General features: G+C 34.9%; 1 pseudogene; it reads left to right on the top strand.

Annotated features, from left to right (window-relative positions):
• Positions 1–11,768: 11,768 nt before the first annotated feature.
• LOC112307183 (keratin, type II cytoskeletal 8-like) lies at positions 11,769–46,752 on the top strand (annotated as a pseudogene).
• Positions 46,753–72,089: the final 25,337 nt, after the last annotated feature.

The following is a 72,089-nucleotide window of genomic DNA, read 5'->3' on the forward strand; positions in this document are numbered from 1 at the left end:
CATTTAATATTTTGAAATGTCATCTCATTATTTGTTACTCTTTTTCATTTCGTTCACATCATTTTGTATTCTGACTTTGTTTGTAGCTTTTTTGCCATCTATGCATTTAATGAAAAAAGCCTCAATGTCCTCTCTGAATATTTACTACGTATCCCTGCTCCTATGCCGCTTCACCACCTGCAGCCTTTCCCAGACATCAGGAATCCACGAACCAGCAACATTAGTAAGGGATTCTTCCATCAGCTACAAACCCATGGAACTTTACCATCATCTACTTTTTCTTTCTTATTCATAATGTCTTTTAGGAAACACTAACCACTGGCATTCAAATTTTATTTCATACTATTATACATAAAATCACATGCATAGTGTGATCTAAAATTCACCCTCTCATATTCAGAAGCATTGGTCTAATCATTCATGTAATAATCACATATATAATAAAATAACAACAATTATATAATGAATAGCTATATATTGGAGAGCCATATAATTATCTTCATCCATTGACCCAGAATTTTAACTATTGTTGGACTATCATGATTAATTTTATCTTATAATCCTCACCATTTCACCGTGTTTTCATGTGAGTCTCAAGTTCAGGGATGAAGGAAGGGTGAGAAAGAGACTGAAAGGTATTTACTACCCACCCCAGTTCTTTTGAGAGGTTATAGATGCTGTTTCCTTAGCATGAGACCCTCCTTCATGCATATGCATTACACTATCATGTTGACAAGTAGCAGCATATGTTCCTATAAAATTAACTGAAATATTGTATGATTTTCAGGGAACAAAAGCACCTCAGATGCTCACAAAGATCACCTGAATATTGCATAGCTTTTTCTACAATTCAACCAACTTTCATGTGAGCAATTGTACCTGGATAATCACAGCCGTGTTCAGATTACAGTTCATAATTCGTCTCCTTTAAAAATTGAGAACACCACCTGTTTCCATTCTGCTTTAAAAAAAAAAGATTTGATAGGATTAGGAAACACATCCAGTCTTTGTTTTTAGCTGGCCCATTTTGGAAATTGGGGTCATAGATGATGGCTTCCTGAGTGGGGTAGCAAAAGCAATGGTAATGGAGTAACATTAAAAAGATTCAGATGTGTGGTTCTAAGCAGCATTCACAAATGTGTGAGTGCATTGACATGCTTGATTATGCAAAAGCTGAGCTGTGCAAATCATAATAATAAGCTTTCTCATTAGATTTCCTGCATTTTCTGCTTCTTGATCAGCCAGAAATGCAGCCAAATGTTCCTGTTCTTTTTAAATTTCCCATTTACACTTGTTTCAACCACTCAGAGAAAAATAGGAAAAATAGGGCAATGAAATAATATTTTAATTAAGAGGGGAAATGGAAAGTGTTCAGATTTCATAAAACTCAAAAGTTGTGTGCACTTTGGTGGTAGTAAGCTTAAAAACAAAATTTTATTTGGCACTCACAGAAATTAGATCAGTTTATAAGTCAATAACTGAGTAAAGAAAGTAGTCCAACTATTTTAAACATAAACCTAAAAATGATAATATAAGAAGGCTAACAGAATCATTTATTTCAAAAAGAAAGTTTTTATTCAGGGAACAAGGGTCAACTAGAGTAACATATAATAATAATATTAATAGAGAATCATTTGAAAAGAATAAGACTATTCACTTTTATAAGATATGTCCAGATATTTAAAACCATTTTATTCAAAATGCTTTATTTCCATTTTAGTGGGAATAAGTATAGTAATTTATAGTGAAACTAAAAATAAAATTAAGAATTCATTAAACATGACTGATACAGTCTTTACATCCATGATACAATAATATGCACCTTATAGATCAATCATAAATTAAAATTATTTCATCTTAACAATCACGTTTGTGGTTTTTAGGTTGCCTGATTTAGTATCAACTGAGAGAGGCATCAAGAGAAACTGAAAAGATATCGGGACTAAGTTATATGTGTTGATATTATATATTCAACACATCAAAGCATTTTCACTTGCTACAGATAAAAGTAGAGCTATTTTTCCCATTATGTGTGTAGAGGTAAATGCTAATTTACTTGATTGTCCCATTATACTTGAAACTATGTTGCATATGTTATTTATGTCAGTATCATAGTGAGAGAATCAATAGGAGGTAGGGGTAGAAAGTAATTTAAAGATCAGTTTTGAATCCTCAAATTCCATAATGCTGTATAGTAACAACCTTTGGACTCCCCAGGATCAAGGAAACTGCAGCTCCCAAAGTCCTGTTTTTGCTGCTTCATGGAAGGTCAAGAATAAGTACATACCAATGGGAGATGGGGACTTTCAGTTTCCAAAATCTGACTGGCTCTAGGCTGCACATTCAATGATCTATTATAACCTACTTCTGTACCCAAAGTTCTTTCAGCCCAGCCACTCACAAGTTGCAAACACTAGTTGTGTTAATATTGAGAATATTAGATCATCCTGTTATTTTGTAAGTCTACATCCATGGTGTCATCTAGTTTGCATCTTCCATGCCCTAAATATATATTTTACATTTCTGTATCTTACGCCCTCCACCCACTGAAATTTATCACTCATTCCTCAAACTCCTACAATGAGCAGATATGGAACCACACCCAGGAGAAGATGATAACCACCCCTTCTTGGAGCTCAGTATCTCAGCCCTGCCATCCTCACACTGCCCACAAGTCTTTCACATGCTCTTGATATCACATGTATTTAGTTTTAAAGACTGATGCTTTCACTTTGTTATGCCAGGCACCTGATTTATAAAAAGACTCATTTCAAGCAACTTATATCTCAGTTGTCACAATGCTTTAAATTTCTCACACTCAGGTATAATGACTAATGGTCTCATTCCAGTATCAGTCAAGCACATGATTAAAAAAACTTATTTCGAGCACCTTACATAGCAACTTTATAGAAGGAGTTTGCATTCAATGAAAGTCTTTCTACTTCCTTCCCTCCAGGACCAGTTTCCACATTCTTCAGGGAGTAGAAAGTGTTCGAAGGGCCACACTGCACTCCCCCTACCTCATCACTTCAACTCTAGGAATTCTGCCATCTCCACCCCCACCCCACCCACAGACATGTGCACATTACTTTTCCTCCCTATGTGCTTCCGTTTGCTCTTTTTTTTATCTGCATGTGCTAAATATTCACTATGAGAATTGAACTAAAATCCCCATAAGGACCCAGTAACATTTAGCTTCAACTGAAATCAAATGATCAAAGTTATATGATTAAAAAATCTTGGGGCTCATCACTTTTTGGATATCTCACTAAATTAATAACCCTAATTACACATTTTTTTCAAAACTAGGAAGCAAGAGAAAATTAACCGGTTATTTCAATAGTTAATATGCAGTTCACATTTATCATTTTCTAGAGGAAAATGTTTAGATTTAAATATTTAGGTCATAGATATGCAGGGCAGTTCTAAGCAATACATATAATGAGAAACGATTGAATTATACTAGGAGTTAGCTACATTTTACCAATATTCACTTTGCAGCTCCATCCTCACCTTGATCATATTCCTTGTTCATCTATACAAACAGACACATTCAGCACCTAATTTCTTTAGCAATATTCTGAAAATTCCTTTGTCATGTTATAAGATTTGCTAAGATTACAATGACTAGCTATGGTGCTGTTTGTGAATATATTGTCATAGGACATTCAAGGTATACAATTATTTTCTTTTACATTTTATTTATTTAATTTCAGAGAAAGGGGAAGGGAGGGAGAAAGAGAGGGAGAGAAACATCAATGTGTGGTTGCCTCTCATGTGCCCCCTACTGGGGACCTGGCCTGTAAACCAAGCATATACCCTGACTGGGAATCAAACCAGCAGCTCTTTGGTTTGCAGGCCAGCACTCAGTCCACTGAGGCACACCAGCCAGGGCAAGATATACAATTCTTTAAGCCAAAATTGCAATTTAAGCATAAGCTACTTACCCAACAATGGACAAATATGTATTTTTTCTTTCTCATTAGACTCTTTCCACTCAAAAAACCATCAAGAACCATAAAAAGAACCATAAAAAAGATACTTAGTTAATAATACTCTTTTACATATTTAAAAGTAGCTAAGAGTATACATTTTAAAAATTCTTACCACACACAAAAAATTTAGCTATGTGAAGTGATTGATGTGTTAATTAACTTTATTGTGTTAAGCATTTTACAATATATACATGTATCAAATATTTATGACATATACCTTAAACTTACAAAATGTTGTATGTCAATTACGCCTCAAAAATTTGTAAAAGAAAAAAATTGTATTTTTTATTTTTCCACCATTATACACTCAAAGCTAACTACATAGCATGGCTAGAAGACAGACAGAAAAAGTTAGCAAATTAATGACTGAATACCAGTGTCTCTGACCTTAACATGGGAGTAATTGTTTACATAAGAAGCAAAATTTTCTTATGAATATATTTCATATAAATCTATGAATTGAAATTGCTAAACACTGTAATGTAGAAAATGGTTCATAGATCCATATTTCAAAATCAAACAAAGGAAACATTTTGTTTTTAGAGAAGGGTATGTATTTTATTGATTTAATAAAGTATCAATAAACTGTTGAAAATCTTTAAGAACTTTCCAAAGCATCTCCCTTAGCTCTATATTGTCTTCCCTTAGCACTTAGCATGTTCACTCTCGTCAGTCAATCCAGTAACACAATTTTTACTCAGTTCCACATAATTCTTTGGTGGAGAAAGACATTTTTTCTTCCTTGCTAAATTGTAGAAAATCGTTTCCATGTGATATCTCTTACCAGAGGCTCTGGTCAAAGAGGGTGTTATTTAATGACACTCTGACCTTTGACTTCTCTCAGAGTGTATCAAGAGTATTAATAAATTCTGGAAATAAATATTCACAGGTACTCTCCATTAAATCTTAAAAATGATTCTACTCACTCCCAATTGTGTCTTAGAGATCTCATGAATAAAAAATGTCAACTTCTTATTCTCATTTGTTTTTTATTTTTAAATATTTTTAACTTCTGATATTCTATTAAAAACAGAGGACTGTCCAGAAACAACATCTGGGACTGCTTAACTAATCTAATTTTCTTAGGTTATTTTACTAATACTCAGGCAATTAAAAAATAGTGGTACACTTTATACTGTAATTCAGGGTGATCACTTGTAAGTTGTTTTATTTCTTCTATTTAATTTTTTTTTTTAAAGTAGAGAGCAGTGAGTCCAATTAGTATTAGCTATACAAACAATTAATTTTACATTAAAATAAATGGCTCCAATTGATCACAATTCTAGTCAACTGCTGGAATTCAATGCTAGTTTGGAAATGACAGGGAGCACAGATTCATGAAGAAGATAAGGAATTAGATTTGAGTTGTACTTTAAAGAAAATTCTTTGGAATTGTGAAGAATGGTGATAAAGTTTCACAGCGAATAATAATAAAATGCCATCATAATATTTAGAGGCTAAGATTAACTTATGCAATCATGTATATTAAAGAACAAACCATCAATAATACCTTGAATTACATAAGACACATGAAGGAGAGGTAACTACTACTTATTGTTGGGAGAGAATGCTTAGAAATTGTAGAGTTGAGACATAATCCTGCAGGATATTTAAAAGCTCAAATATACAGTCAACTAGTTACAGTAGTTCCTAAATTCTATTTTAATAATAAAAAAATTGTATTTAGAAAAAGAGCAGTAATTCATTTAAAATAAATAACATGCAGATAATCTATAAGGCATTTCAAAAATAATGTTGGAACCACTAAAAAGAACAAGAAAAAATATATGACCTTGGATTCAATGATAAGTTTTTGACACAACACCAAAGACATAATACCAAAAGCAATATTTTTATGAAAAAATTAATAAGTTGGACTGTATTAAAAGAACTTCTGAACTACAAGAGACAGTACTAAAAGTATGAAAGATAAGCTACATACAAGAAGAAAAATATGGGCAAAATATATATATCTGATAAAGTTCTCTTACCTGATATGTACAAAATATATTAAAGCTTAACAATAAAAAATAACAAAATGTGAGCAAAAGATCTACACACATACCTCCCCAAAGAAGATAAACAGTTGGAAAATAAGCATATGAAAATATGGTTAATAGCATTTGTTATTGGGAAAATGACAAAACAATGAGTTAATACTACACACCAATTAGAATCACTAAAATCTAAAAAACTAGCAATACCAATATTTGGTGATAATTCAGAGAAAAAGGAACTTTAATTTATTGTTAAGGGGGATATAGATAAACAGCAAATTTAAAAGAACATTTGGTAGTTTCTTATAAAACTAAACATAGCCTTAACTATATCATTCATCAACCATATTCCTAGGTATTGACTTGAACATTTTTGTCCAAACATAAAACTGCACACAAATGTTTATAGTAGCTTTATTCATAATCATAATAAATTAGAATTACTCAAGATGAGAGGATCAAAAAACTGTGGTACATTTACATGCTGGAATACTATGCACCAGAAAGAAAGAAGGAGCCCCTACCCTTTGTGACAACTTGGATGGATCTAGAAAGCATTATGTTAAGTGAAATAGTCCAGGTGGTAAAAGACAGATACCATATGATCTCACCTATAAGTGGAATCTAATCAAGAAAACAAAGAAGCAAGCAAAATATAACCAGAGGTATTGAAATTAAGAACAAACGGACAGTAACCAGTGGGGAGGCGGGAGGGGATAATAAGGGGAAAAAGGGGAAGGATTGTCACAGAACATGTATAAAGGACACGTGGACAAAGCTAAAGGCGGGCAGGATGGAGGATGGGAGGTGAGGATGGCAAGGTTGGGGGGAATGGTGGGAGAAAAGAAAGATATACTTCAGTAGGTGAATGGATAAACAACTCTGTTATAACCATAACATAGAATAGTGTTCAACATTAACAAGAAATGAGCTATTAAGCCATGGTAAGACTTTGATGAGTCTTAATTATATATTGGTAAACTAAAACAAAAAAATCTATAAATTTAACATACTGTATGAGGTCATTTATATGCATTTCTTTAAAAAACAGAGCTACATAGATGATAAGTGGATCAGTGGTTGCCAGCAATTCAAGGTAGGGTATAGGGAACCGTTCCATGCGTGGGAAATGTGGCCCAGTCCCCACTCGGAAGAGCCAGTGGGGAGCAAGGTTTGGTGGGCAAGACCCACGCCTACAGATAGGTTCTCCTGTGGGGAATCAGGCCTGCCTTGTACCTAGACCTCTATGAGGCTTGCTCTTGCTAAAACTCCCTCACCCTGAATTGAGGCAGCAAATGTTTACTGAGTATCTTTAACTTCCTAAAATCTGAGCTAAACCTCCTAAGTATGGAGTGTAACCAGTTCGACCACTTTTCCCTTTACATTTGCAAATATCCTTCTTCTTTGATGTAATTAGCAACATCCTCTCCTTTGTTTTCTGTAAAAGGTAACCACCTAAAACAAACCTGTGCATAGTAAATAAGGACCATCCTATTTACTGTAAATAAGGCACAATGATGTAATGTGCCTAGAAAAACAATAAAAGCCCATCCAGGCAGGGGTTTCTGGCCTTCTCTCTGACCTAGAGAACAGCAGTGCACTCCCTTTTACTCCACAGGATTTCTGTAGTCCGTGTGTATTTGTCTATTGCTGCTACAACACAGGATCCTGCTGCCCAGGATCCGCATCAGTAAGGGTTTGTAAAGGTCAAGTTCATGATTTTATAGGCTGATGAAACTACTCTCTATGACAATGTAATGTTAAATATATAAAACTAGGAATTTGTCAAAACCCAGTTGTTTACTTAACAACAGAAAGAGTGATTACTGTATAAAAATTAAAAATGAATCATGTAGGAAGTCAGAAGATCCAGCATGGAATGCATAATGTGACCAGTCTAACAATATAATAACAGTAGTAAAAACAGATTCACTAAAGGATATTGAAGAAAGGACACTAACCTAAATAACATGGCAAATGAGTGAGGTCTATAAGACTAGAGATAAAAGTAACTGTATGTAAATATTGGACACTTGTTGATAAAGTTATTTCTTATGGATATATTCTTTAAGTTCTAAAAACTACTATAAAGGCATACTGTGTTTATATAATTAAGTAAATAGATGAAAGTAGTGAGAATACAGTTTCCCTCTCCTGGAACGGGAGGTTGTAGAAAAATAAGCAGAGTGGGCAAATATAATCCATGTGGCAATGGAATAGACTTGGAGAAATATATATGTTCTTATTATATATATTTATAGGTATAAGTAGATAGATAAATAAATAATACAAAATTACTATATAAAATATCTATGTATTATAGGTTCTTTTGAATTTGTGTTTCAGGATTTTAGGGTATAATCCCTGCAGTGGAATTACCAGGTCAAAAAGGCAGTTCCATTTTCATTTTTTTGAGGAAACTCCACACTGTTTTCCATAGTGACTGCACTAGTCTGCATTCCCACCAACAGAGTACTAGGGTTCCCCTTTCTGGGTAACCTCACCAGGACTTGTTTTTGTTGCTTTGTTTATGGTGGCCTTTCTGACTGGCATGAAGTGCTATCTCATTGTAGTTTTAATTTGCATCTTTTTGATGGCTAGTGATGCTGAGAATCCTTTCAGGTGTCTCTAGAGTCTCTGTATGTCCTCCCTGGAGAACTGTCTGATCAGTTCTTTTGCCCATTTTTTAAAATTGAGTTGTTTGTCTTCCTGGAATGGTGTAATGTGAGTTCTTTATATAGTTTGGTGATCAAACCCTTGTCTGAGGTATCATTGGAAGATATGTTTTCCCATATGGTTGGTTCCCATTCCATTTTGCTGATGTTTTCTTTTGCCATGCAAAAGCTTTGTATTTTGATGAAGTCCCACTTGTTTTTTTTCTTTTCTTTATGTCTTTTGCTCTAGGGGACATATCAGTGAAAATATGGCTGTGTGGAATATCTGAGATTTTCCTGACTGTGTTCTCCTCTAGGACTTTTATGGTGTCACTACTTATATTTAAGTCTTTATCCATCTTGAATTTTATTTGTGTCTGGTTTAAGTTGGTGGTCGAGTTTCATTTTTTTGCATTTAGCTGTCCAGATGTCCCAACACCATTTGTCAAACTATATTACAAGGCCACTGTAATCATAACAGTCTGGTACTGACATAAGAACAGACACATAGATCAATGGAACAGAATAGAGAACCCAGAAAAAAAAACCCCATGTCTCCATGATCAATTAATATTTGACAAAGGGGACAAAAGCATAAAATGGAGTAAAAATAGTTTTTTGAACAAAGGTGCTTAGTAATTATTTAGAATAGCTGAAGAAAAGTTAAAACAAATTTTTGTAGTGTTGGTAAGCTCATTAATTACTCAGAGAGATCATTTAAACTTCAGTTTTATTATGCATTAATTGATGATCACATAAACCAAGAAAATAGTAAATAACTAAATCATAAATGTAAAATGTCAATGACATATAAATTATTATATTAGGTATACTAAAAAGAAAGGTCATCTAGACTCCATTTCATAAACCATAAAAGAGAACACAGAAAGTAGATATTTCCTTTATTATTTTTGGCCTATCTAGTTTAAATATTTTAGTTAATAATTACATTTTAAAAAACTTTATAATTCAGAGTGTTAGATAATAAAGTAAATTGGAACTACAGAAATTTTGCATCATAAAACCACAACCTGACACTTAAAATCCTGAAAATCAGAAGTTCAGAATCACTACTGGGAAAGTAGGTAAAATACATTGCTCATGCCTGTTTAATGAAAGGATAAAGCTGCCACTGTTTTATAGGTGAGGGTTTTTAACTTAATTGAGGATTTTCTTTTCTGCCTTTCCAGAAAGTCACATATTTTCTTCTTCTGCAGAAACTGGGATTTCTTATCTGTCTTTCACCATTTTGTTCACTAATTCACTGTGACTGGATAGAGCAATTTTATATTGCCTCACTTTGCCTAAAACTTTCCCTTTCTAAAGGAATAATGATTGTAACTGAGATTATTTTTAAGGTCAGAGAGAAAATGGGAGGCAAAGATAGGATATTATTCCTAAGAGATCATACTCTTCTTTCTTCTTCACTTTCATTGGTATTTCATGAACTGTAAGAGAACCACAGTTTAGGGGAAGAGACTCATTACTCTCAAAAGTAATAATTACAAAGAAGAGAACATGCTTTGGCCATGTTTTAAACATGTTATTGTCATAACAAAGGAATTTACATTGACACACCATAACATTTAGCCATATAGAAATTATTACTATTTTTGTCTCCAAGGATACATATTGTTCTCCATTTTTCTGGGAAATCAATATCTCATTATTTTCAATTAAACATAACTTTGGTTTCTTTGGTTTAAAATTTCTAACTGCCAAAGTCAAAATATACCATTCTGTACAGTAGTCACAAAAATATTTTCCTTAATGTTTTTACCATAATTTAAAAACTTTTGAACATTAATTCAAAACTGTTTTTTAATCTCTTTGCTTTCTTACAGATTCCCACTAGTCAGTCATTCAAAATCTACCTGAAGAGAGTATTATAAAAAACAGGAAAATTAAAAATACATTTTTTTCTTTTAGTTTTGCCATTTAACACATCCACGTTCTTCCAATGTGTCATCTTCAGATATGAGAAATCATCCTGTCCCATTTTTGCTTATTACTAACTACTTTCTGAAATTTTCAGACATTCATCATTGCTCTAATTGTGTTATAGTTAACCTGCTGGGTTTTACATATTAATATCTTTTAAACTTCTCCTTATCAGATTTTCCAGTCCCTTCATCATCCCCTTTGAAGTCAGACTCCCCTGATTATCTGATAATCGAAGGATTGAAGCTTCCCCACAGTTAATTCTGCCAGTAATGTATTTAGTAAAAAAAAAAAAAAAATTCTTTAATTAAAATAATCTTGCTGCCTTCCAAGTTTAACTTAAATAAGAACATATTTATTTCATTATTACTTTGGATCTTTATTCAACGTTAGTAGTTACCTTTTTCTATCTTTGTTTTTTTTTTTTAATTCATCAGTTTCTGACAAGATGTAAGCCTCTTGGTTGCTTCTTTTTTAATACCCTTTGTTAGTTGGTACATATATTATTTGTCTATGTTAATGTTCGTTGAATGAATGAGACTAGAGTCCAACCAGAATGTGGGCAGCATGGGATCATTTGTTGATGCTGTTGCTTTAAGCAATGACTTGAAGAGTGCACTTAGTTGTGAAATACAACTTATTTATTTAGTTTTAGTTTCTACCTGATCAGTAAACTTTACCAAATACATGACATAATGGGAAATTGTATATTATTTAGAATCAAATCTGGGTAAAGCTTAACTTTAACCCTTCACAAATTCATTACAAAATGTAACTTGCTGTTTCTTCCACTATATACTTGAAGTAAAAAACAAAAACAAAAAAAACTTAACAGTATCCATGGGGAATTTCTTTTTCTATTCTCAGTGACAGGAAAAACCACGGTACTTCTAACATTTTTACTTTAATAGAAATCAAATAATGTTCTCAAGAAAAATTCTCAAAATTTGACAACTGAGAAAAGTGGACATATAAAATTATATTTATGCTTATTGTTTTACTTTTTATTATAGCCAAATTTAGAAAAACAAAATAAGTGGTCAACAATGGAGAAATATATGAAATTATATGCAAACGGGTCAATAAAAATATGACAGACCGTAGATGGAGAGCAGGATGACAGGCAGCGGGTGGAGGGTGGGTAGGTGTTGCAGGGACTGAGCAAAGAGGAAAAAGGACTCATGGACATGGACAACAGTGTGATGATTGCTCAGGGGCATAAAGGCACTAAAAGGTAATGTAAAAAAATTCAATAAAGATTAAATTTTTTAAAAGGAAAAGATTTATCAAGTTACAAAAATGTGTGTCAATGTAACTAAATAAGGTAACTTATACAGAAGGATACAAACATTACACTAGAGGGGAAAAATAAGCTTTGGAAAGTCTATATGTTGAAGTGTTGAAATCGTTTTGTTCTGCAAAACTAAATCTAAAGGAGACTTTCATTTATAAAAGTTCCTTCATATAATCCTGGGGTGTCCAACTCATTTTCACGGGGGGCCACATCAGTCTGGTGGTTGCCTTCAAAGGCCGAATGTAAGTTTAGGACTGTATAAGTGTAACTACTCCTTCATAGGTAAGCGAGAGCTCGGTGCTTTTGCTGAGTAGAAACACGGTGCCAGGCCGGATAAAACAAGGTGGAGGGCCGGATTCGGCTTGTGGGCCTTGTTTTTGCCATCTGTGATATAATCAGAGTTTTATATTTGTTTACTATAAATTAATTTTATTCTATATGTATCATTGCCTGATGTATGTCATGCCTTTTTACATGTACATGTGGTGATGCAAAGATGGATTAGATGTGTCCTCCATTCTCATGGAGTTTGGAGATGAACGATTCTCTTACTATACATGAGTTACCAACAAATAAAATCTAATGAGTCAACCTGGAATGGAGTCAAGTGAGTTCTTTGTATATTTTGGAGATCAAACTTTATCCAAGGTATCATTGGCAAATGTGTTTGCCCATATAGTTGGTTCTCTTTTAATTTCAATGCTGTTTTGTTTAGCCGTGCAGAAGATTTTGAATTTGGTAAGGATTAAAAACAGACACTTCTCCAAGGAGGACATACAGAGGGCCCAGAGACATATGAAAAGATGCTCAGCATCACTAGCCTTCAGAGAGATGCAAGTCAAAACTACAATAAGATACCACTTCACACCAGTGAGAATGGCTATCATAAACAAATCAACAAACAAGGGTTGGAGAGGATGTGGAGAAAAGGGAACCCTAGTGCACTGTTGGTGGGAATGCAGACTGGTGCAGCCACTGTTGCAAACCGTATGGAATTTCCCCTGAAAACTAAAAAACAAACTGCCTTTTGACCCAGCAATTCCACTGCTGGGATTATACCCTAAGAATCCTGAAACACCAATTCAAAAGAACCTATGCACCCCAATGTTCAGAGCAGCACAATTTACAATAGCCAATAGCTTAAGTGCTAGAAGCAACCTAAGTGCCTATCAGTAAATGAATGGATCCAAAAACTATGGTACATTTACACAATGGAATACTATGCAGCAGAAAGAAAGAAGGAGCTCCTACCCTTTGCAACAGCATGGATAGAACTGGACATCATTATGCTAAGTGAAATAAGCCAGGTGGTGAGGGACAAATACCATATGATCTCACCTTTAACTGGAACCTAATCAACAGAACAAACAAGCAAGCAAAATATAACCAGAGACATTGAAATTAAGAAAAACCTGACAGTAACCAGAGGGGAGGTGGGAGGGGCTAATGGGGGGAAGGGGGAAGGATTTTCAGGATCAACTATAAAAGACACATGGACAAAACCAAGGGGGTGTGGAAGCAGGAGAGGGAGGTTGGTATGGCTGGAGTGTAAGGGAGTGGTAGGGCGTAAATGCAGACCACTGTACTTGAACAACAATAAAATAATTTAAAAAATAAAAAAAGTAAAAAATAAATGTAATGGGTCAAAATTAGACTGTTTATCACACTCTTCCACTTACAATTTCCTCACTGTCAATATTGCCCCCATATATTGTTCTTAGAGATTACAATACTTTTTTGATTGTTTCTCAGTATGAATCAATACATAGAACTTACTTATACTTCCTTTACAGTTTTTCATCTATATTCAGGCCAAATTTATTCTTGATTCTATCACCCAAACCTTTAATGTTATGATTTCAGTTTCATTATCTTTTCTAATCATGTTCAAATAGAGTTTGATAGTTGGTGACTTCTACTTCCCTTTGTTCAATATGTGCTGATATTTGTTAATGTCATGTATAAAAAGTCCTCAAGGACACACTTCCATTCATTTTACATCGATAAATATTTGTTGTCTGAATTTTCTAGTGACTGAATGAGGAGAGTGTTCTACAATTTGACTTATGCCTTCAGACTCTATCTACACCAGATTTGTTTCTTGCACTAGTGACACACATTATGAATGCATTAAACTCAATTGTTTTGCCTGCTCTACAGCCACAATTATGCTGTGTTTGAGGCTTTAGACACTCTAATTGTTTTTGGTCCCCAGTCTCATTACCTTCTTACCCTTCTCAACCTCTGAATATATGCACCATCTGTCAAGTCCTAACTACTTTCCAACAGAATCCAAAGCAGCATCCCAATATTCTCTTTCATCAGTCTCAGCAATTACATTTGTCAATTTGGGAAACTGCAATAATATTAAGTCATATGTAATTGTCATGAATTTAACAAGTAGATCAGGGAGTCAAGAGCTACTAGGTTGTCCCATCTTCCTGGTTGGTATTTTTCTATTGCAAAATTCAATTTACTCTGCTGTGTTTCCCACACATTTACAATGAAATCTTCTTAATAACCTGTTTTCCTTGCCATGCTTCTTAGCTCGCTTCAGATGCATGTTTAATGTGAGCCAAGGCATCAGCTGCTTTTCAGATAGCAAATCATTAGTCCCATTGTTTTATTTTCATCTCATGTTTTTAGCCAAGTACATATTTTACAAAGTTAATTTACATTATTAATGAGTTCAACATAATTCTGTGCAAATAATATGAATTTTCACTTCTCCAGCAAGTCCTCTTTTGATCCCCTCTTGCATCCTAAGGATGAGAGCAGAGAAGTTGAACCTCCCACCTTTTGCCTTCTGGGCACAACTTTCTTCTTCATTTGGCTGCTAACAAGATTCCCTAAAGATCTTCTTATTTTCCCTTGCTTCTCCTAGAAACCAAGGATATAATTCTTTCAAGCTTGGTGCTTTGTCAACTTTTAATAGCTTTAATAGCCTAATTATCAGCTTGGGTATAATTGTGAACCCTCCAGACTAAGCTTCTTTTGGAGGGTATGCACACGGTAATACTGCTTGAACATGCAGCAGTTTGTGTCTTAAACAAGGCACAGAAAATTCATCTGTGATGATAGCTATTGAACACTATATTGTTCCTTGTTTGGGGGGAAAGTATGTGTCTTATCACAGTGAGGTAAAGCTGATAGATCAAATCTTTCATCATGGATTAGCCTCTAATTTGAGAGTGTTTATCATTGTGAACCTACTTGAGCTTTGGCAATGGGTCCTCAATTTTCTCACAACATTCTGTGAATAGCCCATATGTGAAAAAATTGGTGTGAATGACCTTGTCCACACTTGAAAAAGGAGTGAAAATATTTGTTTAACTTCAAATATTTGTTTAACATGCAGATTTTAGCACTACATATTCAAATGGACAGTGATTAAATTTGTCCCTTTAATTTGTATTTAACTTTCATTAAATCTTATTTTCAAATTCTGTTAAACGGATTGCTATAAAAGTTCCTGCTTATCAAAAATTGTTGCTGATAGCATTATATCTCATGGTCACACAGCTACAGACTACAAAAAAGGTAACTTCTGATCAGAGATATGAAAATAAAGTTGTGATGCTCCCCAAAATATAACTGACTAGAATGAAGTTTTGGATATTATACCTATTGCAACAATTGATTTGGTCTGGATATTCTTGATTATGGGGGGATTTTCAGTTTGTATGCCATTATTTGTATAATTATACCATCTTATAGTACTGTATAATATTCAGTAAAACTAAATGTTAACAGAGGTGTTGTTTTCTAATTCTTCTTGTTTTTTTATTGTTGTCCAAGTACACTTGTCCCCATTTTCCTGCCACCACTACCCCCCCACCAACCCCTACCTCCCACCCTCAGTTCTTCCCCCCTTTGGCTTTGTCCATGGGCTCTTTATACATGTTCCTTGATGGCCCTATCCTTTCTTTCCCCATTATCTCCCATCCCCCTTCCCTGCGGTTACTGTCAGTTTGTTCTTTATTTCAATGTCTCTGGTTATATTCTGCTTGCTTGTTTATTTTGTTGATTATGTTACAGTTAAAGGTAAGATCATATGGTATTTGTCCCTCCTGGTTTATTTCACTTAGCATAATTCTCTCCAGTTCCATCCATGCTGTCACAAAGGGTAGGAGCTCCTTCTTTCTTTCTGCTGCATAGGATTCCGTTATGTAAATGTACCATAGTTTTCTGATCCATTCATTTACTGGTGGGCACTTAGTTTGCCCAAAGAGGTCCTAATTCTTCTTAAATGCATTTGACTAACCATTAGCCCAGAACATTTTTACACATATAGCATTCATTTAACAAATGCATTTTTCATAAATGTATGATTACAAGGAAAAAAACATGATTGGAGAAAAAAATACTTATTTTTACTAATATTCTAGTTCATAATGAATAGTAGAGGTTGATGGTAATGTGAAAATATTGGGTGGCTACAAAGTTTGTTTAGTTTTTTCCATAAAATAAAAAGACACATTTTTCATTTTCACCAATAACTTTATTGATTTGGATATTTTGTGCATGTCTGCTATCTCCCACGTGGTATAATGTTGATTGTTCTCAGTTAATGTCTTGATTTGATCACTATCAACTTCAGATGGTCTACCAGACCATGGAGCATCTCCAGTGAGAAATATCTAGCACGAAACTTTGCAAACCACTTTTGACATGTTCAATCAGTCACAACACCTTCTCCGTGCACTGCAAAAATCTTTTTTTTTGCATTCCACTTGCATTTTTACCTTTCTTTTCTGGAAATAATAAAGCATAATATGCCAAAAAATGTTGCATATATTCTTCCATCTTCAGTATTAAAATTTCTATACAAAAGTTCACCAATTTTGATGTTTTTTTTTTAACACACAGTGATATGACAGTTGTCACAATACAATCTAACAAAATTGTTTCAAATGAAGTTAAAGACCACTAAGTGCTAGTAGAGCCGTCATATGGGAAAAAACAAATGAACTTTTGTCCAACCCAATAAAACCCACTTCTTACATTTTATAATGGTTTATTTTCTTCAAAGTGTTTACAGCTATTAATCAATTCAATCCAATTTTATATCTTGAACTCTTGCACCTGCCAAGTACATAAAAGTAGAATCAGACAGGGGGCCATGCTGGAACCATGTATGTGTCTCCCTATTTGGTGGCATAAAATTCTATGTAACTTGGGTACCCCTGCAGCATGACCAGGACTTCCTTGGTGGTTATATTAGCTTGCTCTCGCTGCATGACAGATTACCACAAACTCAACAGTAAAACAAGATCCATTCTTTATCTCACTGATTCCATGGGTCTGAAGTCTGGGTTTGGCTTAGCTGGGTCATCTGCTCAGGGTCTCACAAAGCTGTAATGAAAATGTGGTCCTAACTGAAGTTTAGAGATCACAAATTTTGGAGGAATTCCTTGAGGATACAGAACTGAAGCCCTTGGCTCCTACACGATGTCTGTGGTGTTCTAACACGTGACTTTCCACACAGGTAGTCCACATTATAGCTGTTTGCTTCTTCAAGCCTGTGGGAAACCAACTCTGCTGCTTTGAGTCTCTTCCTTCAAAAATGGCCTGGGATCCTCTTTTAAAGGATTCCCTTCATTAGACTAGGCTGACCCAGGATAATCTCCCTTTTGATTTTGCTCAAAGTCAATACTTTAGATAATTTAATTGCATCTGCAATATCCCTTCACTTTTGCCCTGTTCTGTTGGTTACAAGTTAGTCACAGATTCTGTTTACATTCAAAGAAAGTAGATTATATAGGGGTGTGTATATCAGAGGATAGAAATCACAGGGACCTTAGAATTCTGTCTATTACAGTGGGATTAGAGCTTAGTTATTTCTCTACTCACCTTGACTTCTGATCATTTTTTACCCACTGCATTACAAAGCTACTAAATCACTGATTGCTTTTTTTAAGCAAGATGTCATGCGTCCTCTAAGGATACAAAGATGAAAACATCTCAATCTATGCTTTAAAGGGGATTAGTTTAGTGAAGAAGAGAGAGAAAGCAAATACCACACATCAAAATTTAATACAAATCAAACTGCTCCATTATTGAGGTTTAAAAATAAATATTGTAGAAATTACGAGGAGAGAGGTGATGTCGGACTGAACAATTGATGGATCACTTTATAAATTAGCCATAGCTATTGGCATGTAAGGAGTTGCTAACTTAAACTCCCATAACTAAACAGAACAGGAGACAAAGCATGGACTCTAAAGGTTCATATTTGACTAGTGAATGGGCAATATAAAGAGAAAGATCTTAGTTTATTTATCAGTAACGTAGAGTAAGAAGTGCCAGTGAGAACTGTCTATAAATGAAAAGGCACACATTAAGCAGCATTAAATTTGATTTCTTGGCATTTGTTTAAGGACTGAATCCCCAGTCCTTGTGAATGATAAACAAAGAGAATCCTTAGTGAGGTTGTGTTTCTATTCACACATATTATGTTCATTCCTACACATTTTGTGACTTTAATATTCTAAAAAAAGTCTTTCGTAATTATTTTTACGATACTGTGCCTTTAAATTATATTTTTAATTAATTCTAATCCTCTTCTAACTTTAAAAGACAGATCCTACTTTTCTATCCAGGCGAATGGATCAATAAAGACTCGAAGTGTGCACATTTCAAAAATGAACAACCATAGGAACTGAGATATGGAAACAAGAAGTAGGAGGAGGATTTTGAAGTAATCTATGAAAGTACTGTGATCTTTCCAATCAGGAGACATTTCCTACCTTATTCTGCAATATCTTGGAATTTCTTCAGGATATTTTTCATTTTAATAGGTATATATTTAGTTTTAAATAAATTAAATTAAAATGATAAAATTAAGTAAGAGGTAATTTGGAAAAAGGTAAATATCTCTGTAAGAAATAGAAATTGTGTATAAATTATTATCTAATATAAGCAGTTAGGCAAGTTAGAAAGTATTCTACTTTGTCATTTTTGGGGACTCCTTGACTCATAGAGCTCTTGCTATCTGAAAAATGAATGTCCATGCCTACTCTTCACTTTAGGTCATGATACAAGGGAAAAGACTGCATAAAGTGGGACCCTACCGCTGCTCTCTCAAGCATTTACGAGTTAAACATTTACTAAATATGGAACAGAACTCTTAGCACCCCTTGCTTTAATTTATTTTTTTCAATGTCATGCTGCTTGTAATTTTGAATAACTGCTTTTGCCTGCTGTGAGGAACAGTAACCACTGAACATTGTGTTTTTTCTCAAATCCTATTTGTTGTTATGGAAACAGCATTTCTATTAAGCTTCCTGCTGCACAAGGGTTGTAGAAAATGTTACTTAAAATGTTCACCAGCAAAGGAAAGGGGGAAAGATGAATTCAAACAATACCTGACTATTTCTGTTATAGGACATGAAGATGGTTGAAATACAAAATATAAACACTGATGACTGGCCCACCTTATTATACCAAATGAATGCATTGAATGGGAAAGAGACTATTGTGTTAGCATGCAAATTTTATTAAAAGTAGAATGCGCTATTAAATTTTACAGAGTTCAAAATGGTTTTGAGCTTATAACATTAGAAGTTTTTTGATTTGATGGTATCATGAGAGATGAAGCATGGAGTTCACCTCAGTGAGCTGGCTTAAATTGTCTGTTATTCTACAGAAAGTCTTTCCTCACAATATGAATATTCATTTAAGCAACACAATTGCATGTCATTCATCTATTTCAAAATGTGACAAAAGATCTGTCTTAATTTACTTATATAATTATACATTTGGTGATAATGCCTATAACTGTGCATCAGAAATGTATATACATTTATATTTATAGTACAATAGGCTTCATTGGCTACACTTCAGTATTTTTGGTGATGAATAATATTTAAACAGGAAAGATGAACATAATAAATCTCAATCCCTATCAAGCAAAACTTTTATCCTTCCATCTCCTGTTCCTGGGGACAAACAAATTCTAAGAATAAAACATGTTTACACAGTATAATTGAGTCTTAGTATCATCTCTAAGAGAGACAGAGACAGAGAGAACACAAAACTCTATGGGTTAAATCTGTATTAAATTTCTGTGTTTACATGAACAAAATGGAAGTCACCATTCCTTTGCCATTTATACTTTTTATAGCAGACAATGTGGCAAGTTCTTTACAGATATCATTAAGCCTCTTATAAGCCCTGTGAAATCGGTAAACTGGATATCCTTCCCATTTTACAGATGAAGAGGTAAGTGTCCACATACAAACAACTTTTTCATGGGCACAAGCTGGGCAGTCAAAGGGCTGAGATTTTATTTGAGGCCTTTGAGTCTCTAAGAATCTTCTAGCACATTTAAGGCAACATTTTTTCCAAGAGATACTCAATTATGTAAGTCTAACTTTTCAGACTAACTTTTTTGGGGGATGGAGTGATGGAGGGAAATGGACCATTTGGAAAATGGCTTCCATCATTATTGTGTTTGCCACGTATATGTATGAAAAGAGAAGAACTAGCCTGATTCGTTCATTGACTTGTCACAAAGAAGAAATTTTGAAATATTGAACAGAATGAAATGATGCTTTGATTCTCCCTTTTTTATTTAAATAACTACTTTTATTCTAAGTTTGTATGCAAGTATTTGCATACATGTGTGTATAGATGTGTGTATGTGTGTGAATAAGATTTTTTAGGGGGTGACTAGAATCAGAAACAAAAAAAAAGCAGAAAAAGAAAAACAGAAAATCTTGCCTTTATCCTTTCAAATACTATAGAAAATTTGTGCATGTGTGTGTATTCCCGATTAAATAGCAGATATCAGGTAGTATTATGAGCCTTGTCATACAGCCTTGGAGATAACTAGTAAAATTGTGATGTAACGTCTAGTTATTTACTCTTCAAAATGTTTTATGAGCCATTTCTTATCAGATATTTAAAACCAAAATTATCATATATAAGATTGCATAGTATTTTAAACTAGAGCATTTTTAATTATTTTATTCTTAGAATTAGTTGTTAAATTATTATTAGTAAGCCTACTGAATATATTTGGACAAAAAGTCAACTTGTTTGCAGTGATAATGTTGGCTTTGGTCTCACAGAAATTATGGTCATCTCTTCATATAAAAGAAAAAACACAAATTCCTTAGAAATAGTTCCCAAAACTGTGTGTTTTAAGACCAATGAAAAGTGATTCTCAATAACACAGAAAACAAAAGCTCCCTCCTGAGTAAAAATGCTGAAACTATACTCAGCATAAAATCTGTCTGATTTCTTACACACCCAAAACAGTTGCAGAAGGAGCAGAGCAAATCTTTACTAAATGGGAGGAGTATAAAAATGAGGAAGGAAAACTGGAACTCTTTCGTGTTTTTACTGTTCACTCTTGCATCTAAAATCGTTATAGAATTTACATTTAGAAAGCCAGTTACAGTGTGATCTATTTTTATTTAAGCAGCAACAACAATAGGAGGTGAAGTTACAGCTTAGTTAGGTATGCCATCTGCCTTTCTCTGCCCCTTTCCAGTTCCTCTTGGAGGCAGGCTACTTATCCAGCTCTTGAGAATTCTGTGGGTGGCCACCTGCAGCACTCCATTCCAGGCAAGAAAAAATTGCCTAATCCAAAGTCACGTGCCTTTCCTAAGGCAGTCTGAGATTAGTAAGTAGTCAGTTCAAACATATGAAGGCACAGTCCACTAGCTGCAATGTAAGACAACCTTGATGACCATCCCAGCTTCAGAGAACTCTGTAGAATTAGTTAATGTCATGGTTTAAAATGCATCATAATCCAACATCTCCTGTGTAATCTATTTCCCCAGACATTGGACCTACATCAAGACCTAGCATCTTTAACCCCATAATATATGCTAATTATTTTTCTAAGTATTTTATGTGCATTAATTCATATATATTCTCCCCACAATTTGAATCTGATTTTTGAGATGAGAAAATTAAAGCACAGAGGAGTTAAGTAACTGTCCTGAGGTCATTCAGTTACAAATACGTGGTTTGGGTACACAAAAGTCAAGTTTCAGAATGTATGCTCTTAAACACCAGGATATACTACATACTAGCCTGTGAAGTTTATTACACTCCATATATTTAAATTTAATTTGCATTCAATAAATAGTGCTGAATTATAAGTGGTGAAATATGACCATACGGCAAATACATTTTATTCAACAAAATAAATTAAGTACATAATGAAAAGTATTTAATATTATATCTTTAAAAATGAATTATCTTATTGTAAGTTCACATTTAAACAAATGAAAATGTCTTAATATTATCATGTACCTGTATAGCTAGCAACACTGGATAGAGGTGAGGGATCAATGTCTCCTTGAGGAAAGCGTCATAGAAGACAATAGAATGGAGTGAGTGCCTTTGAAGGATTAGAATACAGGGAACAGAGGCAGGAGACACTTTCGATGGAGGAAACAGTGTGGGCAAGCACAATTCAAGTTTTAGGTATTTAGATCTCACACATGCTACATTTCAACATTGATACATATAGGAGGATAAACACACGCATGCATGCATACGAGGAAAGTCACGTAGAGCCAACTGGAGTACAAACACATTAAGTGGCACATTGTCCCGTACAGGGAGCAGCACGAGGGGCCAAATGTGCTGGAGCACGTGGTGGCAAAGATGAAGCTCCTGCACAAGGAAGAGCCTGGGTGTAGCTGGGCCACAGGTTTCTCTTCTGGTTTCGAGAGTGAGTAACGGAGATAGCAAATGTAAGAGGGAAAACACATGTCCTTAAGTCTTCTTTCTGGTTTAATTTATTTAATATTTTGAACACTTGGTAATAGCCTTAGAATATTCTATTTTTCTATCATACAAATGATATCCGATATATGATCCACTTATATAATTTCATCAGTATATGTCTACTAATTTATAAGTTTCAATGTGAGACAGTTTTATACAAGAAGACATGTCTTTTTTCTCCTAAATAATAATTTTTGAACCAAATTTCAAAATGAGTAACCATCTGTATAAGTCAGAAAAACATGTCTTACTATTTTCCCCAGAGCAATACTTTTTTATGATATTTAACATAGGATAAATAAGGATAGAAAATCTGTATCAAAATAATATTTCCTGGTCTCCAATACACTAATATTCATGAAGAATTAGAATGCAACGTTTCTCACACTAATTTGAACACAGGGATTTTAATTATTGGACTTTTTGTGGATTGGTATTCTGTGGAATGCAATTTGGGATACCTACTTTCAATTCATATTTGATTACTTGCTATGCTGTTTTAAAAATAAAATGAATAAAAGAATAAAAAATAAAATGAATTTTTTTGTTTGGTTGGGTATACAAAATTCTGCTTTGTTCATCATTTGACCTGGCTGGATGCATACACTCCCACAACTCACCACACACACACAAAATGGGTTGGGATTTAGCTAGGAATTAGCAATTTCTTTCATTTTTATTCATTGGTACATAGCTTTTACTGGTTCTAGTCTTGGTTTGTACTAAGTTGCAATTGTTGTCACATAAGATTTTACACAAAGAAAACCAAATAGCATTCCCTTCCCTACTGCTGTTGAAATAATCAAGATTTAATAGCTTCTGGATGTAAATCAAAACCCACAAACAGATAAAATGCAGTCTTCTCATTCTTCACCCAAACTACTCATACAGTTTTCTAAAGATTGCAATCCCCAGTTCCTGAAACCATATTACAAATGCCCTGTTCTTGGCATTACCTCACTAATATCTGTTGAATCAACATAGGGAGGGGGGCTAAGACTCTTGTTTTTAAAATTGTATTTTAATCATCTGTCCGAAGAAGCGTTATTCCATTGAAGTTTGAGAATAGGGACTCGAACCAAACCTAAGTATTTTGGGAGGACTAAAACACAGTAAAACTAGGTTGGGGTATGGATGGGATGACACAGGAAAAATAGTTGTTTCTCTTGGACTTATTTCCAAATCAGTGTTATTTTTAGACAATAAGAGAGCCAGAGAAAATATGTAGTGAGAAGGCTATGTATGAGAATATGTAGTGTAGTAAAAAGGTGCCCTTTTTATGCCTGCTATGGTCCTCCTTGGCTTTCCTGTTCCACAAAGCTGCCACCAGTGAAGTGGAGTAGAGAGGAGTTGATACTGTAACACAAGCATGCTACTTATAGCAGTGGCTCATTAGTTCCTCCAACAGAAGTAATGATACTTTTTAGTTATTGTTGCTACTTTATTATTAATTTATTTTTTGTCTCCCTTTTGCCCCCTCTGGTTTTACATTGTAGTTCTTTTCAAATGTGTTTGTGGAAGGGGAAGGATGAAAGGAGATAAAAGGAGGCATGTTTAATAAGCAAGATTCAGTCCAAATGCCGGCCTTCATGTCCCATGCACACTTTCAAGCTCCACTTATATGTATTCATTCTGCATGCTAAGGACATAATTCTATATATATAAACACATACAAGAGTATTTGGCTCTATTTCTATAGACTTGGTCTAAATCAATTGGATTAATTAATTTAATAAGCACTATTGTTCTGCGCAATGCCTGAGACCTTTCATTAAAATCATCTATAGTGGCCTCAAACCTATCCTTAAAAATGAAACTTTTTCTTTCTGAAGCCTGGATGCCAGCCATGGATGCAATATAAGTTAATGCCAAGAGAGATCGTTTAAGTGCGGTTATTAAGGAGACTATGATTGATGGAGTTTGTAGCTGGTAATGTGATTCCCCTTTGGCTGCCCAGCGAACATCGGCAACAGATCAATATCTCATCTGCATGAGATTACAGCCACTTTTGACAATAGCAGTGAGAAGAGGTTAAAAAAAAGACTAACATATTTGGCTGAGAATCATGATGGCTTCTGGTTTAAAAGGTAATGCAAATAACTCCTTTCTTAGAGAAAAATTATCCGATAGAAATTTATTTTCTTACACTTTTTGTTCAGCTGTGATCAGATAGATGCATTTTTAACCCCATTATTGTTCATTATTTCCTACTTTAAACAAGATAGGTTTTTAATATAAGCATGCAGAAAACTGTCTTCATTCAGAAAGAACTCGTAGTAGGTTTGACAAAAGCTCTTAACATGTTTCTGTCTAGAATGATCCAAACTATTTGCATCACTTAGAGACCTTTAAAGCATATCACGACTGTAGAAATTCTGTTTTAACCATTCTTTTCCATCAGTTGGATAAACTGTGTTGTGAATCTAACCCCGCGTATCTGTATCTTCCCCTTGACTAGTGCTCTGTGGTTCTTTCTGTACTATGTGAACCCGCTGATCCTCAGTACCAGACATGCTCTATTCCATCACGAAGCTGACTTCTAGGGCGACTGCTCTATTCCAAGACCTTGCTCTGGACCTTTCCTAAATTACTGCAGAGCAAGATAGTTACCACTCTATAGTCTGAGTCGGACTTCTTGTAACCCACCGATGACCTGCTGTCATTTTCTAACTCACTCCTCTTCTTCAGTGGCAGCGTCTTTCTTCGGGTGCTCCTACTCTGAAGCAGAGCTGAGGGATAACTGAGGCAGTCCGTGCCCTGCCAGGGACCATGGGAGGGATCGGAAGTTCTGAAGAATGTATCCCCAAGCCCCTGAACTGATGAGGATTTGTAAACAGTGATTTAAAGTCTTTTGTAAAAAATAAGTGACATTTTTATTTAGATTTTTGGGGGGGGCTTAGAACAAAAATTTATTCTCTCAAATTCTGGAGGCACTCCAGAAGGGTCCTTCCTTGCTTCTTGCTAGATACTAGTGGTTGCCGGCAGTCCTCAGCATTCCTTGGCTTTCGGCAGCGTAAGTGATGCATCTCTAACTAACTTTCAAAGGTGGTAAATTATTCCTTTTCACGAAACTGTATTGAATCATATGCTCTGATGTAGTATTGTCTTTCTTAAAACAGGCTAATTTTTTTATTCAGTTTTATTCAATTCCACAGGCTATTTATTTGATGCAATTGGTTCCTAAAGTCCTGGCAAAACAAGTAGAAGTGAAAAGAATAGATTATGAAGGTGTAAAGCTTAACAGAAATAAGGTTCAAAACAAAATCAGAAAATCCATTTCTGGTGTAAGATTTTAATATGCAATAATGTTCAGACTGAGCTTTTGAAATAACAGTGATGTTTTAAGTTAACTTCATGTTCAAACAATATGATTTTAAATTTTTTCTTTGAATATTGATTTTATATATGCATATACAGGCATATTAATATGTATGGGAAATTATATATATATATATAATCCACATTCATTTAAAGAGACTTATCGATCCAGCACTAAACAAGTCTTGTGAATTGCACTGTTTCCTTTGGAAATCTAATGTGGACTGAGATTTGAAAATCGAGCTTTAGGGTTCCTTGCTGATGTGCCTGTCCTTGAATATTAGCTGCATGCATGCAAGCAAAGATGCCTTGCCGGGGGGAAAAGAAATTGAACAGTTTTGGACTGGCCAGCTAATTTTAATAAGATTTAAAAAATGGTCAAAATTAGCTACAGCTTCCTGTGCATCACTGTTGAGGTTTTAGTTATTCTCTTTCTTCTTTTATTTTAATGGAATGGGGAGGGGGTCATAGCATAATGGGGTCCATATGTACTTTGAAAATTCTCTGAGGAGTGAAATCATTTGTAACCTCAAAGGCATCCATCTAAAGCAAGTGAAAACGAGGCTTACTTGTCAAGAATTAAAGAACTGAATGTTCTTTTAAAATTGTTCTTTCTTAAGCACAGGGGCTTTGCTTTAAGGAATTTACTTGTAGTCTCGGATCTGAGGGTCCTCTTCCACTTTCTAATTTAAACTTAGGTAACCTGATGAACAATTCTACTGATAGGGCTTTTTCAACTTTGATTCCAGGAGTTTATATTCTTTTATATTTGACCTAATCCTCCGAACGGACCCTGTAGTTTTAAAAACATTCCCCCTGAGAAATTAGGCATCTATTGATTTTAATTCTTTCCTTTAGGAAAATGCTTCTAAGAAAAACGTAAGCTCTTTAGTATGGGAAAATAAAAGAACAAAGTATTGAAACAAAGATTTTAGTGGACATTACAACAGCTGTATTTTAACTGACTACTCTAATATGGTCCTTCCAGGTGTCAAAGTCAAGTTTTGTAGCTAGTATCTTGCCATGGAGGTAATACATGTGTTTCTTTTTCTTCATTTTCACTGAATTCTAATAAAACCAAAGTGAAGATACTGACACATTACGGCTCCAAGTGACAAGCACTGCATAGTCTGATGGTTCCTTTCTAAGCTAAACTTTGAAATAATATTTACTTTTATTCTCTGAGGGTCATCCTAGTATTGATTCATTATTGTATAATACCTAATGCATCTATAAATTTTGCTAAGCTTTGAGCGAGAAGTATGCATATCTGACTTAAGAATACTTACATTCCGTCAATAGCCCATGTTTAGCATGTCTTCCTTTCACTGGGGTCACTTGATCAATTCTGAAAGAAGTATTTTTAGTAAGAACATTTGCAAATAGTTGAACCTTTTAAATTTCATGAACTGCTGCAAAACGTACACTGCCTCTGCCTTCATATATTTATATTACCCCTCTCCTTATCTACTATCTGTCTCCATCACGCTGGTTCCTCTTAAATCACTAAGCTAAGAGAATTTAACTCTCTATTTTCAGAACGCATGTGTATCCTGTCCTGCAATGCATATTCCTATGAAAACAACACGGCTAGACGGGCTAGACAAGGTAAATAATATTAATGTGAGAGTTTCCCCCGCCAACTGAAAAATATGAAAAGTAGTCCCCTCCTGCCTGTCCTCACTCTCCCACAGGACGTGTTGGGGTTAGAAGCTACGAGGAACCCAAACTTCTAGGTCAATACTTGGCTTTGAGGCTTTACGTTGGCACTTCTTAAAACCTCTGTACTGATGGAACACTTTTTTTTTTCTCATCTCAGAAACCAATATTTTTGTAAGATTTAATAAAAAGAATTACTAGAAAAATGTTCACATACTTGGATGTCATATAGAAATGTCAAATTGCTATAAAGGTTTCCAAATGTGGTGAAAGTCACTCTTTAGGAATCTGCTGCTGTGTTTGAGCACTTGTCACGGGGAGGAGCGTGCGCTCTGCCTGCCGGCTGGCGAGGCCCCACTGTTGTTAGTCCAAGTGCGGGAAGATGCGTTCTGCAGCGGTCTCTGCTGAGTGCAGAGAGAGCCAGTGATTCCTCTTTAGCAGAAACAGGGACCACCGAAGATTACTGTTTCTTTTATTTTTAGTTCTCATTTCCTCGGGTGGTATAATACAACTAAGATAATGATGATAAGATGATGATGATGATGATGATGGTAACAATATAAAAAAACAACAATAAGAAGAAAAACAAAAGTGAGAAAGAGAAGGATGGAGAAGCACAAAGGAGGAGGAGGTGGAGGAGGGCCCTACCAGTTCTTGCATATGCTGCTATTGATTTTACACTTGACGTGTAGCTCTAACAACTGCAGGGCTAACGAGGGTGGCAATGGCACTTTTCTTCTTTTGCACTGAGACTACCACTTTCTCATGTGTCCTGCAGAAACCCTTAAAAATGGAGACTAAAGAAAATTTTCAGACAGTAATCCATTAGCACATGGGTAACTTGGAGTAAAAATTGCATTTACAATCACCAACACTAAGAGAAAAGTGACACAAATTACCCAATTTCATCATCAGTTATAACGAGATGAGTGGTTGAAACATTAATTGCTATTTCTCTCTCTCAATCTTGCAGAATTATCAACAAATAATTAGAAAAATAATTTTCTTCTTTTTTCTTTCAAGATTTTATATATTATTTATTTATTTTTAGAGAGAGGGGGAGGGAGGAAGAAGAAGAGGGAGAGAAACATCAATAGGTGAGAGATACATCTACTGGTTGCCTCTCACACACTAACTGGGATCCTGGACAGCAACCCAGGCAAGTGCCCTGACTGGGAATCGAACCAGCAACCTTTTGGTTCACAGGCCAGCACTCAATCCACTAAGCCACACCAGCCAGGGATAATTTTCTTCTTTTTCATGAAAGATATAGTTTCCAGAAAAAAATGCAGGGTGCCCAGTTATATTTAAATTTGAATTTTATATCGATAACAAGTGCCTTTGGCAAAGTATTTATAAAATATCACATAAGATACATTTATACTAAAAATAATCTTTGTTTATCTGAAATTCAAATTTAACTGGGCATATGTATTATTATTTACTAAATCTGGCAACGTCACTTAAAGGAAGACTTGGCCTTCTTTTCTTCTTCCCAGGATCCATAGACCCCAAAGAAAAAGGAAGCTGTTTTGATTCACATTCAAGGAAGTAATTATGGTTTATTATCTTGAATGGAGGACAATTTTTTTCCTGCAATGGTAGTAACTATGTATGATCCAAATAATGGGAAAATGTTATCTTTCCCTGAGGAGTAAGGGGACAGGTGCATGCAAATTGCATTTGTCCATCTATGGTTTGATACCACCTCATAAGAATGCAGAGCGTTGCCCCACTGGAAGCCACTCCACTGAGGGGAACATAGCCACACCCTTCAAGGGGACAGAGTCTTTTCAAAAGGTGGAGCATGACTGTGCATCTAAACCACCTTAACTATCATCAAGAAAAATAACTACATAAAAATAGGAGCTAATCCTAATTATTGTATTTTAATATATATTATTTTAGAATAAGAATACATAGCTTACATATTTTTCTTCCCATATATTAGGATTCCAAGCAAAATTTTTATATTATAAAAAATCTGTATGCAACTCAATATCTACCATAATAATATCTGGTTATTAAAATCTGCTTGAAGATTCCCAAAGATTTTAAAAGCTAAGTTAATAAATCAAACATGTTATTACATGTTTTTAATTTTAGTTTGTTTTATATTGTAGTCCGCTCTTTTACTGTGTATGTGGAGGTTGCTGTGGAAGGTATTAATTTAATCAGGAGCCTCGTAAGTTAAGTGAAATAGGTGAAAACATCCATGTGCTATTACCTAAGTGTGCTAGGTATGCTTCGAGGAAGTATACGTTTATGTAAAGGCTGACTCTTGTATTACAATACTTAGTTTGCATCCTCTGAGGGATTTTGAATGAAATCAATTGTATTAATTACAGGTTCTTTAGAAACAACTGATATGTTGCTCTGCATTACACAATATTTCAAATATAGTCCCACTGAGATATCTCATAGTGCATTCTTTCCCAACCTACCTCTGTTATTGGCCTGGTCCTTTGCATTGTAGCAGTCTTGGGCAAATGGACAGTTTGCAAACCAACAAGTATTATCAAGCATCATGTTCCTCTTTTAACAACGCATCAGTGAGTCACTTGAGACTGATTTGAATACATTTGAATGTTCAGATGAATGTGAAGACATTTAAATAAATGCAGTGTGTTTATCTGAATATGAGATCATGTTGTATATGTTTATTTGAATGTGTGATATGCAACAATCAAATAAATACATTAAGTAGATTTATGTCATTTGGTGATAACACATTTAAATAAATCTCTCCAACATTTACAGCAATGTAAAAATGAAAGTTATTAAGAATGTTTTCTTTCATTTTTATGGTGCATAAATATATAATTTCTTGACTAGAGAACTAACTATACTATGTAATGACCACATGAAATTGTTTTTCATTAATCGCATGCAATACATTTTGCTTGGGTCTAATTATTTTCTGGTTTCAATACTTACCCTACTCAAATGAACTTGTCACAGGAAAGTAGGTCAGTTAATTTTAGTTATTATAATCATCTATAAAAATTTTCTAACAAATTTGGCTACAGCAATGAATACTAATTCTAAATGCAGAATTACCTAGTACTCAGTTACCCAGTGACACACCTATGATTCTGGCCACAGGAAAATAAAGTGAAAATCAAATTTACAACCTTTTGGTTTAAAAATACTTTTAGTGGGTCACAGTTAATATTGTAGTTCCCCTTGACTGCAGTTTTGCTTTTCTTGGTTTCAGTTACCTCACCTATGGTCAACTCTGTTCCAGAAACATTAAGTGGAAAACTCCAGAAACAAACAACTCATAAGCTTTAAATCATTTGCCTGGGAACAAAACCATCCCTTTGTCCAGCGTATCCACGATGTACACACTACCCATCCACTAGTCACTTTGTAGCTGCCTGGGTTATCAAATCAGTTGTCAGAGAGAGAGAGAGAGAGAGAGAGAGAGAGAGAGAGAGAGAGAGAGAGAGACCACATTCATATAACTTTTATTACAATACATTTTAAAATTGTTCTATTTTATTATGTAATTGTCATTACTCTCTCACTGTGCCTAATTTATAAGTTAAACTACCATAGTTCTGTATGTAGAGAAGAAAACACAGTACATGTGGGGTTCGGAACGATCTATGGTTTTAGGCACCCAAGGAGGGTCTTAGCATGTACACACTACAGATAAGGAGAAGGAAGGTACAAAGGAGAATATAGCAAATATTTCCTGCAAAAATATATACATAGCAACTCAAGTGAAGATTGAACATTTGTTTTGTCTCATCAAAATAAATAACCAAAAAACAATACTAAAAATTTTACCTAATAAACTTAATTTTCTAAAGATCATTTTAAAACAAATAGCCTATTCTGGTGAATGTCTGAAGCCTTTGTTTTAGTATTTTCCATAAATTCACATTATTTTTTGTTTTTGTTTTGTTTTGTTTGAAATCAGAAAAGAATTGAAATCTTGTCCATCTACTGCACAAATAGCAATGGGGAATTTGTTGATTGTAAAGGGACAACTGAAATTTTGCCTGGGTGGTTTGGTTCTCAACAGCAAGAAATGCTGCCTCTGGCAGAACTGGGCAGTGACACAGCCAGGACTGGTGCCCAACCTGAGCTGAGTTTACCTCTGCCAATGCCACTTTGCTCCAGGGACCGTAGACAATCCATTGTTCTCAAGATGAATACGGTACCTTCCAGAGGTGTTAAAGCGTTATCCCTCTCCTACACAAACAAGCAAACAGACACAAACACGTGCATTCTTACTCTCACCCATATTCCTAAGTTAATACGAGTAGCCTCTTTATATTAGACTTCTTCGGTAGCCATCTTCTTTATCTCTTAGAGGCATTGCAAAGTATGAGCCAGGCTGGGCATTGACATGAAGTAACACGGTCAGTCAAACCCATATGCACATGGGCTGTGGCATGCTGTATTTTTTTGCTCATTGTTCTATCCTGTACCTAGCACAGTGCTGTACCTAGAACGTATGGGTAGTAACAGTGTGCTGAATGATATAATGGATGTATTTACCCATAATTCATATGATCGAGAAAACTGGAGTAACTTAATGGTAAAGTTTACCATTGGTAAAGTTGACTCTGGATACAGTGGAAAAGAGCCCTGGATACAGCTCTGCTACTCACTAGTTTACAGATATAAATATGTTTCTTAACTTCCCTGGGCCGTACTCTCTTCATCTGTATACTGAAGAAACTGAGCCAGACATTAGCGAAGATATTTTCTGATCTAAGATCTAATGATTCATTAGGTCACATCTGAAACTTTCATTTTGCCATCAAATTAATTTTACTGACAAACATTTATTGATTCCCAGAATCTTACAATACATTTTTGATCCCAAACTGTGATCTCTAGTTACTTAGAAACTGCCAATTCTTTATTATCTAATTTCACTAAACCTGAAATTGGAATATAAAGCTCATCAACATTTTACTAACCTTATAATTTATATATATTGTTTCACAGTTATTTTTGTTATATTTAATTAGAAATATCTTTAATAACCTTAATAAATTAATTACCCAAAATTTGAGTTTTGTGTATTAATATAAATAAAATTACTAATTGCACAGCTCAGCTCCTGTTAGACCTAGTTCATTTGTTTCCCAGGTAATGGGTCTTTAAGCTTACGCTAATTTACAGTGCTAGATTTGCATTTTGAGGAGTTAATAAAGAGGTGTTTCTTATTTCAAAAGTCAACCTTTTTCTCATTTCATCACATATTGTGCAGTATTATAGAAAATTATACTGGCTCCCATACACTTGATTATGGTTAATGTCTTTGTTACTATTTAAATTAGTTTTTCTCAAACTCTACTAGTTTAATGTTTACAAAGGGAATGAATGTTCTGACTGCATAATACTCGTTTTAAAATTACTATGTTCATTACCTCCTGACAATGTACTCTAAAATATTTTGTGTATATATATATATATATAATCACATTGTGCTCAGCTCTTATAACTGCACACTTTGCCAAAACTTTCACATGCAAAATAAAAATAATAGATATTTAAACAGCTGAAAATAATGCATTAAATATTGTAAATTATATATTTTAAAGTGTAGATTATATATTTAGGTGATTTATAAAATATTTGAAGTATAACAATATTTTAAGCTTTTTTGCTCAAAACTTCACAAACTTCTACTCCACAATAAATCTGTAGGCTAGGAAGTATCCCAAGTTCATTTAAATAGTGGAACTTAAATAACATGTACTTGTTTTTCCTCTATGGGCCCTGGTTCTTTTTCAAGTCGTGGTGACAGATTATACTGAGTCATCCCTACTTTTCAGCTTTAAATAGCACATTTTAGTGCACTGACAGCTGAGGTTAAAGAATGTTATTAACTTCTGTTCGTGCTTGCATGCCATTGGTTAACAGGAATCTTTAGAAGTATGTGTTACACATTATGCATTTAAATTTCACACACAGCTATTTTTCAAATGAGTATAGTATAGGAGCTTCTTCCTTTTATCTCACGGGAAACTCCCTTTCCTCAGGGAAATGAAACCAATTCAAAGATCTACCATATGTGAATTTATACTTTAGATAGTTTTTACCATATGTGTTATGAGACTAACACTTCAAGATAGTTTCAACTTTGATTCTGAATCTTCTGTCCTTTGTCATTTTAACTAAACTCTTCATATTACTGTGAATCGAATGTAACTAATGTGAATTATATACTGAAGGTAATACTTTAAAATAAATGGAGGGCAATTATTTATTCATTTGTATTCATTGAGGCAACATTAATCATAGTAACTGCATTTTGGATTCATATAGTTCATAATTCCAAATAATTCAACTATTCACCTTGTCTATATTCATAATCTGTCTTTATGATTACTACGATTTATCAGTCAAAAACTCACCTTGTGGATATCACGGAGGTAAATTTTATTACTGTTTGAGTTTATGTGATAATATATTGGCTACACATGAATAAACTATTCACCTCCCTGTGAACAACATTCTCCAAACTTGTATAAAACTAATGCTCAATATATAAGTAAGAGAAGTAAAGAGAGATCAGTGATGACCTAAGATAATTTTTTTCCAGTTATTTTGGGGTCAATGACAGCTCAAGAATTTTAGTAATCCTAGAAGTTGATTTTAAGAAAAAACCCAAATCATATTAGATTTTAATAGTGAACAGAATCAGTTCTGAACAGAGAATTTATTTTGAACTATTAAAGAAGTTTCACAGATATGATTTAAGTAAGATTTTGATTATACCTATACTGTCAGCAACCAAATAATGTGAAAATTGTGCAGCTTTCTCACAGAAAGCAATTGTCACCTTCTACAATTTCCCCCTTTGTTAAATTTACAGTTTTGTTCCTGCCATATTATCCTTATAGAGGAAATTTAACAGTAACCGTGAATGATTTGATTTGAGTTTCATTGACATTGAATCTTATGTAGAAATTCAAGAGGTAGATTAGAGGGCAATTGCCATCTAAGGATTTTTTTCACAAAGTTCTTTTGAATTATGCATAAATGACATTTGGATTCTGCTCTTTGAAGTTTATAACTTGGATAGCTTTTTAAAGATTAATGAATTGTTTGGGAAGTTTTATCAAACAGATAATGACCGGTTGGACCAACTGGATAAGGATCCTGAGTAGTATATGAGGTACTTAAACATTTTGACTCGATATTTTCTGTCCACTGGAATATTCAATGTCATTTACTGCATTATAATGTTTAATTACTGCATGGAAGTCTGTTGAAAAGTCCCTCTCAGATCTTTCAAATGTCCTCTATAAGTGCGCTAAGGGTGATGATTTTTCCCATAAACAAATGTGTTCCAGCAAAGATTTTAATCTCTTTGGGGATTGATTCATGTAAATCGAGGTTATAAACTGAAATACTAGAGAAACAATGTAACACCTCATGAATTATCAAAAACATATACTGATAAGAAAAAGGAAATAAAAGGAGAGAGGTAAGAAATCTGCTGACCGGCGTGGCTTTAAACTGTGATAGCCTAAAGAGAAAGAGACAGGGCTGTCATTCACTGCACGCACAATGTTCATCTGTGCAACCAACAATTTCACATAAAACAACTGTCTTTTAACAACTAGTCTTATTACATTATCTAAGGAAACATCCAGCTCAATAAGTCAGGAATTACTGAAAGTTATACATTCTGTTATACCCTTTCAAATTATTTATCTAATTCAAGGATGATGGATTTTACCAATGTTCACACAGATTCTATGAGAGTTGGAATAGGATTTTAATGTCACTCCTGATATTTGCCTTGTGGCTATATCAATTAACCTCTACCATATAACAATCATCCCAAAATTTAATGAGTAAAAAACAATAGCCATTTATATATACCACACCTTTTCCCCCCACTTTAGCACAGCGCCCTCTAGGTCCATCCATGCTGCTGTAAATGGTAAGATTTCATCCTCTTTTATGGCCAAGTAATATTCCATTGTATATCTCTACCATCATTTTTATCCATTCATCTATTGATGGACATTTGGGTCACTTCTATACTATGGCTAGTGTAATTAATGCTAAAATAAAACTGGGAGGGCATATATATATTTAAATTAGTGTTTTGAGTTTCTTTGGTTATATACCCAGAAGTGGAGTCACTGGGTCATAAGGCAGTTATATTTTTTTAAATGTACTTCTTTTATTGTATATTTTTACACTACCATTTATCCCCCTTTCCCCCCTACCCCCACAATCACACACTGTTGTCTATGTCCACGAGTCCTTTTTTCCTTTTGCTTAATCCCTTCACCCCAACCCCCACCCCCAAGAGCTGTCAGCCTACTCTCTTTCTATGAACCTGACTCTATTTTGCTTGTTACTTCAGTTTGTTCATTATATTCCACATATGAGTGAAATCATATAGTATTTTCCTTTCTCTGATTGGTTTATTTCACTTAGCACAATGTTCTCTATGTCCATCCATGATGTCAAAAAGGGTAAAATTTTCTTCCACTTTATGGTTGAGTAGTATTCCATTGTGTAAATGCCCCATAGTTGTTTTATCCACTCACCTACTGAGGGACCCTTGGGCTGCTTTTATAATTTGGCAATTGTAAATAATGCTATAATGAACATGGGGGGGTTATGTTCTTTGGAATTAGTATATTTGTTTTCTTCAGATAAATTTCCAAAAGTGGGACTAGTAGGTCATAAGGCAGTTACATTTTTAATATTTTGAGGTATCTCCATACTGCTTTCCACAGTGGCTGCACCAATCTGCATTCCCACCAACAGTGCAAAAGAGTTCCCTTTTCTCCACATTCTTACCAGCACTTATTGGTTGTTGATTTATTGATAAAAGCCATTCTGACAGATGTGAGGTGCTATCTCACTGTGGTTTTAATTTTCATTTCTCAGATGAATTATTTGAGGAACCTTAACATTGTTTTCCATAGTGGTTGTACCAATCTTCATTCCTACCAACAGTGCACTAGGGTTCCCTTTTCTCCGTAACCTCACTGACACTTGTTGTTTATTGAGTTATTGATGATAGCTTTTCTGAAAAGTATAAGGTGAGTATCTCATTGTGATTTGTATTTCTTTGATGATTAGTGATGTTGAGAAATTTTTCATATGTCTATTGGCCATCTGTATGTCACTTGCCATAAAAAAAGAATGAAATCTTATTATTTGCAACAACATGGGTGGATCTAGAGGGTATTGTTTTAAGTGAAATAAGCCAGACAGAGAAAGAAAAATCATATTTATATGTGGAATCTAGACAACAAGCAAGATAGAAGCAGGCTTATGGAGTTGAAGAACTGGTGGATGTCAGAGTGGAAGAGTGTGGGAGAGGTATAAAAAGAGGTCACAGGATTAAGAAGTACTAACTGGCAGTTACAGAATATGCGTGGAGATACAAGGTGAAGCATAGTGAATATAGTTAGTAATATTATTATTATAATTTGTAACCTATATTAATGTTTATCCTCTGTACACCTGAAACTAATATAAAAAAGTGTTGAATGAAAAATAATTGAAAAATAAAAAACAAATACATAACAATAGCCTTTTATTTAACTCATAAGACTGCATGTGAATAATTTGCTTTAGGCTCACCTTTATATTTTTTCTGGTCTTTATTGGGCTTCCCTGTGTATCTGCAGTTAGTTACCAGAGCTACTGAGGGATAGCTGACCTAGGTTGGCCTCAGCCAGGACGGTTTACGTCTGGCCCAGCAGTGGAGCTCAGCCTTGCTCATCAGGATTTCAAGAGAAAGAACATCATGAAGACTTGGGTCAGAACTAGATGAATATAGCTTCTGCCTCATTCTTGTTGGCCAAAATAATTCACGAGCCAGTCTGAATAGCAGGAGCAGAGAAGCATAATTCTATTCTGAAAATGTAGTATTTCTGGATAGTAAGTATGGATACATTACTTTCCATAAATGTTTAGTGAAACTATAATTGAAAACATTTTCAATTGTTACCTAATGTTCTCATGTAAAGATCCACACAATATATTCTGTCTTGAATTCTTATCAGAATTGTCTGTTGGCAGTCACCCAGTAATGTCCCTCTATTTGATAACTTCAGACTTTATTGAAATTTCACATGGAACAAAGTCTGGGCCCCAGATAACCATGATTTCTGGGCCTCTCAGTCACACTATCCTGCCACGGCTTAGGGCCCACTTTAATCCCAAAGCTGACTTTCCCTTTGGACTTTGTCATGCTGACTAAGGACCAGGCCAGATTACAACAGTGTTTTCATTGCGGGAGGAGCAGTGGAAAGGCAGTGTATGCATTTTGGGGTGGAGGGGTGCTGCATTTTGGTTAAATTTTGCTTTGTGCTCTATATTATTCTTTTTAAATATTTACCATGAATGAATTTTTATAATTGAAAGAATATAAAAGAAAGTTATTTTATTGAAATATCAACAGCATCAGAGTACTGAGATTATGATATATTTTCTTTTAACACTTGGACTAATTCTTTTTACTGATTCACACCATGACTAATTTTCTTCACAAACATTCTAAAATAATTATCTGCTGTTCCATCCATCTGCTTAAAATCTTTGTTGTTCTCAAGTTTATGGCTCATCCTTAGTAAGCCATTTGTAAACAATTTTACATCCTATTCCTCATATTTTAGAATAATTAAATTATGAATAAGTATTGATAATGGCCAGATTACTTTTTATTCAATTCTAAGGATATCAAACATTTGCATAGGAAGAATATTATTAATACTCATCATTCTTTTTTACATAAGATTTTTAGCTCAAATATTATTCATAAATAGATAAATTAATAAAAAATATCTGTTATTAAATTATATTACTTGCTACACTAAAAAAATAATGCACATATTTACTATTCCCATTTTCTCATATTATTGATATTATCTTACATTTTTCTATTTGTGGAAATCTTTTCTTTGACTAAAGATGTCACCCATAAATTATCTCTTTCTTGAGAAATATTTTGATAAATTTCTGACAATAAGTTTAGACTAACATACAGCCCTCCACAAAAAATCTGTGGCTTACAACCACAAAGCCTTATTTTTAGTATTTTACGTATACTGTTTGTTAGCTCCAACTCTGCTCTATGTCATCTACTACAAAGCAGCCCGTACTTGAGGTCCTGCTTTTCTTTTAGGAGAGGTATAAGAAAAACATGACAAACCCAAATTCATTCTTAAACCTTAATTTGGAAGTTATTCATTCACTTCTGCTCCCAAGTCATTAACCAAAGCAATTCATATGACCCACTCTGAGACTCTGAAGTCAAGTGAATGGAGATTCATCATAAGTCACAAGGCCAAGCATAACATTAGCAAGATTGGAAAGTATAATCTGCCCCTAATTAGGAACAAAACATATGAGGCCTGTCTGGAAAAAGTCCAGCCATTGTTAATATAACAGTAATGGTTTGTGCCACATCGATGTAACCTGGCAGCCAAGGAGAGTGGACTGGAATGTGCATGTGTGAACAATGATGCCTTCACTGTATTAGTCAGTGGGGGCCGTAGACACCACTGAGTGAACCTGTGTACTGTGTGGCCATCACATTCAAAATGACTGAGTGAGTAGAACAACAAATTGCATCAAATTTTTCATTAAGCTTGAACATTCCTCCACAGAAACTATTCAGATGATTTAGAAGGATGCAGCCATGGGCAACTGGTGGTTGGCAGCTTCATCACAACAATGCAGCTGCTCGTGGATCATGTCTCATGCAGAGTTTTGTGACATAACGTTGACTCACTCAGGTGACTCAGCCACTCTGCAACCCAGATTTGGTGTCCTGTGACTTCAGGCTTTTCCCAAAACTAAAATCACCTTTGAAAAAGAATAGAATTCAGACCATTTATGAGATTCAGGAAAATGTAATGGGGCAGCTGATGGCAATTGGGAGAACTGTGTGAGGTCCCAACGTGGCTACTCTGAAGAGGATTAAGACCTGATTGTACTGTGTACAATGTTTCTTGTATTTCTTCAATAAATATCTCTGTTTATCATATTACATGTCTGAATACTTTCTGAATAGACCTCGTATTTTTAACAATAATATAATATATAACATTGATTAGTGTAAGGAGGTAGAAAATGGAAACAAATCAGTTTTTGAATTTTAGTTCTGTGCTCTTATCAGCTCTGTTATTATTCTCTATATTATAAAAATCTTATTGGGTATGTTTCTTTTCTCATTCCATTCACTTCCATCATTTACCTCCCCTTCCAAGCTATACTTTTAAAAATTCTACATTTCACAGGATTTCAATCACAATCCCATATTTTTTGGAGTTTCTTTGATATTTTCAAATTTTATTTGGACCATTTCTTCGTTGACCAAATATATATTGGTTTTTTAGCACTAACTTTATTCAGCCTTTTACAGTAGTTTTGAAAATGTGTGTTCATGTATTTTCTCCCCATATAAAATTTTGATAATGTATTTCACAAGACGAGCTTTGCTGTATGTTTCTCCATTATGCAAGAGCAACTGTTTTTAAGCTGCAGTACCCACTACTGCCATAACAGCTAGATTCCCTAAAGGCCTTTTCTGTTCCAAATATAATGTGAAGAAAGCTATATTTTTAAAAGAGTTTTAAAAATAAAGTTTTTAAGAGTTTAAAAGAAAAACAAAAGAGTGGTATGGCTTTTGATTTTGTATTCACTTCTCCCGGTATGTGCTTTGTGCACACAGAAATCCATATTAGCCCCCTGCTAATAGTTACTGAAAGGTTAATAGATAATTTTGGGATTAAGAAAAGGAATATTGACCTCTGGTTAGAGATCTAGTATGTTAATAAAATAATATATATTGTGTGAATTGAGGTACTTGCTTCCGTCCTGTTTTGTGAAAGGAATAGCTATTGCATATCACAGGGCAGAAGGTAAGAAAAGCACCAAGGAAATTTATGTTATAGAAACTACTAAAAGAGAGAGCCACACAAAGGAAATGATGTCACCAGGGTAATATACTTTATAAAATCAAGGAGGGGAAAGCCAGTAAAGCATCTATTTGACCAAGGAATTATAAATTAAAAATACAGAGAAGAACACTCATTGTCTAAACATTTATAGGATGATATATGAACACCCCATTCAAGGAAGTAAGTTTGAAGCTTTTTCAAAAAATGTAGATGGTTTCACACGGCCATTGGACCACCTTCTATCACACAGTTTGTTATCCTTCTAGTGGAGTATTAAGAAAGAGGTAAGGGTTACAGTTCTTGATAAAATAAAAACAGATGAAAAAGATGGTTTAAAGACATTGTCTAGTATTTTACCATTTTCTTGAGTGTTTTCTATTTAAAAGGTTAAAACTACTGTAATGACCTTAATTTAGCCAAATCAACATAAACAAAATAACCATTTAACTAGTATTGAGAGTTAACTTTTAATATTAGACTGAATTTTCTGGTACAGTACAATCAAAATTTGATCATATTATTAAGCACTTAAATATATATGCTTGCTTTCAGGAAATAAACTTGACATTTTGGACTTACAGTGGAAGAAGAAAACGGGGAACAGATGGATGAGAGAAAAAGCATGTAGAAAATCAATGAAGAGGAAAGTTGCTCGACATCTGTCAGAGAAGAAATTTCAAAGAAGTTAAAGGGTAAAGCAGGGTAGTAAAGGACATAAGCTCAGTTTAACAACTTTCACTTTGAAAATAACTGATGAATTGCCTGAAGTACTCAGTAAAAATATTGTAGTGGACTTTTTATCCTGCACCCCTTCTGATTTTGGCATTCCTTTGGGAAACTGAATTTGTCCCAATATTATTCCCCATTGGTTGGGGCTGATACCAATCATATCTCAATTTCTGTGTCTGGTCTAGTCAATCAGAATACTTCCTCCCCAAACAGAAGGAGCTGGGATCTGAGATACATGCATAATTAAGCCAACCTAATAACCATGCTATTAAATATTTTGAAACAATCAGAAAGAAGAAATTGTTTTTCTCTAGTAATACCAGTTGATAGTCTGGAGAGGTAGTGGTCATCTTTACCATTATATTATAGAAGATTTTGAGAATACAGCCAACAGAGAAGAAAGAATGCTGGAGATGAAGAAAGACACCACAACAATTCTATTGACTAGGTGCTAAGATTGCCATTTTATAAAATAAATTGAAGCTCAGGTACTGAATTTTCCCCATCATTCAACCATTAACATTAACTGGCCGTGTAAGAACACAAACTTAGGACTGCGTGATTCTGGATCCTCTGCACTTTTTAACATGCGTTTGAATTTCCTACGTGATCTTTCTGTGTTGTTGCTCCTTTACTGTTCTAAGATTCTGTGATTAGAGGGGAGCTATTGTATATCCTTTGTGAGCTAAAAACATGTGAGTAAAAGAAAGGAGAAAGAAAAGTAGATTTTACTTTATTTTTTTCTTTGCTTAGTTTTATCTTATTCTCTCTCAATATTTTTCAATTAATTTATATGTGATCTTTCATTTGATTTACTAAGAAACTCTTGGAGTTTACAGGGTATGTTATAACCCATCTAGAAACAACAAAACATGTAGGTATATATCCAAAATAACAGAAGATAAATTACTAAGACATATATTCATATATTTTGATTACCAAAAACAGAAAAAAAACCTTCTGCATCATACAACCTTAATTAATTCATTTTTTAAAATAATATGAAACACCTAAAGCCAATTCAATCTGTGACAACCTCAGAAGTCAAATAACCTATGAATCTTTTCATGAAGTAGTTGATCGTGCATAGCACACTTTGTAAAATCAACATGAAATAGCTTATACATTAAAAATCAAGCCAATAAATATAGTTAAATGTGTTAGGAATTTGAGGAAAATATAATATGATAGAATGATTTATATCACATCAACTCTTATTTAATAATAACTTCAAATGCAGACATGAAGTACAGTTTAAACTGAGCATCTGGGCTGTGGTGGGAAAAAGATATCTGTACCATCAAAGAATGAACGAGTGGATTGATGTTAAATATTTCCTCATGCATTAGATTTTGAGTTCATGCATAATAAAAGATTGAGTAACTGACTCGTTTCTTAAGAATTATTAGCAGATCATTTATGTCCAGTTTTACTCAATAGATTTTAACTCTTGTTAAAGAGTTAACTGGGTCCAATTTTCACTAAAATAGGAAACTTACATTCTAAAGAAACAAATAGTTCCTGACTAACGTGTGAGCTCCAGGAGATCAGAGACCCTGCCTTTTTTCCCCATTATTGTATTAGCTAGTCTTAGATTTAGCTGCATAAATAAAATAGAAGTTCATTTATCTCTTACATAAAAGAAGTCTAGAGGTCTAGAAATAAGTAGTCAGTGCAGGGTTGGTATGCAGACAAGAAGGAACATAAAATTCACTGGGGCAAAAGGACCTCTTCCCATCTGAGAGCTTTACACCTTCGTCCCTGAAGAAGCTCCACATGTTCCCACTTAGATGTGAACGCCGGAATTTAGAGAAATGGCTCCACACCTAGTTGCAGAGAAGGCTAGAAAATGGAGTCTTCTGTTCCAAGCTGCAGTGAGCCAGCAAAAACAAACAAACAAACAAATAAATAGTTTTAAAATCTTCTATTACTAAAGAGAAAAAGAAAAGCAAATAGTCTTTAGTCTTTGCTAAAATTGCCGTCTCTGAATTGCCTAGCATAAACAAGTCTTCATTTTATCTGTCTCTCAAAGTTACTTCACCCTTCACATCTCTGCACTTGGGTCCCTTTCTCAGGGTCCATTTCCTCTCTTGCCCTTTTGCCCCAAGTGGGGATATCTTTCTACAGCTTGAAACTTGCAATGAGACAAATCTTCACCCAACGAGTTAATCTTTGTTACAAACCCAGTTTTAAATGAAACACAAAAGGGGTTTGATAAAAATCACTGATGGTGAGCCATTGTGTTCCTTGATAGTAACTAAAAGGTAAACTAAATAAAAATAATTTTTATTGTTTATACCATGCTATCTTTCTTAAGTAAAGCAGCTGGTTCTTTGTTAAAAAAAAAAAGGTTATAAACGATCCTCAAAACCATTCTTTACTAATACGTTTGGATATTCTCTCCTGTTTTTTATCTTGATTTTCCTTTTCTGAGAAGGTATAACGGATGCATTAGCTATGTGCGTGACTGCTTTCCTTTCTCCCTTTCATGCTTAATGGCTTTTCTTAATGAAGAATGCTGAAAGGATTGCTCTTAACATACAATGTGGCTTAAATCAAAAAGCTCCTCATTTACCTTTTTAAATCACTTGTTTTATTAATTTTATCTCTTCAAAAAGATAAATTAAGAGCAACTGTGAGTTCTGTGCTGGGGTAAGTCCTGGGAAAACACACACACACACACACACACCCCACATTCCAGCTCTGCACAGGACTTGCCTTATACATGGGAATGAGGACATTCACTAATGTATTTTTTTAAATTGTGATAGTTTTATACACCAAAGGTTCCACAAAAGTGAACAATGTGTGGAAAACATAGGATCCCAGAGATGGTCTTTCATTAAGGAAATGACTTTTGAGCCATGGACTACAGGGCAGACAGGAAGGGCTATCTAAGTGAGGAATAAAGGGGAGGCATTCCGGGCTAGAGAGCATGTGCATACAAACACATTCACACAATGGAAATGAAGTAGTAAAGTGTGTCCACTTATTTCACTGACATTTATAGAGCACCTGCTACCTTAGGCGTGTGGCATGGGAAGATTGTAAGATACTGATTGTGGCTGTCCTTGAAATGTTTACAGTTGAGGGGGAAGAAAAGCCCTTATAAATGAATGCAATGTAGCAGCATACACACCTACTAGAAGTATTTCAAAGTTGTACTAGGCAGAAAGAAAAATATCATTGTCTAATTCTCCTGGCAGCAGGAAAAGAAGAGACTCTATAGAAAAGCTTACTCTTGAGAATTGGGGCCTTACATTTTCTAACTCATGAGCATCCCATTTCTGTGTCTTGTTATCTTCTGTAGAATTTATTTGTCTTTATTTTTCAAAATCTATAATTTGTGCAGCTTTGTGTTAGTAGATAAGAAAAATCCAAGAACCCTTAAAATGTTATTTTTGAAATAGAAATGTTGGCCTTTCATCAAGAAATTTATTCTATCTATCTATCTATCATCTATCTATCATCTATTATCTCTAGCTACTGTTCCACAGAGTGCTTTAGTCAAACCAAACCTCAGACAAAAGCCCAACATATAAAATGGAAGTCCACTAACTAATTCAGATTAAAGTGTCCGGGGTAGGAAGCTGGCAATGTGGTCCTAACCCCTCCTCTCACTCCATGAGAAATGAGATATGTGCTCCTTTCCTACTAACAGATTTTGTGGATATAGGAAACTATATCCTAGTTATTTATTGTGATTGTTTTTAATATTCATTGTATATTAATGTATTTTTAATTATGCATTTAAGAACATGTCTTTTGCCAATTTTAGAAGTCTTCACATGCAAGTAATTTTTAAAATATTCAAATTTGTTATAACTTAGCTAAACAGAAAAATTTTAGAGAAAGAATAGTTCTTTCAAACATCACAAATGAAAGCAAAAAAGCATTGGAAGCCATGAAAATAAAACTATTGATGAGAAATATATAAACAAGAGGTGATTCTGAAGGCTAATAATCAGTTGAAAAGTTCTTATTAAATAATCAGATTTAAAGTTGCAACAAAGAATTTTGACTCCTTCTCAAATCTCTGGTTTGGCCTCCTTTCCTCTACTCCAGCCCCTACCAGGTCTCCAGGGGTGACTCGGAGACCTGCAAGGTGTCCACCTCTGGCCCTCCAGCAGCCACTCGAACTCCAGTGGGCCCAGTACCAACTCCTCTACCTTTTCCAGGTTGGGCAGCAGCTACTGGGTTGGCCAGGTTGCCAACATGAATCTGGCCAGGGGTTTTGGTGCAGCTGGGAGTATGGGGACTTGTAAAAGCCTTCCAAGTGAACCATAGCCTGCTGGGTACCCTGAAGTGGGAGGTAGACCCCAACATTCAGGCCTTGCACAACCAGGAGAAGGAGCAGATCGAGAGCCTCAACAAGTTTGCTTCCTTCATCAATAAGGTACGGAGCCTAGAGCAGCAGAATAAGACTCTGGAGATCAAGTGGACTCTCCTGTAGCAGTAGCAGATGACCCACAGTAACATGGACAATATGTTTGAGAGCTACATCAACAACTTTCAGTGGCAGCTGGAGACACTGGCTGGAGGCAGAGTTTGGCAACATGAAGGGGCTGGTGGAGGACTTGAAGAATAAATATGAGGATGAGATCAACAAGTGCTCAGAGATGGAGAATGAAGTTGTCCTCATCAAGAAGGATGTGGATGAAGTTTACAAGAACAAAGTAGAGCTGGAGTCTCGCCTAGAGGGACTGACCGATGAGACTGACTTCTACAGGCAAATGTATGAAGAGGAGACTCGTGAAAACTTCAGACCCAGATCTCTGACACGTCCGTGGTGCTGTCCATGATAGCAGCTGCTCCCTGGACCTGGACATCATCATTGCAGAGGTCAAGGCCCAGTACAAGGAGATGGCTAATTGCAGCCAGGATGAGACTGAAACTAGGTACCATATCAAGTAGGAGGAGCTGCAGACATTGTCTGGGAAGCACGGAGATAACCTGCTTCACAGGGAGGCAGAGATTTCTGAGATTAACCTGAACATCTGCCCAATCCAGGCTGAGATTGATGGTCTCAAAGACCAGAGGGCTTCCCTAGACTGCATCACTGATGAGGTGCAGTGTGGCAAGCCAGCAGTCAAGGATGCTCAGGCCAAGGTGGCTGAGCAGGAAGCTGCTCTGAGAATCATCAAGCAGGACATGGTCTGGCATCTGCATGAGTATCAGGAGCTCATGAACGTCCAACTAGCCCTGGACATGGAGGTTACCACTTACCACAAACTGCCAGAGGGCGAGGAGAACCAACCGGAGTCTGGGATGCAGAACATGAGTATCCATATCAAGACCACCAGTGGATATTCAGGTGGGCTGAGTCCAGCTTACTGGAACCTCAACAATGGTGTGGGCTTCCAGGCCAGCTTGGACTGTGGTGGGGACCTGGGCTCCTTCAGGCACATGAGCACCAGCTCCTTCAAGAAGGTGGTTGTGAAAAAGATTGAGGCCCGTGATGGGAAGCTGGTGTCTGAGTCATCTGGCTTCCTGCCCAGGTGAACAACTACTGCCGGGGGGAAAGGAGCTGTGTGTGGGAGCAGAGGGCACAGGAAACCCACCTCAATCTCAGCCCCAGTCCTCAGTTCACCCTCAGGGTGGGGGAGTTCACTGCCTGGGGTCCCCCTCTTACCTATGCCCCCGACGAAAAGCCATATCAAGTGTTTTTTCCCCCAAATAAAGTCTCAGCTGGCTCTGCCAAAAAAAAAAAGCATAAAAAAATAAAGAGGCAAAGATAAAAATGTAAATGAAAAGTCCTTTCTGAATGTCTTTGTCAGTTCAATAAACCTAGGCTAAAGGGACATTATATTTTTGTACTTTCCTGTTATAATAACTAGTTACATGATTATCAGCTAAATAGGAAAACAAATTTAAATCAAATGAGAATCTTATTGTAGAGTAGAGACTTTTTAAAAAATTAGTTACTTCCATTTGCATTTCATTTATAAATCATTCCAGGTTCAAATTCATTTTTTCTTAAGGAGAGAAAAAAACAGAAGTTCAAACAGAAACTTGACTCTGACATTTCTTAAAAGCAAAGAAGAAAATCAAATAGAGAAATTACAGCTATGGTTGGATAATGCAGAATTTATCGGCCATGTCGATAAATTCAATCATAAAAAGAATCATGAGTATAATTAATAAAGTAAATCCAGTAACTTGGCACTACATTTGGGTAGATAAAAGTATCATTGCTGCTTTTCTTTATTTTAATACCCTGTGTTGACTTTGATGAGAAAAATGTCTAAGAAGAACTTTTGGATAATCTTTAAAAGGTCTAATTGATGCCTGTACAAAAAAATATTGGACAATGTGTGATTCATTCCTGCCTGTGGAAAGTTTGTGTAGTTCATCACACGCATTGAATGTCCCTTTATGTAAAAGGAGACACAGGAGGAAAGCCTCAGCAGTAGTTGTTAGTAACCACATTTCAAGAGGCAAAATCATATCAAAAACTAAAATCCTTTTTCTTTAAAACCTTACAAAAACACCCCCCAGCTCCTTATAAGTTTAAAAACCAGAGTACCAAATACAGTACTAAAATATTATCAATGAAGCATTAGCAAAAGGATTTTTCCCAGTGTTTCAAAGAAAAGAACATTGTAAAGGTCCAAAATGCTATTTTTCATATCTCACAATCCTTGACTGAGGTGAAGCAGAATGAGTCAATCCAAAAGTGATAACCTGGATTGTGTAAATAATCAAATTTATCAATTAGAGTTCTGTTAGTTGCAAATGACTGAAAATTAAATTCAAAATGGAAAGGTAATTCTATTCAGTAATAAATTGGCTGCTTTTGAGCAAGAAGACAGGAGGATATCAAGGCTCCATTGCTCTACCTCCATGTCTGGTTTTTACTTTTTTAATTTTTATTTTGTTGATTTTTAAAGACACAGAGAAAGGAGAGGGGGTGGAGAGAGAGAGAGAGAGAGAGAGAGAGAGAGAGAGAGAGAGAGAGAGAGAGAGAAACATCCTTTTGCTTTTGTCATTCCACTTCATGCATTCATTGATTGCTTCTTGTATGTGCCCTCACCCAGGACTGAATCCTCGACCTTGGCATATTGGGACAATGCTTTAACCAACTGAGCTACACATCAGGGCATTTTCCACTTTCTCTGACTAGGATAAACTCTTAAATATCATTTTATAACCATACAGAAACCTTATTTTCTTTACTATGGCCTTTTATTTTGATTTTTTCTTTTGACCTGAACTGGTCTCACCTAGTGCCCGGAGTCACCCACCTTCCTGTCTCTTATTTAATCATTAAACCTTCAGGAGAGCATCTGGAGATTCTGGTCAGCATCTAGTAGTCTTGGAACAAGATCTTGGGTCTATTGACTATTAAGATAGAGTTTTCAATCAAACTAAACATAATATCTTGGCCTCAGTTGTGTTTTAGTTCGGGCCCAGGATAGCAAAACAATCCCATAGAACAAATTGTTGCAAAATTGGACAGAAGCACTCCATAGCTGACATCAGGACCAGATGCAATGTTCAATTAGCCCCTACCCTAGCACCAACCAATCAGTAGAGAGTCACAATGATTAATTACTTTCCCTTATATAATCCACCCCCTGTAATCCATCAGGGAGCCATGACTCTATGCATTATCTACCTGTGATTCCGGGCATGGATCCATGTCCTTAGTAAATCCTTACTTTTTTGGCAAACAGACCCGTTCAGTCTGGTAACAATATCCTGGTGGCATAGAGCTCCTGCCTTTTCTCAGGTCTAATTCAATAGGAATATCTGCTTACACATACCCTATTAAGCACATGCCTATTACAAATTCTACCACTGTGATCAATAATATAGGATATGTTGATTGGCTGGGTCTGTATCATGTGGCCACTGTTGTAGCTGCTGTCAAAGCTTCTCTTGGAATGTATGATCTGGGATAGGTTAGAGAGAAAGGCACAAAAGAATATAGACACTGTTACTAGGATGGAAAAATGGGTAAAAAAGAAGGAAAATGTAACTATTCATTATAACATTTTTATCAATTTTCTGGGAATATTTGTACTATGGATGAAATGTTTATGTTCCCATTAAAATTCCTACTTTGAAACCCTATTTGCCAATGTGATAGTACTTGGAGTTGAGGCCTTTGAGAGGTAATTAGGGTTAGGTAGTTCATGAGGTTGCTGCCCTCGTGATGAGATTAATGACTTCCTAGAAAGAGGGTGAGACAGATCTTGCTCTTTTCACCATGTGAGAAAAACAGTAAGGAGGATCCCACCAGGATTAGACTCTGGCACCATGATCCCATGCTTCCCAGCCTCCAGGACCCTGAAAAATAGTGTTTGTTGTTCCAGCCAACAGTCTATAGTATTGCTGTTAGAGCAGCCAGAAGTGACTAAGATAATTTCCCACCTCAGTGCTACAATATGTAACTTTAATTAATAGAATGTCCACAATATACCATGCTTGGTGATTCCTTGATCATTTATTGTTATTACATTATTCTTCCAAATTTTAAAAATAATAAAACACTAAATAGGAATCACAATATACATATTTAAAACATTGATTCCTAATTTCCATATAACAACACAATAATGAAATAGACAGATCCACGTACTTATCTCAAATGTTCGTGACATTAGAAAATTATCTTTAAATAAGCAGAAATCTTTTTGCTTCTCACTAGTACTTCATGGGTTAACCTGTTTCCTCTTTAACTTAAACTTACATTTATACTGTACTTCTCTCCTTATGAATATGCCAATTATTATAGTTTAAATTCTTAAACTATTGGAAATATTTCAGGAAAGGCAAAAGAAAGTAAGATGAGATAGAAATAAACAGAGAGAGGGAGAGAGAGAGTGACAGAGGGAGAGAAGAAGAAATGAAGGATGAAAGGAAAGAAGAGGAAGGCCAAGAAAGAAGGAAAAAAAAGAGAATACATTTTATTAACATAATCAGCTAAAGCATTTTTTATTTACAATGAGGGTACTTTAATCAGGTGTTATTAACCAAATTTATTTTTGGTCTCTTATTTGCTTTCAAATTGTTGACTAAGAAGATTTCTTTGTGTGAGGAAAAAAAAAAACTAACGAGCAAGCAGAGAAACAAGCCTCTCCTGCTGGCTTTCAGTCCTCCCCGCCCACGTGGAGAAATACAGTGGAGTTTACCGTCAAACCGCAGGGCACAGTTGCCCACCCAGTCCTGAGTGTCACCTGCAGGGGAGGACCACAGGATGGTGTTATCCGGTTGTGTTTGTTCTGTGTCTGTCATCCACTGTTTAAGCATTGCCCTTTTGTCCTAAGTTTGAGAAACAGTTTGTTTAAATGCGAAGTTGTTTCCGTATATTTTAACTTAAGATTGAAAAAACTCAACCCATCATAGAGCATAAACATATCTTGGAAAATTTAAATAAAAAAGAGGGGTAAAAATTTTCATTAGACATATACAGATCTGACTAAGCAAAAATGGTTCAAAGTACTTGGATTACTTTTAATTTTCTTTACTCCAGGATACATTCATTCTATTGTCACATCGAAATATATGCCTTATTTTTTAATCTGTAAGGATGTTTTATGTGGAATGTTCAAAGAATGAAGATAGGGAGGGATTGAAATATTTTTATAATTATTAGTTATAGAAATATTTTGATAATTATTTATCAATCAAGTTGTTTGTTTCAAATTTAAGTAAGATGTTTTATAGAATTTAGCCTCATATTGAATTACTTGCACTGAAATTATTTCCACAGGTGGCTAAAACAAGTCAATATGAAATTTAAATAAATCAACATATTGGAACTTTTTACAAAATCTTTAATTTATTATATATTTTATGCAGAAGTTATGCCACAGCTCAAAGGATTACTTCACATTTCCTATATTAAAAAATATCTTTATTTTATAATCCTATTAAAATAGGAATTCTGTTTTCATCTGCAACAGTTAAATTAGGATAAATTTGGAAACCACTAAAATGTTTAAAAATCTATAAAATGTTTGTATTGTTTTCCTTCTCCCTTTTGGGAAGGGTCAGGATGTACCAGGGTGCTCCCAGCATCCCTGGCCTCTGCATGGGGAGGTGAAGGAGCATTTTGATGCCTTATAAGGAAGGACTCCTATACACACAGCCACAGACCTCACAACACAAAATCATCTGCTTTGCCATCACCACCCTGACTTAAATCCCACCCTAATTTTTATGAACATAAATTAGGTTAATCAGGTGGTATCGTAATGCTGAATAGTCATAGTTAACCTATACAAAGCCTAGCAGAACTAGGGGGATTCTCCTGCAAGTCACTTTTCACCTTACCGGCCCAAAGGCATCTATTAGTCAACTGATCATCACCCTGGAGGGTCTGGAACTGCAAAGTTTACTTCAAGAGAAGAAGCTGACCAGAATATATTTTATTTTAATTTCAAGTCAACCTATCATTCCAGGGCAAATTTTCAATTTTTCTATTATATTTATGTAGGTCCTGTCCCTTTCCCAAATTTCAATATTGTATTTGTAATTTTCTTCATCCCTCAGACGTCATTTTTTAAGTCTAAAAATAGAAATTCTCTCGTACGGATTAAAAAGTAGACATGATTACTACCTTATAAAATTTATGGCATGTTGCTCAAAGGGGTGGGGGAAGAGACACATATTTCTTATGCCTTTAATACTTGAAAATACTCTCAAACCAGGGCCCTCTGGTGAAGTTACAAACCATTCTAGCTGACCCTTTAACTTATTACTGCTTTCTGCCCTCACCCTTCTTACTCATAAGACTCTTTAGGGTAAAAGCCTCCCTACTCTCGGATTCCTATTGCCTACCTATGTATTTATGGTTTAAATGTGTTTATGGTTAAAATGTGTTCCTTTCTCAACTGGACCCAATCCTCATGAATATAGCCAAATGAATATTCCCTAGAAACTCATTCTTAAATGCTTTTCTTATTAGATATTATTTTAAGCAGAAGAATAAAAAAAAATCCAACCCTGATAAGTAGACTGCCATTCAATGGCTCAAAAGCCATTGGTAAGGCTCAAAGCCAATGGTAAGGCTTTTTCTCATTTCCTCTCCAGGGTGACTGCCAATTTCACATTAACCAGAAAGGTGTCTCTCTACTCTTTTTTCTCTTTCTTCAGCCAGGAAGATTAACCCTCTCTAAGATTTGCTAATCAACTTCATGATTTCCATTTTCCAAATTTCTTCTTGCATTGAGAGGTACTTTACTTCTGTTGTAAGGTAAATAGACCAATCCAGTTCCTCCTACAAGGCCTTTACACGGACCAGCGGGCTCTGTGACTGGCCAGGAAGCAGCTGCCTGTCTGCTCTATCAATGTGTAACGCCCTCACGGAGAGTCTGGCGATGCCTGCATATTTCAGAACTTCCCCTTGGATGGGACTACTTCTAGACAACAAGCAGGCTCTCCCAAGCTTCCATAAGCATGCATTGTTTGGCACTAAACTTCTAGTAGAACTGTATCAAAGTGTGCAGTTCGTTTGTATTTCTTTACTTTTCATGTTCCCTATAGAAAACTATCACTAAAATTATTGCTGGTCATCCAATTTATGGAGAATTCGAATTAAAGAAGCAGGATGTTTTCTTGGATGATTTATCTGTGCTGGATTTAATGCAAACCAAAGTAAACTTGTGGACTTCAGGGGAAAGTTAGATGATTAGATTAAGAAAACAAATGACCTAGTTTTGTGAAACTTCACAGCTTAGCAAATTAATTCACATCTAAAAATGAGTAAGCACGATTTTCTCTAGTGTTTCCTATTCTCATATATGTCACTAAAATGCCATAGCACAGCTGAGCATGGTTGGCAGACTTAAGGGACCCTATGTGAAAGCACAATTTCCTCTTAATGCTTAAGGATCACTTTGCAATTGCTGTGATTAATTGTAACAATACAGTTAAATGTTGCCAAGCTGCCACTAGATTATTCAAGGAGACAATTCTCTTCCATAGCCTCTTTATTCTGCTATGCTCTGGTCCCCAAACAGAAGGGGCAAGGTTGCAGGTACTGAGCACTTTCCACAATGTATAATTCCACTTAGAAATGTATCACAATAACTGTGTAACCTTTACTTTCACCACTTTTTGTGATTATGAGGATATTCCATTTAGAGTAAGGCAATTTAGGTTTGTGTTAGCCAGAGCTGGTGATGGTCTCTCACCTCTGACCTTCAGGTTAATGAGAAGTTCCTCTGGGTAATTATCCTCTCTTAAGACATCCTGTGCTATGTAATCTTTATCGCTGTAAAATGCCATTTAAAGTTTGTTTTACATGAGCAAATAGGAGAATGTTATTTCTGCAGTGAGCAATAATTATCTGCCTCCTAGCTGAAAATACATGCTGTGGATAAATTGTGTTCATCTGGTAGCCTTTGTTTGTAAGACAAGTTAATTAAAAGAGGAATGTTGAAAAATATGTTTGCCCACTGAGTGCTGATGGAGTAATAATATTACTTTACAAGAAAACATTACACGCTAAACAACTTTGATTTTGTTCTGAAGTTATGAAAGAAAATGAGGTAAACGAAATCTTCCCACAAGCAAAATTTTGATCACAATAATGAACAGATGAGGCAAAATATCTATTTATTCTAATTAAGTAATAAAAGTCTAAAATTCTCTGTATCCAGGTAGCATTTGTACTGTTTAGCTTAGACAAGAAATATTGACCATAACAACATGACCTTATTAAAATATCCAAGTAATTCTCTGCATGTACTTAATACTGGTTGACTGGGCTATTAGTGGGATCAGTCACTAACAGTATCTTTTCTGAAAGTGTATTAACTACTTGACCTAAGCATTCCTTAGAGTTATCCTCCATATGCCTTGCAAAAAGCATCCTTCTAGTTATATATTAAAAATCAATGTATTATTTTTGTGAAAAAAGGACCAGAAACTCAAATTGGATTTTATTCGACATTTGTTGGGAATAGTTTGCTAGTTTTTATTGGAGAAATTTGCCCTTTTTAAAAAGCCTCTTAGCATTAAACTTTGATACTCAATCAGTGAAATCAAGTTTCAGTGTTCATAGTGGTGGAAAATACACTTTCAACTAGTTTTTCCTTCAAAAATTTTTAGCAGCCCTTTGCATTTGTTTATTTTAACAATTGACCTGATAGCAGATGCCAACTCAATTCAATGGCCATATTCCTACCTCAAGACAGAAGTAAATATTTTCCAAGATTATGTCCCTCTATAGTAAGTCAACATTTTCTTTGGGGGGGGGCACAGCACCATCGAATTGGACCTTTTCTCTGTTGCATTTCAACTGGTACAGTAACGTGGATGGCATTGCATCCAAACCTCTGACTTTCCTGGGAGAGGCAAAGGTAACATGTGATAAGTGTTGATTAATGACTCCTATTTCATCTGAGTACAAAACCCATTTATATAATTGATATTTTAAAGGAAATTTATGGTTTAGAGTTGCATATTTTGATCTTCAGCATCAGGACATAGAGGTAAAAGAAATGTGGTTCATTTATAAAGCTTTCCCCAAGCTTACCATGTTTATGCTCCCTGACTGAATTAATTTAAAGAAATTTGTGGAGAGTCTTTATTTCCCACCCAAGCTATTCAATAAGTTGATGAAAGATATGCAAAGCTTCTCCAAAAAGATTGTATATGACATGATTTTGTATACAATTTCAGGAGATTAATGGACAGTTGAAGCTCATGGGTTTGTTCATGAGTCCAGTGGTAAGAACATCTGAAAACTAGTCTTCCCAAATCATAACACCCTTTCCATTTTTAAATTCTTTCCAACCCTATGCAAACAATCTTTCTATATTAAAAATTATCTCTTCAAACCTGGGTGATCACCAGGCATTTATACTATTTTCACCCACTGAGGCAAAATGTTGGATTCCTGTCAGGGGGGGGTTCCTATTTTGAGAATAACTCTTTCCCAAGGTCAGCTCTAAGTTGAAATAGGAAATACGTAGGTATGAAATGTCACACTTTCCTGATCCTTCTCATTCATTTCTTCTCCAGCAGTCTAATTCTGTTGACAACTCTTATTCATTCTATTTTTCTATCAACCACTCTCAGGGAGGAAACTCATGGATGACAGAAACTTATTCCTGAATAAACCCTCCTCCTACTTTTTAGGTGAAGAAATTTCAAAGTGAACTTCAAAGTGGCCTGCTCTCAGTCCATGCAACAAGACAAGGACTGTTAGGACAAACATTTGACATTGTTAAACTTGGGGATGAGACTTAAAAATTTTCGTTTTCATTTTTAACCTATGCAATTGATGTATCCAGTGGAATGGCCCTGTAATAGCAAAGTATTGTGCAGTTAACCAGGATAATACAGGTCATATGTGGAAATGATGGCAACTGACATTTATGTTGTTCTAATTGTTTTCTGGATTCTATCAGTTAGATTCACATGCCCAATAATATTGTATGTAAATATGTGTGTGTTTCCTTCCATTATTCAAACATGGTCTTGTTTCCATCCTGAATTCATAAACATATGTCAAAATACTTTATGTAATCTTTTTGCAATTTGTAGCACATTTCTTGGGAATGACAAACCACAGATACTACTGTATTAATAAATAAACAAATACACTCATAAATAAATATGTGAATAAATGAATATATACTTTTATACATTCATACATATCAGTATTCACACATTCATACATACATAAAAAGAAGGTGTGGAATTTAAATCAAGAGAAGAAGGGTGACTTCAGTTAAATATCAGAGAGTATCTGTTGGAAGAAAAATGAGAATATAGTCAGAAAATAAAATAGATGAAATGGAGTGAAAGGTTCCATTGCAATATAAAATTTATCTTATACACAAACCTTTTCATTAGTATACAAAAATATGCACTATTTTAAATAAGTGGCGAAAAGCAATGCTTCAACATTAAGACAACAGGAAAAAAGAACATTTGGACAAACCATCCACTATTTTATAATTAATTATTCAAATGTAAAACACTACCCCAAAATCTAGTAGTTCAAACCAACCATTTTTTTTTTGTTTTATATGTGATTTTGTGGTTCAGAAATTGGGGAAGCACTCAGCTGGGGAGCTTGTCTCTGGTCCAAGTAATGGTAACTGGGGCAGCTGGGCTGGAGCATCCACTTCCAAAATGATTTCACATTTTTAGGTTTTTATATGTCAGTGTATTTATTGATCCTATAGGCAACATGAGGTTGCCCAATTAGAGAACAGACTGATTACTTACTCACACGCTGATCCTAGCACTAACTTGCTCACCATATGCCAATCCCTGACCAGGCACACAATGTGGGTGAGGGGTAGTATGTGTGTACATGGGATTGTACCAAAAGGAGAAGAACCCAGAAATGAATTATAGAGCTTACAAAAGCAGCTGGCACAGCCTGTGCTTCCTCTGCTATGCAAAAACAGAGACTGAATCAGTGAGAGAGAAATAAAATTTTCTCTGGGGGTGGGAGGACACACTTCAGGGTCCATTACCACTTGCAATGTAAAGAAATGACCTTGGGGAGATAAATCTCTCAATCTCTCTGAAGGTCTCTTCCTTGAGGGTTGCATTCCTCCTCCCAAAGCCCCATAAATCTTTGCTCATAAAACCCTTACTGAGCAAAACTAAGAAAATAGTAACATTATTTCCTAATATGTATATCTGGAACCTTAGTTCTTCTTGGTCTATTGTTCTCTTTCATTCTCTCTTTCTCCATAGCTTCTTGTATCTCAGGGCTTTTCTATGTTCTCCTAAAATATGGGATTCTCAAGGAAAACATAATCCTTACAAGGCAGCTGGATTCCCAAATACAGGAAGCAGAAGCTGGCCCAGCATCACATCTGCTTCTCCTATCGATCAAAGCAGTCAGAGGACCTTCCCAGGCTCACGGTGTTGGACAAAGTCCCAGCTCCTGATGGGGTAAGAGGAAGGTTACAAGATCACACTATAGAAGACATGAGATATATTACTGTAGCTGTCTTTGAAAAATAAAGTTAATCACATTCCATAAAGGTAAATTGAAAGAATAAAATCACCACAAGAAAATACTGTAGTTGGACAGGGAAAAAGAAAAACACTGTGTAAAGAAATCAACAACAAATAAACAAATAAATAAATGCCTAGTTCTGGTCAAGGTATACTATACTGAAGATCTTGATTTATTTCCAAGGCTTCAGAAATTAAACTAAAGCTCCAGGGCAAGGGATGTTTGACTAGTCCTTGCAGCAGTTGATCTGGTTTAGATGGGTGGGAGGCTGAGGACACTGTGAATTCAGCTTCCTCCCCACCTCGGGATGTTGAGAACTAGGCTCCTTAAATCTAGAAGCTTGATTTACTTTGTAGATAAACTTGGGACTTGGAGACTGACTTAGATTGCTTGTACACCTATCTACTTCAAAATGTGTACTTCATAGAAATGGTCCATTAGCCAGGCTGTTGAATATTCTCTGGAGTCTTACATCCATTCTAGGATGTTGAAATGAAAACAAAAAACTGAGACTGGTTCTCTCTTACTTTATATCGACCTTGCAATTTGGGAAGTGGAGTACTACTGTCTTTCCAGATTTTTAAAGATATTTTGTGAGGTCTTCAAATGCTATTTTATTTTTATTCTCTTTTTCAAGTTCTAAAGTTATAATAGCCAACCTTTATTAAATTACAAATAGAACACAAAGGAAAGACAATGTGGATGAGAAGAGGACCATTGTGTTTCTGTAAACTAAAAGAATCATCTAGGCATATAGGAATGGATTATCATCAGTATGTCCCTGAGAAGGCACTCATGGAGCTCTAACTGCCGATATGTTCATAGTCTACTTCTTAGGAAAGTAGTCACCAACAGTTCTTGCTTTATGAAGTTGCTTTATCTCGTGCATACATTTTATAGCAAATAAAGGCAATGCTATGTCCCAGGCACTGGCTAATATTTATTGAAGAGGTGTGTCATGAAAGTTCTTTGTAAGCACTATTGCATTCAATTCTTACTCTAGCTCTACAAAGTACTCTTATCTTATTTTAAAGACTTGAAAGCCAAAGTACACAGTTATGTTATAACATCCATGTCCACACAGCAAATGAATTGGGAGCCTGAGATCTAAAGCCAGATGATGCAAACACAGAGACTGCAGTCTTAACCACTGTGCTATATTGGGTAAGAAAAGACATCGCATATAGGGACTAGGCATAAAGAGGCAATATAACATACAGGTTCAGGCATAGACTCAGGAGCTAAATTCCTGAATTGACATTCTGGTTCCAGGAGCTAAATTCCTGAATTTGCATTCTGGCTCCCTCTGAGTGACCTTGAGCAAGTTATTTAATCAGTCCATGCCTCCGTCTCTTCATCGGTATCATAGAATAATAATAGTACCTACCTTATACAACTGGCTTTAGATTAAATAAAATTTTCATCTTATACAGCAAATTATAATAAGCACTATAAAAGTACTGGCTCTCATTTTTATTATTTCTTTTGGAAGTAAATGCAATCATACTGTCTCTTTTGAGCAATGTGCATAGCAGCTGTCCACAGTAGTGGTGGATCATCTCAGCTTAGGCTTTGTTCTGAACAATGCTGAGATACCCCTTTGGTCATGCTCCAGGCTGCGATACATCCCACTCTGAACCACTGGAATTTATACTGACTGCATACACGCTCAGACAGTTTCTTGCTTTCCTATCCCCAGATGTGCCTGTTAAAATAAATTCTCTCTGTGAATTTTAGGTCTGGGCGTGTCTTCTGTGCAACCTACCAGAGGCTGTTTTAATCCCATAATGATGCTACCATAAATATTCTAATTTAATACCAATGTAAAATAAGCATATGTTTATATGTATGTGCATGCACACACACACACACTTCATTTCTGTAAGCACTCCGGCATTTTTTTCATACTACTCCTTTTTCCTTTTCCTCTTATTCCATTATTTCAAGCACTTTCCTAGCCTTCCTTGTATGTTTCTTAACTTTTCATAATCAATCGATTGCATAGTTTTTATTTGACTCTCACTTCATGAAAGGTGAGTTTTAAAATCTGAAACTGAGATTAAGGTGAATTTATGTCCAATGATAAAGTTGATTGAGACCCAAACTATGAGCACATAAACCATTACATTTTCAACCATTCATTACGCACTTTCAGTTTATTTGATCTGTCATTAAATACAAGTATGATGTCAGCATCAGAAAGCATCTAATTTTGTTTCATAAAATTTAATGCATAGACTGTGATTTATTTTTCACTGACATTACTGTAATGGTGTGAACTGTTGATAAGCTAAATTACAATGGTAGACAAGGTCAAAGCTTGCCCTCAGGCTGGTTTATCAGAGTTCATATATTTGCTAACAGGCTGGGAAGTGAAGCCTTTGAAAATATAATGAATTTGCAGTGTCTATGTATTACAACAAAACAGGTGATTAGTTAACCTATTTTTTATATATTTATATTCTTTTAATATTGCATTTTAGCAGCATATGAATTGAATGCCATTACATCAATGGAACAAATTTGTTCTCAATGATTTTGAGAACAAATACAATCATATGCCACAATTTATTTTACTGGTAGTTTACTGCAATGCCTTGCATTCTCTTTATAAATAAACTACAAATTACTCAAAAAACACACACAATGTCTGAGCTGAAAGGAAGCCTCAGAAATTATGTTGCCCAACTTCATTTTATAGATAGTAAATTGAAATGTCAAGAGATGGGAAATATTTGCTCATTGTAACGAAGGCTAGTTTGAAACAGGGCTTGCACTGGGCCTACCTGATACTTCTCATTTGATAAAGCCTTTCATTTACATACCACATTATATCATCCTGAAATAATGATACCTGGTTTGCATCTATGAATAATGATTATTAATACCTAAAGGCCTTTTCTAGAAGAAGACATTTTTCTATGTTTAATAAATTAAACAATGTTTTATATCCATTGTTATTGGGAATATAAAAAAGAGATACATACACTAGGATGATAAAAGTACCCATAATGTTGAGAGAATATATGGTAACATTCACATCAGGAAATTTTAAGAGGCCAACTCTTACTAGTTATTGTGTGTCAAAGAAAGCTTATGTGAGAAATGGATATAGTTCATAGGAATATATCTAAAAATACATGATTTATTCACACCAAATTATATATAGATAGTTGTTATAAGTTTAGTTTAATATCTTGGCTTAACTACTCAACATATCATGTTCAGTCATACTAGTGCAAGCCTGAATTATTTTTCATCAAATTTTTGTACATTTCAAGTATTCCCCAAAATTTATTTGTAGCTCAACAAATTTTTTAAATGTGTATATCCATGTATTAGCGGTGATGTTGGCTTTCCACTTGGAGCCCAGTAAAGAAAGATCTCAGAGCCAAGAGCTCTTAATGCAAGTGGAAGCTTATTTAGCCTGCAAAGTGGAAGTAAACTCAAAGAGAAGATTCAAGAGTGCTGCTTAAAGAGCTGCCTTGGCCTTTTAGAAGGAAAGTTACAGAGGGAGAAGTGAGCCAGTGGGGCTGTGTGGACTCAGGAAACAAGTTACAGAGGCAAAAGAAGGCCCACTAGAGACAGGTCAGGGGTTTAGCCCCGGATGTGCTGCCACTTGCTGATGCTTCTCTCATTGCAAGTCTCCTGGGGACCTTTACAGGTTAGCAGAAAGAACCCAAAGATACATACACATTTGAAGAAGGAAGGTGAGAGTGTTCTCTAGAGAGAGAGCAGGCATACTAGGTTCCTTGCCTTAAGGCTTTTTTTCTGTTTTCTAAAGGAAGGAATTTTCAGGGAGGTCTCTGGGGAGGATCTCAATAGAATATTCGTCACCGTTCCAGATGCATCCTTTAACATGCTGATTTATCAAAATGAGCATATAGAGTCAGTGTCATGGTCTCTGCTGATTGGTTGGTGCTAGGGTAGGGGGTCATTGGTCATCTGATCTGGTTTTGATGCCAGCCATGGCATATGGCATTACTTCATCATTTCTAAGTGAAAAAACATTACAATTTTCTTTTAAGAATCTTTCAAGATTTGAAACAACTGCTTTCAAGATTTAAGGCAGGTCTGGAGGACAAATACTTTGAGAAGATAAAATTTAATGCATCAGAGGATTAGTTACAAAATTTCCCTTGATATGCATTTATAGTTTAATTTTTTAATTACATTTTGATTATTAACTGTAGGTTTTATTAATTCCAAATGTAGGATGAGCTTAAAATATACATATTATGTTTTTACTCAATGTGTGATTATTTTTTTCTCCATACTAGCTACATCTCAAACATGAAAAGAATACTTTAAGCATATTTATTTGAGAACAATTTTGTTCACATTTTGATACAATACTAAAGGATTCTAAGTGCTTTCAAAACATGACTGAGATAAAATAATTAATTGACACAAATGGATGTTATGTTTTACAAAACAATGATACTTTTCAGAGAATTTTTATTATCGATATTATTACATTGTAGGAGTAAGTTAAGGTTCTGTCAGCAAGACCAGAAGAGGAGTGTATAAAGGAATGAGTCAGTTACTACAGATGACTGAATAAAGTAACAGAAAGGAAGGGAAGACTCAAGGTCGGTGTGAATACTTCAAACCTAGGTTGATAATAGAAGTAAAAGAAAGAGGAAGTTAGAAAAACAAGATGAAATGAAGCAAAAGCTATGTTTTTAAAAGATGTTTAGCTGAGAAGAAAAGTAAAGTCAATCAATAGAATGCTTTAGACATGGTACTAAAATGGTTTTATTTTTTTTCTCACACTGCCTTTATTTCAGGATGTTTTAAAATCTTTCCTGGCTTATTTAATGATTCAGAAGGCTTGAGATTCTAACCTTTAAAAAAATGACAGCTTGGCTGAGGTAGAATTCACGTGATATGCAATTTACCCATTCAAAATGTATAATTCAACCATTCATTAATATGTTTACAGAACTGGCAACCAGGAACATAATCAATTTTAGGACATTTTTATCATGTCCATCCAAAAAGAGAAAAAAAAGAAAGCCCTCATATAATAGCAGTTACTCTGCAATTCCCCAACACCTACTCCCAGGTCACTGCTAATCTACCTACTGCCACTATAGATTTGCCTATTCTGGGCATCTCATACAATGAAATTATACCATAGTTGGTCATTTCAAACGATTTATTTCACTCAACATGATGTTTGCAAATTTTATTTATGCTGTTGCATGTATCAGTACCTCATTAATATTTATTCCTAAATAATAGACCATTCAATGGATATACCACAAATCATGTATCCATTCATCAGTCAATGTGCATTTGAGTTGCTTGTACTTTCTTGGCTAACATGAATAATCTGCATGTACATTTATGTACAAGTTTTCTTTCAAATATATACATATCAGCCCTGGCTGGTGTGGCTCAGTGGATTGAGCACTGGCCTGTGAATCAAAGGGTCGCCAGTTCGCTTCTCAGTCAGGGCACATGCCTCGGTTGCCAGCCAGGTCGCCAGTGGGGAGCATGCAAGAGGCAACCACACACTGATGTTTCTCTCCCTCTCTTTCTCCCTCCTTTCCCCTCTCTCTAAAAATAAATAAATCTTTTTTTTAAATTAGTCTCAAATACATACATATCAGTGGAATTTGTAATTCATATGGTAGTCCTAAATTTAACATTTGGAGTTGGCAGACTTTTCCAAAGTGGCTTTTTTATCCAAAGTGGTTGTATTATTTATTTTTTTTTTACTTTCAGTACAACATATTAAAATACTAATTTTTCCATATCCTGCCAACACTTGCTATTGTTTGACTTTTTATTTTAACTTTTTTTTATTGTCATTCAAGTACCATTGTCTCCATTTCCCCACCACCACTCCCCCCAACCCACTCCCCCGACCCCAGCCATCCCCACTTCCCACCCTTGATCTTAACCCCTTTTGGTTTTGTCCATGTGTCCTTTATAGATGTTCCTGAAAACCCTTCCCCCTTTTCCCCCCATTATCCCCTCCCACCTTCCCTCGGGCTACTGTCAGTCTGTTCTTAATTTCAATGTCTCTGGTTATATTTTGCTTGCTTGTTTGTTTTGTTGATTAGGTTCCACTTACACATGAGATCATATGGCATTTGTCTTTCACCGCCTAGCTTACTTCACTTAGCATAATGCTCTCCAGTTCCATCCATGCTGTCGCATGTTGTCCATCTTTTTAATTATGGCCATCCTAGTGCGTGAGAATTAGTACATTATGGTGATTTTAACTTCCATTTTCTTTATGACTAATGATATAGTCTTTAATGTTCTTATTGGCCATTTTTTATAACTGCTTTGAAGAAATGCCTATTTATATCCTTTCCCCATTTTAAATTGGGTTATTTGTCCTTGTTTCATTATTGAGTTATAAGCATTCTTTATATATTCTAGATAAAAGTGCCTTATCAGATGTGTGATTTGTGAATATTTTCTACAATTTGTGGGTTGTCTTTTCACTTTGTTGTTAGTGTCCTTTGAAACAGAGAGGTTTTAAATGTTGAAATATAATTGATAAATTGATTTCTTTTGCTGCTTGGGTTTCTAATATCACATTTAAGAATTATTTCCCAAATTCAAAGTCATGAAGGTTCACTCCTGAAACTTTACCCTAAAACAAAGTTTTATGGCTTTAAGCTTCACATATAGGTCTGATGTCCTAGCACCATTTTTTGAATCATCAATTATGTTCCCACTAATTATCTTGATATCCTTGTTGAAAATCAACCTGCCATAAATCTATTCCATTAATCCATATATTATTAAGCCAGTACTAAATATTATTATTGCAGCTTTGTAGTGTCTTGAAATTGGTGTATGAGTATGAGTCATCCAACTTTGTTCATTTTCAAGATTTTTCTTATATTTTGGTGGCTTTGAAATTCCATGTAAATATAAGAGTTAGTTTTACAATTTCTGAAAAGAAAGCAGGTGGGATTTTGATACATTATGTTAAATCTGAAGATTTGGCAGTATTGCCATCCTAACAATATTAAGTCATTAATTTATTTCAATACCATTTTCATTTATATCATAAATTTAATATTATAGTTTGCCCTTCTTTTGTTAAATTATTTTTAAGTATTTTATTGTTGCTATTACAAAGGAAATTTTTTAAATTTCATTTTCAGACTGTTCATTGAAAGTTTAAAGAAATATAATTGATTTTTGCATATTGATCTTTTGTCATGCAACCTTTATGAACTCATTTTTATTAGTTATAATAGTTTTATAGTGGAATCCTTAAGGTTTTATATATACAAAATTATGCCATTTGCAAACAGAGATAGTTTTACTTCTTTTCCAATCTGGGTACATATTACCTCATTTTAAACCTGATTGGCCAGGCTAAAATCTCCAAAACAACGTTGAAGTAGTGAAGTAAATGTGTGGTCCTGTTTCTAGTCTTAGGGTGAGAACAGTCCTTCTTTCACCACTAAATACTGGTTAGTTGTAGGTTGTAACAGATACCTTCTATTAGGTTGCATGCAGTCCTGGATATTGATTATGAGTATTTTGTTGAAGATTTTTGGTTCTATACTTATAAGAGATAATGTTTTATAATATTCTTTTCTTTCAATGTCTTTGTCTGGTTTTGGTATCAGTTAAATATTGTCCTTACTCTGTTCCTTCAGGTTCTGATTTTCAGAAGACTTAATAAAGAATTGATTTTGATTCCTCCTTAGCTGTTTGGTGGGATCACCAAGGAAGTCATATGGGCCTGGGCTTTTCTTTGTTGGAGATTATTTTTTATTATAATGAACATATAATAAAGTAAAATTCAGCTTCCTCACCTTTTAAAGTTTATTCAGATTGTCTATTTCTTCATTAGATTTTGTCTCTCTGAATTTGTGTATTTCTCCTAGCATATCTAAAATTTTGGTCATATTGTTCTCTTATAATCCCTGTTACTTCTGTATGGTCAGTAGAAATCACCCATATTTTTTTCTGTATTTTAGTAATTTGAGTCTCTTTTTCTTTTGCTTTGATAGGGTAGCAAAGGATTTGCCAATTTGTTGATTCCAATTTAATGTTATATTAATATAGTTTAATCTATTTCTGCCATTTATTTTTTGTTTTCTATATGTTTCATGCCTCTTTTGTCTTTTTCCCTACTTTTCACTTTTCTTTTATAAAATGAATATATTATTCAGTAAAATTTTAATTCCTTTAATATTTTACTACATATTTTGTGTTACTATCTTGCACTGCATTTGGGTTTACAATTTATAGTTTTACTTAGAAAAATTATTTCAAATTTATACTTAATTTTAATGATATAAGATGTTAGCTAATGCTCCTAATTAGCTGCATTCTACCTTCCATATTCCATACAGATACACATATATATTACAATTCCAACAATAAACTGGTATAAATACAATTTTATGTAATTTGATGTTTATTAAAGAGACAATAAAATTTAAAAAGCAAGTATATCTTTATGAAGATTACTTTATTAATCTTCTTTTCCATTTTCTCATTCTCTGCATTTGCTTCTTTTGATTCATATCACTATTTGATGTAATAGTCACTCCAATCACATCTTTGCTCCCACACACATCCTTTGTGTTCTTCTTATCGAATATGTTGTATTTCTATACAGTGTAGGTTGAATAATACATAAACACATATGCATAAGCATTTATATAATTCTTTTTAAATAAGATAAGAGAAAAGGGAAGAATGCCGATGTTATACCATCTTTTATAATTGTACCGATGCCTTCAATGGATCTTTGTTTGCGTTTGTGTGTCTGCACATATTTAACTTGTTGTCTGGATGACTTTAAGCCTGAAGAACTGTTTTCTGTATTTCTTATAAGACAGTTCAGTCTGCTAGTGATAAATTCTCCCAGATTATTTTCACTCTGGAAAAGCTAATGCTGTATTAATTTTTTAAGATAGTTTTTTTGGATATAAGATTATTTTTTGACATTAGAAGCACAGAAACAAAAGCAAAATTAAACAAATGAGACTACCTCAAACTAAATAATTCTAAACAGGGAAAGAAACAACAAAATAAAAGGTAACCTATGAAATGGGAAAAATATTTGCAAAGCATGTATCTGTTAAATGGTAATATCTAAAATATATAAGGAATTAATAGAATTAAATATAAAAACAATCCAATTAAAATATGGACAAATGACCTGAATAAATATTTTCCGAAGAAGACCAAAATGGTCAATAGGTGCATGAGAAGATGCTCCACATGACTAATCATTGGGGAAATGCAAATCAAAAACACAATGAAATATGACCACACACCTGTTAGAATGGCTATTACCAACTGGCAAGGATGTAGAGGAGAGGGAACCCTGAGTACTGCAGGTAAGAATATAAATTGATATAACTATTATGGAAGTTCCTCAAAACTTCTACTCTGTGTTCCATAATAGTGTTATAGTAGTTAAAAATATAGCTACTACATGATCTAGAAATACTGTTCTAAGTGTATTATATATACAAAGGAAATGAAAATAAGATCTTGAGAGATAACAGACTTCTACACCCTCATGACCATTGCAGCATCATTAATGATAACCAAGGTATGTAAACAACCTAAATGTTGACAACAGATAAAGAAAGACATATCTATAAATGAAATTTTATTCAGCCATGACAAAGAAGGAGATCCTGCTATTTGTGGCAACATGGATGCATCTTGAGGGTATTATGCAAAGTGAAATAAGTCAGACAGGGAAAGGCAAATACTATATGATCTCACTTACATGTGAAATCTAGAAAAGATGAACTCACGAAAACAGTGAGTAGATTGGTTGTTGCCAGGGGCTGAAGACCAAGATAAATGAGGAGATTTTTGTCAAAGGGTACAAACTTCCAGTTATAAGATCGATAAGTTCTGGGGATCTAATATATAGAATGCTGATTATGCTACTATAGTGTTTACCTGAAAGTTGCTAAGACAGTAAATATTAAATATTCTCACCGCACACACACAATGGTAACTATGTGAGGTGATGGAGGGGCTAACAACCTTGTTGTAGTAACTATTTCATATTATATAGTAAATCAAATCATCACATTACATCCCTTATACTTACACAGTGTTATATAGCAATTACATCTCAATAAAGCTGGGGAAGGTGATTCTCATTGCCAGGTTCTTTTTTTCTTTCACCATTTAGTATATATTATCCTAAGGCTTCCAAGGCTTCATGTTCTTTGAAGATGTCAGCTTTTACTCTTATTGGAATCCTTTGTTAGTGAGTAGCCACTTTTCTCTTGCTGCTCTTACATTTTTCTCTTGTCTTTATATTTTATTTTACTATATGTCTAGATACCAATCTCTTTGTATTTATCCCATTTGTAATTTTTGAGTCTCAGGAGTGTAAATCAACGTTTCTATTTATCCAATTATCAAGTTTTAAGTCACTATTTGCTGGACCATCATCTTGTCCCTTTCCTCTCTTAGCACTCTGATTATGCATATATTCATGTGTTTGATGTTGTCCCACCCGTCTCTGAAGATATTTTCATTTCCTTCATTCTTTTTCTTGCTGCTTTCAAATTGCATGCTCCATCAATGTGCCTGCAACTCTACTGATTCTTTCTTTTGACTATTCACGCCTTCTGTGGATCTTCCTTAGAGATTTTTCTTTAATTTCAATTGTGGAATGTTTCAATTCCAAAATTTTCATTTGGTTAATTTTTATTTCTAAATCTGTAATCTTTATTTGATGAAGCATTGGATCGTAGCTGCCTTAATTTCTTTCTGCAGATTTTACATTTTTGGACATCTATACATGGATTCTTTGAAAACTTGGTCTGTTAAGTCTGACATCTAGGCCTTCTCACAGTTTCTGTTCCATGCATTTTTTCTTGTGTATGCTCTCCTGTTTTTGTTTGTTTGTTTGTATGTCTTGTAAATTTTTGTGAAAACTGGACTTTGCAGGTAGTATATTGTAGCAGCTCTGGATACTGATTCTCTTCAGTTCCCTCCAGGGCTTGTTTATTGTTAAACTGCTTACTTTTTTAACTAGTCGGCTAGACTATTTTCGTCGTGTCTGTTTCCTCTGCAGCATGAAGCCTCTGATGTTGCTCCTCACCAGGCCCATCTTTCGGTTTGTACACATTCATCCTAGAACAACAGCCGTTTCAGGAGGGCTCTCATTGCCTCTTTCTCTGATATCTGTTAAACCGCCTGCCTTGTTAGGTATTGCACATAACTCAGTCTCCAGTACTTTGTGGCTTGTTTGCTCTATCATTTTAAAAAATAGCTTAAGGAGTAAATTACCCCTCACTCTGATCTAATTAAATGTAGGTTTCTTCGCAGGGATAGCTTCTGAGACCAGTCTTTAAGCTTTATTTTGCCCCCCGGGCATGATTTTTAGCTCTGTGTTACCTTGGTATACTGTGGTCAACTAGTTGTCATATGAGTTAGCTTCTTTTCAATGAGCTATCACACTCTTGGTTAACTACTATCAACATTTCTACTGTTTTCAATCATACCTTTAGGCATGAAATTTCTCCTTTAAAAAATAAATAAATAAAGCCAATTCTTTCAGGAAACCTTAGAGCACTCTCTTCTTATGGATTACCTCATCCCTTAGTCAAAGGCTCCAAGAACTGCTCCAAAGTTGTAAAAGGGCCCAGCAGCCTGCTTCTCATTATATTTAGAATGCCTGGTGAAAATGGTAGCCTCTAGTCTTCTCAGCTTGCTTTGTTGGAGTGGAACATTTGCCTTTCAAGCAAGTTGGGGAAAGGATAATCAGGTCCTTAATATTTTTGACCTGTTGCTTCTAGAGTGGGTTGGGTAGAAGAAGTGAGCCTCTGACCTCTTAGGCATAATGGCCAATGTTTTAGCCTTTGCAACTTAAAACCTGAAGGTGGTAGTGGTATGAACAATGTCGGCAGCCTACATTGGTGATGCAATACTGTATTCCTTGATGGGGACCTAAGTGAAAGGAAAGTCCAGATTCTGCCCATAACTTACTAAACTATAGAGCTTCTGACACACTGAGCTCAGGGGTGGGGACAGTGGAGGGAGATGGTCAAGGCTCAGGTACCATAGACCTCCATCGTTTTACAGAGATTTAGTACCTTTCTTTCAGTAATTTTTCTCTTATTTTCTTTATGCCCTTAGGGTAACTGCCCTTAGATACATTAAATGGTAATTTCTTTGTTTTTTAAATATTACCTGTATAGGGCTCCTCACACTGTTATCCTGAAAGTTGGGCCCAATTAGAAGAGAGCTGACATTTCACACAATAGGTGGTGAATATGGACTCGGTTCAAAATATGTTCTGGAAAACCTACTATGTGCTAGAGATAGAGCCATTAACCTGACAAATACGGCCTTCGTTTTCATGGATCCTATTCTCATTGGGATTATTGCTCTAAGACTGGCATTACACAATAGTCTAAATGACAAATATATAGAGAAAATAAGAAACAATAAAAAATAACAATATCAAATAGAATAACAGGCCACTCTGTTAGAAAGAATGGATTTTCAGGGAGCAAGAATGCTTTACAAGGAGTAATTTGGAAAAGCCTTACTAAACATTTGTTGTTAGAGCTGAGAATGCAAAATGAGAAGGAGCCAAGCATGTGAACAACCTGAGGAAAATTATTCCCAGAGAGAGGAATGTGCCAAAGTAAAGTTTTCAAATAATAAGAGTAGCTAATGATTCATATTTCAGTCATGCCATGGGCCTTATTGTAAGGACTCTAATTACATGTTAAACTACTTTAAACCTCACAACGATCTTATGAAATAAGTACTATGTTACATCTATTTTACAAATAATGACACTGAAGCAAGTAAATGGCAGATGAGATTAAAATACAGGAAGTCTGGCTTTACCAAAAGCCCTGTCTTAACTTGAAGAGTAGATGTTATAAAATGATATTTAACACCTAACTGACAATCTTGGAGACAGGAGCCTTATCAAAGGTTTTAGAATAAAGTAAGAGTTTATGAGGAAAAAAAGGCCATACATTTCAGCTATTATTTTGAGCTTTGTAGTAAAAAGAAAACAGAAATGATTTGTAGTCCAAGTAATTTAAAAAGTCAAGGAAATTTTTACTTCATTTTGCTTTTGTTGTTGTTTGTCTTTTCTAATGTTAATTTTAATCCAAGTTAGACAAGCTACCAGAGAGGAGAAATTAAATATGCAAAAGTAAGTATAAATAATTGAATAAGAGCCCAGTGGTATAGGAATTGGAATCCAAAGCAGAAGAAGAGTATAATAGAGGAGTTAGGCTACGGGGAGCTGTTTTTTTTTTTTTGTGATGAAAGTGATATTCTTTGAAAAGCTCAAAGGTTGAAGGATTTCTCAAACTATTAAGACATTAAAATTTAAAGCTAAGAAAGAACTTGGAGTCAGATGAGGAGACAAAAAAAAAGATGACTATATTATCTTATATCAAATAATAGTGTTGCAAAATGCTGATTTTACAAATTCAATTAATGCAGGTTATTGTTTAACAAATAAACTAAAAACATGGATACATTTTCATGATACAAAATAACCATGTTCCTAGAAGGTTTTTTAAGTTTTTATTTATCTAAATAATGATTTATATGTCTGATAGTGGGACAGAGTTACTTCACTTTCAGGTGAATAAAGGCGATGAAGAAGATAGACCTTGGAGATAAGACAGATATGCAGAAGTATTTAGTAAAGAAAAAAATCAACCAAATTAAGGTCACACTTGGATTAGCTTATGTACCTGAAGGGAAACTGTGTTGCTATACAGAGATTCAATAATAGTTAAATTGCAGTAAATATTGTGAAGGGTCAGTCAATAGCTTTAAAACAAATACATTGAGTTCAAAAATAGTCTCTGAGAGTTAACTGAAGGTACTGACAAGCAATTATATATTTGCATAGAAATCCAAAATCAAATAAAATCAGCTTAGTTATCCATATAGCAGCTAATTGACCAGATATATTGCAAAAATAAAACAATCTCATATTTGCATCATAGAAATAAATGAAATTGTTAAACCAATTTCATCTAAATAGAAAGGGAGAATAAATTAAATTTGAAAACATTAAGATAAAATTTAATAGCTGACATGAAGCATTTATAAAAATGTGAAGGGAATCATATAAAACTAAGGACATACATTGCCTTAAATGTCCTTCCAAAAAGTTAAAAATATCTCCTACCAACTAAAAGTAACATAGCAGTCAGTAGTAAATACTATATTCATTTAATATCTAAAATATGTTATAGTAACATATGAGATTTGTCCAGAAGATATCCAGCCACTTACTATGACAAATAGAGACATTTATTGAAGAAGATACAAGAGATGAGAAACATTGTACATAGTACAATGACATCTCAGTGCCCTTCAAAGTAGGCACCTTGGGACTTCACACAGTTCTCCCAATTGACATCAGTTGCCCCATCATATTTTCTGAATCTCATCAATGATCTGAAATCTCCCCCCTTTCAAAGGTGATTTTAGTTTTGGGAAAAGCCAGAAGTTGCAGGGCACCAGATCTGGCCTGTAGGGGTAATTTGATGTTTCACCAAAAAACTCTGCCATGAGACATGAGGCATGAGTGGCACATTCTGGTAATGAAGCTTCCAGTCACCAGTTGCCCCTACCTGTGGCCTTCTGAATCATCTGAATAGTTTCTGTGGAGGAATGTTCAAGCTTAACACAATATTGGATGCAGATTTTTTGCTCTACTTGCTCAGTCATTTTGAATGTGATGGCCACACAGTACATATGCTCACTCGATGGCCTCCACTGCCCCCACTGACTAGTACAGTGAAGTCTTCATTTTCACAAATGTGCATTCCAGTCCACTGTCCTTGGCTGACAGGTTGCAATGATGTAGTAGTACAAACAATTCTCATTTTATTAATAATGGCTGGACTTCTTTCAGACAGACCTCATATACTCT

This window comes from Desmodus rotundus, chromosome 1, assembly GCF_022682495.2.
Source record: "Desmodus rotundus isolate HL8 chromosome 1, HLdesRot8A.1, whole genome shotgun sequence".
Taxonomy (NCBI): domain Eukaryota; kingdom Metazoa; phylum Chordata; class Mammalia; order Chiroptera; family Phyllostomidae; genus Desmodus; species Desmodus rotundus.